A 71,263-nucleotide genomic window follows, 5' to 3' on the forward strand; every position below is an offset into this window, starting at 1 on the left:
GGTGCTACCGCGTGCAGAACATATGCATGGGACCAGCCATGCTGCAGCACCGTGGCTGGCACCCTGGTGCCACGTAACTACATGGTATTTAGCTTCTTCCCATGGATGGTTATCTCCATCCAGAATTTCACAGGATTTAGAAAAGGACTGAACATTTAAAGGCTAGCAGGGATTTCCAGAGCAAGGAAGAAAGGCAAGTACATGTGTCCTGTTAGACATGTCACCACATCACAGTTGTGTGATCCACAACTGGTTGCGAGCAAGTTGCATGATTTCACTTACAATCATTTGTAATACAGTAGTGTCTAAGCCAGCACCAGTCAATGAGAGGACTCTGGTCAGGGATCTCACTGAAAGCAAGTTTTGCCTGGCTTTGGTATGTGACTTCTCCTGCAGTCCTAGAGGGGATCTCAGGTTTCTTTGCAGTCTCACAGTCACTTCAATGTGCCCCTGTTGCTGGCAAACAGGCTGCTGAACCTTTCTTGGGGTTTTTTTTGCTTGGCTTTTTTTTTTTTTTTTTTTTTTTTTTATGTACCTAGCTAAAAAAACTAAGTTCAACAAGTTTGGTCTAAATGCACTGGCTGAGATCAGAGTCCTGTTTTATTAGCCTTCATATAAAGACAGGATTATACTCAGCCTGTCTCACAAAGTGCTCAAAGTGCTTGCAACTAGACAAACTGGAAGGGAAACAGCGATAATGAGAAAAGCCTTGCCAAAATTCATGCAACAGATCAAATGCTGAGCCAGAACGTTGGCCAGATATCCCATTTCCTGCTATCAATTGTTCAAGTAGAACTGCTTCAGACTGGGTAGCAGGTGGATCTATACATATATTCATACCAGTGGTTGCTGCCTCTTAACAAATATGCTCAAAACTTTACATTGCTAAATTAAATAAACCTTGCAGGAATTGCTGGCCCCTGGCTGAGCAGCACTTCAGCCAAGGAACAGCTCCAGCAGCAGCTGCTCGTGCTGGATGATTAACATCACCTTCCTTGAATTTTGCAAAGCTAACAGCATACAAGGACCTACTGAAGGGCCAGATGGCACCATTGACTTCTAGTCCACATTTGCCCTTGAATTCAATAAAGAATGCCACCTAAAAATTATCACTGTGACTTGGCCCTGGCTGTGGAGAATAAAGATGCATAGATTTTTCAAGCTGTAAGAGACAAATTCAGTATTCTAATCCTTCTTCCTGCATGAGAACAAATCACCAGATTTTACTTAGTCATTTCTACATCAAGGTTGTGAATTTTGGTTGAATGACAAGTTATACTGCTATAATACGCATGCTAGCTGAGCACCTCTCACGTCAGCTGGGATTAAACCATGGGAGTGGGAGTCCTCCTCCCCAGCCCTCTGCCCTTCTGAGTGAATATTGTTTGTCCTAAAGTATCACAAATTATTTTAGCTCCTTGCATATGTGGCAGATTCTAGCTGCTTTGCACATTCCACTTTATTAATCAAAAGCAGCTCCCTGTGAAGGAGGATTAGGGCTAGAAGTTGCTTTTGACTGTGTTGCCCATTAGGTCTGCCAGAAAAAAAAGTATTACTGTAACTCAAGAGCCATAACCCTGGAGACTGATACACTGGATCCCTGGGCATGCACTTAGAATTATGTACTTAAGAGTTCTGTTGTGGTTAACTCGCTGCATTTTTAATAAGGGAATTCAAAGTTCTTAATCTAGTCAATCTCTTTTAAGAGTATTTGCAGTGAGCTGATCCAAATTCTTTCACCTCAGCCTGAAGACTTTTTGGACAATACCAGGATGTAGTGCAATGTACTGGTGAGACAGAGAGAGGGACAAAGGTGAGGTCCTCAGAATCAAAAGGAGAGAAAAAAGGAATCAAACTGTGGAAGTTACATACGGTGATAAAACTGGACATCCAGCTGACAAAATCAGGGCTGATGCTGAATATGGTAGCTGAGCAGCCTGGCTGCAAAAACAAAGGAGAAAAATCAGAACTCAGGGGCTGCTTGTCCTGAGAAGGTGATTTTTTTTTCTGTGATGCATAGTAATAGGGATTGGGTTTGCTCAGCAAAGATTTAGCTGCCCTGTATGGCTAGCGCTGTATGGGTTGCTGGTTGCTGTACTCCCCAGGCTGCTTTGACAGAGCTTCCCCTGAGAAGACTGTTCTTGTGGCCATGACATGAACAGAAAAAGCTGTGTGCACCACCAAAATGATGTGTTTCTGTCTACTTTGTCAGCTCAGTTAAGGAGACATCATGTTTCTGAACCAGGCAGAGCTTGCAATGTCTGCCAGCAGCAGAGAGCAGGGCAGGCGAGCAGCCATGTGCAGGGGAGCCCTGCCATGCCATTTAATTGTCACGAGGCAGGCATTTGCTCATGGCTCAACATAGAACAAATAAATAAGGTTTCTATCAAGAAAGTGACTTGCTGCCAGGAGGGACAAGGAGCGCAGTTGTTGATACAGCAACAGAAAAGGACGTGTAGGAAATCTGAGGCAGCGCCCTGCTAAGTGGCAAGCGGCAATAATTTCTTCTTCTGCTGCCCTTCTTCCTAAGGTTAGTGGAAGGGACAGGTCTGGCTTCAGGGCCATTGCATCTTCTTGTGGTCAGACTGTTCTTTTTTCTTATTTGGGTGCCAACCATGGGAAATGAGTTGGATTCATTGCAACAACTTTTACCATTTTTTAATATTTTTTTGTTTGGTCTGTTACAAAATGCTGTATGGGAAGGCCATCAATAGGGCAAAAATTACACTTGCCAGAGGCAACAGCTGTTATACTTGTGCTTGAAGAGGAAGAAAGAAGATCTTTTTGTGATGACTGCCAAGAACTTCTTCATGCTTTTTAGATAAGAGTGAAACAACAGCTGGTACAGGCACATGTTCCTCTCCCTCCCCATCTTGCATTATTAGCAACTGTTAGTGCAAGTCAAAATAATAGTAATTTGCTGGTAATAAGTAATTTTATCTGAAAATAGTTAATTCCCTACATGTGTGAACACGTTCTCATATGGAAAGATACAAATTAGCCATGGTAATTTTACTGAAGTAAATGGGGTTTTAGGCTGTTTGGACTAAAACTTGTTCTGCATCTGATTTTATGGCTATGGCAATAAAACAATCATGGCATTTTCATCAAATCATTTGAATGAGAGGTCAGAAACTTGTAATGCTCTGTCTGAGAAGCTAGTAACATGACAACACTCTGCATTAAGCAATTGAGTGTTGCAGTTGGTAGGAAGTGAGACTGTCAACGTCTCTTCAGACTGAGGGACAAAAACATCACCAAAACAGAGTTTGTTGTGATTGAGAAATCCTTCTGGTGAAGAGAACTAAAAGACAATACCAAAGTGTTTCAAACCCAGCATCAAAAGCAGGTCACATGCGGTGCTTGGCCCCACTCTCGCAACAAGCTGAGTGATGATGAGCTGCTCCTCCAGCCACCTCCTCTTTTCACTTCTTGCTTGTCAGAGAGCAACAGGCCCAAAACACCTTTGCTTTCACCATTTCCACTCAGGATAATGCATCATTGCTTCTGTTACCTTCCTCAAATCAGGGAAGAGTGGGGGAAATAAGTCCGTGTCCTATCTTGGGTGCATTTTTTTTTTTTCCAGAGGGCAGCGTCTGCTTTACTCTTTGAGCTCTTCTGAATACGTTTCTTAGCTCTTCCTGCCATTTCCCATGATAGCAGCTGGGCAACATGTTTTTGTACAGAAGGACTCTCTCCAGCAGGATGGGGAGGGCATTGCATCCACCTCAGGAGAGTGACCATGCACCTGGCTCTCACAGCAGCTTCTCTATGACACCTCTGGCTGAAGGGTGGTATCAAGAGCTGCTTCTTGCAAGGATCAGCTGCTAAAGCTGAGCAGTTCTCAAGACTGGACAAAGACTCCACAGGAGGTCCTTCCAAGTCCCACAGAGTTTCCTTGAGCAGATGTCGTGGGTGGTGACAATGGTGCATTAATAAGCAACAGGACTATGATGAGTCCTCAGTGTGATACAGACATGAAACAAGGTAAATATAGTTGTCAGATGTGTCAGGCTAGGCGTTTGCAGTAAGCTTTGGTGCTATTGCGTAAAGGCAGAGGGTGAGCCCTCACCTGCGATCTTGTGACTAAGCCTGGTCACCCATGTTCAGGGAAGATTAAGTCAGATGGAAGCAGGTGAACATTTGGGACATTTTTTGGAAGAGAATGTGCCAAAAGGTGCCAAGAAGAAGTCACTGCATCCTTTGCTGGGGTTGCTAGTGAGGAAGGTGTGCTGGAAGCCTCTCCAGCCCCACCGCTGCCTGAGTCGACCACACCAGCCCTGTGATATAAGGCTGCAGCAGGCATGTGAGCCAGCTCCACCTCTGAGTCATCCATGCGGTCTCCAGTATGGCCATGAGTCATCCCTCCTTCGCTGTTTCTCCTCTCAGAGTTTCAGAATGGCAGAAAACTCCAAACAAAAGTGTGTTGGGTAGAGGAAGCATGGTGCTCTCGTCAGAAACTGTCACATGCTCGCTACCCTCCTGGGGGATGACCTGCTGCTGCAGTTGAGATGTTTCCCTCTGTAGTGCACGAATTGCCCAGGGCATCTGGCATAATCAAAACCATTCCTTTGATTTACTCAAATTCCAGTTTACCCAGTTCCCAGTCACTGATTTACCCAAGGGAACAGGGATGGCTGGGGCTGGTGAAGAACTTGTAATGTCCTCTGAGCAGCAGCAGTGACACAGTGTCAGTAGACCTCAGACAAGATGTGCTCACAGCTAGAAAAACTGAGGAAACTTGGTGCTATGGCACCAGCTGCCTTGTAAAGCCAGGGCTTGGCCAGAAGGTATTGATCAGTTGCAAGTTAACAATAATGATTAGTTCGATATAACCAAATGATGTCTGAATCACAAGAACAGAAGAAATTTAGACGAATGGGATAGTCTGGGGCAGCATCAGAACCCACCTTATCTTATAAACAAAGCCCAGTTAGTAAACTTTTTCTTGGTACACATTCTAGCCAGGAGTTATTGATCCAGTCTGGGGTAAGTCAGAGATAGACTGGGTCTAAACAGAGACTTGGCCAACAGAGAGTCCCAGGGGACTCATAAATCAGTGTCAACTGATAGCATCACCCCACTTCAGGGAACATAACACCATGCTCAGAGCAAGGATGACACCCTGAACATGCGGAGCTGTCCACTGCTACCCATCAGAGCCGATGTTAAAGGTGCTCCTTCATCCTTAGCCTGAAGAGCTAAGTCTGGGGGTGACTTCTCTGGGCAGGGAGCACTGGCCCTACCGTTGTTTTCATGCCATCCCGAACTCCCTCCTCAAAATCCGCAGTGACCTTCCCAGCCACACACATGTAGCTTTCCTGTTTCTTACTGTCATTGAACCTTATATGGAGCTCCTTGTCTGGCCTGAGCTGACCTCCCAAGCGAGCTGATCCTGCCACATTCCCCCTGTCCTAGGCCAGGAGCTGACCCTTTTGTCCCTTCCAGGGGGTACAAGGAAGTTGTCCCTGTGTTTGCCTCCTCCATGACCTGCTGAAGGGTGGAAATTCAGCTCTCTTCTGATCTTTTCCAACTTCACTTGCTTTTAGAGCAGGAAACTCTGTTAGTTTTCTTTCCTCCACTGGCTTATATTCGCCACCTGAGATTGCAGGCTGCACGCTGGGTAGGTGCATAACGGAACTATGCAGGGTACAGGCTTTCATCTGCCAGGGAGGCAAAATCCCAACTGCAGCATCCCAGAGAGCCTGCTGCTCAAATCCTCCAAATGGAGGGCAAATGCTGAGATCCATTGTAAAGGCAGCAGTGGAAAAGCCCAAGAGTGGTGGCAATATACGGCAGGGCATCAACCCCACAGTGCCAAGCCACAGCTCAGCAACCGCCAGCTGAGCTGGGGTATGAAGGGTGACAGGGGACTTCCTGACACAGACCCAAACAACACCCCATGCATTTCAGAAGACTTCAGAAACCCTGGAGGAGATTGAAGGAGTGGAAACTCTTCAAGGAGGTTTTTCTTGGCACTGGAACGAGAGAAAACTGATGCAAACCCTAAGTTAATCAAATGGGATCAAACAGTGCAAGGTTTTGCCATCACAGGATGCTAAGGGAGGAAGAGCTGTGTTGCTTGGCCTCCATCCTACCAGAAGGGCAGATACTCTCAGTAAGGCTGCAGGAGTGGCAGTCTCTGCTTGAGCTGGTGGCTAAACCAGACAGGAAAGCATTACTGTGATAACAAAAAGAAGGGAAAGGCATAGAGGTACAAACTAAATCTATTCTACTCCTCCCTGCAGGAAATGCTTTGAGTGCCCAAGACCTAGGCAGGGAAGAAATTCTGAAAATACCCGTGAAACAGCATCTCAGTCAGAAATGGGAAAACAGCAATATCGCTTTATAAAAAGAAGCTTGCCTTAGTTGCTATGGCTAACACATGGGTGGATGCTGGGTAGGAACAGTGCTGAAAATCACTGGCTACAGGCCACTAATGTATCTGAACAGAGGAAACTCGGGTGAAACCAGAGCCTTGCTGAAGTCAAGAATTTTGCCATTTGATGTACTGCGAAGCACTGGTTGCCAAGCCTGAGTTCAGCCCAATGGGATTAGCACAGCTCCAGGGCGTCCATCTCAGTTTTGGGACAGTCGCCATGTTTTGCTGTTTATGACTTTGTCTACAGATATGCTTAGTGACCACTTCGGCTTGGGCTCTAACTTGCAGGCTGTGAAGCTGAAGTTGTACCACATGTAAGAGGACTGCCTGATGTAGCTCAGTTAACACCCCCAGAAACATTTCTTGGTGTGCGAGGCTGCCAGGACATGCAAGGGCGTAAGGTTTCACCCCACCGCACAGAAAGCAGGATTAGTATGTTCAGTGCTAAAATACACATCTTCCAATTTACTACAAGAGTGCAAGTTCTAAATTTCCAGCAGAGCAAAAAGAGGTTATGGATCAGGTGGCTCCATTGATGCAAACTTATTTTAATTCCTCCAAACCAGTTTTTCATCCCAAGAGTGATGTTTGCTGGTATTTAAAAATTGCCTGTAGGCCAGCCGGAGCCAGCTTCCCACAGCTCTAGAAATCCACCATGACCAACATTTTCTTGGTTTCCTCTACTTGAATGCCTTCCAAATTTGTAATTGGTGAAAGGACAGGTTTTGTGTTCCTGCAGAGATCTGAAACACACATTTTCTGGTCAAATGGCAGAGATACTATTTTGGCAGAGACAGATTTCCAAATTATCTGCAAGCTTCTCTCTTGCCTGGGAGATGGGAGTCATTTCAGGAGTTTCTATCACAGAACAGATTCACTCAGGGCTGCATGCATGTACCTGGCCATGCTGATTGAGGAGAGCTTTGCTCTGATGTAACATCCCAAGCTGTGGCAGTCCCCTATTAGGGAGGATGAGGACACAGATGAGGATGAGGACACAGATGAGGAGGAGGACTCTCCTGGGGTTACCAGAGAGTTCCCAGTCACAGGTGTGATACCGAGTGCCCTGTGGGCAGGGGGAGCCTGTGGCCAACTCCCGAGGGCTGGTGGGCACAGTATAGGGCCACAGGGGGCTCATGTAGCTGCTCCCCCTCTCACCACTTGGCCAGGCAGGGGAAACTCACGCCACCCAGACTCAGTTCAGGCCCAAACAAGGCTGCTGTGAACCCATTAAAATGAACCTCTCAGCAGCCTCCTCATCTTTTACCACACAGCATGAAAATGTAACACAGCCCCATATAGTGAAGGGCCTTTCCTCATGGCAGCAGCACTGCAGGGTGAAAAAAATTCAGCCTGAACAAACATGAGTTCAGTATGGTAGGGAAGTGTGGCTGTGACGATATTATGTGTAATCTCACGTGGCAAACTTGGGAAAAGTAGGCAAGTAGATGGGGAAGCAACCTGCCAGGAGCTTGTTGCTCATGCTGGAGCTGATATGAGAAGCGTTCAAATCAGATAACTTAGGCTCTGGGAATGGCACTGCAGGTCAGAGTGCCCAAACACAACTGTCTCCCGCCTGGCCATAAGCAATGCATATGTCATTAATGGATGGACGCGAGCTCACTGGGGTGTACTTCTAGCATCCTTTTCTCCTATGTGGGACTGTAGGCTCCCAGCTTGGGTGTTGTGAATCACTGCCTGGAGCAGCTAATGTCTCCTGGAGGGGAGAGGCCTCGACACCTAGCTGAAAGGCATGGTGCTGGGATTATTCCAAACATTGCATCAGTTAAGCTCAGTCTGTTCTCTTCTGACTACGCAAAGGAACTAACTTAATGATCTTCTGAAAACTGCGTCTTTTTCGTTTACCTCGTAGACTTAGAGAGCTAAAGACAGGTTCATTGGAAAGGCAGTTGTAAGTTGTGGTAACATAAACCAGAACCAGACCTGAATGTCTTCCTCTACTTTTCCAGGTGTTACCATTAGGCACTTCTTGATGTCTGCTTGACTTTGCTCCCACAGAGATCAAACTTGCTACCTCTGTAGCGAAGAATGGCATATTCTTGAGCAGCTCAGTGGCTATCAATGACTTTACTCACAGACTATGGTACTACTTATGAGGAACCAGAAGGCCCTGGCCCTGAATTAGTATCAGATGTTTGTGTTTGCTACATCTTATTACTCATGCAGGGACAGCAGAGTTTGGGTTTGAGATATGTCTTTAGAAAAGCCTGCTCTGAGAAATTAGACCAGTTCAGGAGGATCCCAGAGGTGGCAGAAGAGATGATGTGAAGCTTCCAGGACTATGCTTGGATTTAAATGAGACCCTATTGTGATTTGCATTAAGAAAGGATTTTGTTAATTTGACAAGTGAATCAAATACAAGCAGACAATCCCTCTGCTGTCAGCAAATGATTCTAAGGTTCAACAGGTGACATGTATTAGCCTTTTTCCATGAAATATCACAGAAATACCTCCTTAAGATGCATTTCAGTGCATTTGGATATCTTACATGTCTTTAGAATATTTTGCAATATTATAACAACCATCTCCCAAGAATATGCAACAGGCTGTATCTTATTTGTGTTATATAGGTATCTACAGGCCTCGACTGAGTTTGTGACTGCTTTGCCAAGTACTATGAAAACAAATCCTGGCTTTCAAGACGATTTCCAGAGACAAGCAATAGAAAGGAAAACAACCCTGAAAGTGGTAATTTGCTAAAGTTCATCAGTCAATAAGTGACACCGTCAAGAGCACAAAACAGATATTCTTGAGCCCAAGCCATTAGAACACTTTACCTACCTAGGGAGAGTTCCTCGGTATTTGTGGTTCCAGCACACGCTGTGGATTGGTATTTCTGCTGAAACATTCAGAGCTTCTGGCCAAGTGTAAGAGGCTTCATGTTCCAGGAGAGTAATGGGAGCAGGAGTGCAGCTCCCAGATGAGTGCTTTTCCTAAAGACAGTCACTTAGGCCCAAAACTGGGGAGGCTTGCCTTTTGTGGAAATACATTATTTAAAATATGTACTTCAAAACAATAGCTACAAATGCCCTACATTTCCTGGAGCCAGTTTTCTATTGTCTTGAGTGACCTCTCATCTGAGCATGGACTAAAGCCAGGCAAAGACTGAAGTGTGTGTGGCACATAGAGATGGGAATGAGGGCTGGCAAGTGCCATTGTTCTCCTCTTTGCCTCCCAGTGAACAGCATTTAATTCTGTTTTCGGTTGTCAGAAGAGATTAGATATCTAAATTCTGATACCAACAAGTGGCCTGTCTGATCACTTAGGTGCAGAAAATGCATTTCACAGAAGAAACTGTCAGATGCATGATTAAGACGTTAGTGTATTACCACAGCAGTATAGCACATGTTTACAGAAAGTCAGCTTTTGAAAAAAGCACTCAAACAATACAAAAATAATTAAATTAACCAGAGTCCTGGGGATAAAGGATTAATTTTCCCAGCAGGTTGCCAGTGGGGATGAAGGCTGGGTTATCAGCTCCATGTAAGAGAGGTCTGTCTTTCTAGCAGAGCAGCAACACTCAGAGCTGCCCTGAGGAAGGCCCTCTCCAGGGGAACAGCACCCAGACATAAATGTTCCTCAAAGATAAATGAAAGCTAAACTGTGAGTGACCGGATGAAAGCAAACAGAAAAATAGTATTGCAAAAGGGGGAGAAGAGGAATGAGCTGTTATTTTAAATGATTACCAGTGGAGGATCCTTCTGTTAGCTTCTGGCAGAACAAAAGGACATTGCAAAGAAAGTCAGAAAAGTGCTGCTTTCCAAAACACTTTCCAGTCAACTCTGAACTCATATGTGTACCTATCCTCCAGAGGCTTGAGCAGAGGGATATAAAAATGGCTGCTGTGTTTTTTCTCCTAGAGACAAGGGGAATATTTTTTTCCTTATAAAAATAAGGGATGATGAAAGAAATTTCTCAGGAGCATAGTGGTCACAGGTGTGCTGCCCTGGGGCATTCGTGTGCATAAAGGGCCAGGCTGGTGTCCCTGCAGGAGGGGCAGCAGCCACCAGCCCCATGGGGGAACTTGACATGGCGAGAGCCTGTGTCTCCTCTCCATCACAATTAACTGCAGTCACTGCATGTAGGGGGTTTAAAGTGCACGTGTGTTGCTCCTGCTCTCTAGAAAAGCCACAGGAGGGGGCAGAAGGAAGATCTGCTCCTTTTCTGTTTGCAGCCCTTTTCCACACATGTCCAAGGCCCAGGACAGAGAATGGAGTTGCTCCTGCCAGGCAACCAGCACCCTGAGGCACCCTGTGCTCGGCCAGTGCAGGGGTGCCAGGCTGTGGGGCCTCCCAGCCTGCAGGCAGGCCATCTCCCACCTTGGGCCAGCGCCAGTTCTCCTACTCTTATCCCCCGTTCCTTGCAGTGGCAATAGCGGCCCATCTGGTGCAAATACTAAGCAAGACAAAATAAATGGAGGGAATAGTCCTGTTCCGACAGGAGGGGTAGGTAGGAGGGACACAGAAGTCTTCACAAGCCCTGTTCTGGTCCAAAGGGTGAGGCAGAGCTTGGTCCCTGCTCTCCCCCTCGCTAAGAAATAGATGGAGGAGGCAGCAGCTAGGAACATTGGCACCCATGGGCTATTTGCTCTCTCATCATTTGGAAGGCTTTGGGGGGAAAAAGCACAAGGAGGAACCGTCAAGGAGGGGCTGCTGTGGTGGGGAGCTCTGGGGAGTGCAGCTGCTGCTCACACTCAGCATCCGCTCCCTGGGGAAGAGGCCATTCCCTCCCACCCAGCACCTTCATCGCCTCCAGCCTTTCTGTCCCTGACTTCACACCCAGCGACCCCCTTCCCAGTGTGTTTCCGCACAGAGGATTTAAATAAGGAAGCAAAAGGAAAATACATTTGTGTTGCTGATTTGAAACTCACAGCCCATGCGACAACAATTTTGCCTGAGTCTTATTTCGTCCCTCCCTCACCTGCACATGGCAAAGGGTCCAGCTCTCCTGTGTGCTGTACAGGGACTAGTGCAATGGGACCCAGCCTCAGCTGGCTGCTCTGCTCTACAGTAATGAAGACAATTAATAATATGAGCAAAGAAGGGAGGGTTTGCCCAGAGGGAGGAAGCCAGCATGAGCAGGACTTGGTAAGCAAGATCAGAGAGACTTGTTTCTGCAAACAAAAAGTTGTAGGCTAGCACAGCTCTGTGTTTTACATAGATTTTATTGTGTTTTGGAGAAAATTGTGTACAATCAGGTTACTCCAGCAGCAGGTAGTATGTTCAGTGTGTGTGGTCCGGTCTTTTTCTTTCCAGCTACTCAGCATAATTCTTAGCAGGATTTTTACGCTCTAAAGAGTAACTAAAACTATCAGCATCCATGCGGCTGTCTCTTCTTATTGGGCTTAATGACATTTTTGGGAAAATTCCTAACACTAGTCTGAAATTAAAAAGAGACATCCTGTGTTTTTGTGAAAATTCGATAATATCTCTGTATCATTTCCTAATAGGAGTATCTGAAAATGTTCTCCGTACACAAAATGTACAGCCAGTGTTGGAGAACATTTTCTTCAACACAGAGCTTTTTATTTGTTGTAATTTTTGTCATATATCACCATCTCAAGTCTTTTTATGAATAACAATTGGGTTGTTTTGAGTGGACAAATTTTTATTTTGAAAAGAGGTCTGGATTTACAAGAGAAAAAAATTCTAATGGAGCTGCAATTGCTCTAACAAAGTACATTTAAAAAAAAACCCCTGATGGCTGAAGATTAATCATCTGACAGTGAGGAGAGTATTGCTTAAGGAAGGAACGCAGATGTTGTGCTTGTGAGTGCCAGCTTAAGACACTTCGATCTCCGTGTATTTAGCATTGCCTCAGTGCCATGGCACACAGCTCCCAGCCTTGTTCTGGCACAAGTATCCTCTTGTTGTGTTATGGTTCTGGGAGCTAAGCTGGCTTTTTATGAAAAATGATGGGCTGGGTTATTTTCCTAGCAAAGGAGACCCCTAATCCAGTTTAAAGTGTGGCAACACATAGGGCAGTGCCAGCAGAACGAGGGCACGCGTCCTACGGGATGGAGGCAGGAAAAAGCAGCTGCAGAAGTGCTATAAATTGGAGTGGCTGCTGAAGCCTTTCTCTGAAGTCATGGGATTACTTTCTACTTTTCTCCACCAATGCTTTCTCTCTGATGTCAGTGCAGTTATATATCCATTTTCCATAGGTAGAACTCCACTGACAAGGAAACATGTTGTTTGGGGAGTCCCTTTGCCCACAACTATTTGCAATTTTCCCTGTAAGTGAAAATAAGAACTTCAGTACCAAACAATCTTCTTGTCTGTTACAACCCCAGGTTATCATTTGTACGATTAATTATAGACAGAACTAACACTAAGACTAGGAATTGAAAAAAGCCCTATAAAAACAGAATACAGAGTCCATTTTCAGTCATTAAAAAACAAAAGGAATCAAGGCTTTCCTTGATTTTGGATAGTCCGTAAATGTCTTGAGATAGTACCTGAAAGAAAATAAGCAAGAGAGTGAACCTGCACACGTACAAGGAAACTGCAGAGTTTCAATACAGCTCAGCTGAGGAACCTTAAAACCCCCCCAAACCACCTTGCTTTGTAACCTCTGTGTGCTACTCTGCAAAAGAGCATTCCAAAGCTATTTACACCAGGTTATCTAATTAAGTGAAAACTGATAATACTGTTAAGGTTCTAATGGACCTGAAGGAATTCAGAGCAGAGGTTGCAAGGGAACCCTTAGGAAAGGTTCACATTTACAAGGCTCAGTAAAAAGAGGCTTTAACATGGTGGGAGCAGTGATGTAACTCATGTTGGATTAAATGACAGGCCTTCTTGATTTGCTTCTTGTACATAGTATTCAATTTCAATTTTATCTTGAATTCTGGCCCTGCTCCTCTGCCCCTCCCTCGCATTTTGCAAATTGCACTCCAAGAGCAAGCAGCAGCATATGGCAAGAAACTGTTTGATACCTGTGATGGTGATAAGCACGTGGCCCGATGCAGCAAAGAGTAAAAAAGGCAAAGGCAAAGGCTGGTAGGGACCAGGTTGCTATGGCAAAACCAAACCATTCCACAATTTCTCCAAAGTAGTTGGCTCCAGAAATGTAAGTGAACAGTCCCCCTGCATTGACAGACAAAATATGTAATTTTTATAGTCATCTCAAGCACATGGAAAGTTCTTTCCCATAAAGTCAGCAGCAGAATACACTACCTTTCTTATTCAGAGCCCATAACAGCAACCTAAACCCAGTGCCCTGAAGCCAGTGGGGCCATGCCAAAAGAGGATCTTGTACAAGACTCTTGGACAGTGTCATGGTTTTAGCTGGGGTAGAGTGAATTTTCTTCACTGTAGCTGGTGTAGTGCTGTGCTTTGGGCTTAGTATGAGAATAATATTGATAACACACTGATGTTTTAGTTGTTGCTGGGTAGTGCTTCTACTAGTCAAGGACTTTTCCAGCCTCCCACGCTCTGCCGGGTACACAAGAAGCTGGGAGGGGAGGGGGCACAGCCAAGACAGCTGATCCAAACTGGCCAAAGGGATATTCCATACCATATGACATCATGGCCAGTATATTAACTGGGGGCAGCTGGCCAGGGGAAGAAGCAATTGCAGGTCAGGGATCAGTGGCGTCAGTCAGTGGGTGGTGAGTGGTCACATCACTTGCTGTTTGGGTTTTTTCCCCTCTTCCTGAGGTTTCACCTCTTTCCCTCTTATTATTTTCCCTTTCATTATATTATTGTTGTTGTTGTTTTATTTTAATTATTAAACTCTTCTTAACCCATGAGTTTTCTTACTTTGGCCCTTCCAATTCTCTCCCCCGTCCCATATGGGTGGGGGGGAGTGAGCGAGGGGCTGGGTGGTGTTTATTTGCTGACTGGGACTAAACCATGACATAGAAGTACAAGAATCAAAGGTCATTCTAACCCAGAGGCTTCCAGCACTTTCACAATAATTTCTTGTCATTTGGAAAAGGACTTAAGAAAGCCCAATATTAGATTTAAATTAAAAATATTAATACTAGTCAAATCTCTTCAGGCCCTAAAAAATATTTTGCAACTCCTTTGGGGAGTACAAAATCTGGATCTCAGTTTTGTGTCTTAACTGACCACAACATCCTACAAGAGGCAGGTAAGTACTGGAGGTGAGAGATTTGTAACAGCAGAAGGAGTCATCACTGAAACCAGGAAACTGCTGGATCCCCATCCATATTGCTCTACAGACCTACACATTTCCTGGTTCACCTTGAAGGAGACAGAAAGGAAATTCTGCACCTTGCATCCTTGGTGTTATTTTTTCCCCTAAACTTTACACTTTGAATCTCCCTTTTGCAGTGTAAGAAGTGCACTACTTATTCTTCCTGGGCATGGAGAAGACAATTTCTTCCTTTGCAGCTGCCTTTTACAAGGCTAAATTCCTATTCCGAGGTCCCACTTCAATCTTCTCTCTTACCCAGCCCATTTCCTAAAACCTCTCCTCCCAGCTCATGTTTTACAAATACTGTTGTTGCTGCTCATGGACTGTCTGCAGCCAGCTCACACTAGTCCCTGAAGCTCAGAAAGGCATCTGAACTGAGTGCCTGTGTGATACTGGCATTGCTGCTATTATTGTCACTTTGCTGTAAATTCAGTTAGAAAACTTTATCTATCCTGCTGCCCTACTTTCTCCAAGGTGGTAGGGGATAGGGATATACCTTGAGGAATCTTGTAAGTGACCTCCCCGGGTTTCCTCAGCTGGCGCAACAGGAGATCACTGTGAATGTTGATTCCCATTCCCAGCAGAAATAAGAGGAGCCCTAAGAAAAAAAAAAAAAAAAAACACCAAACAAGAAATGGATTAGAAAGACAGGTCTATCTAGTTATCCCTACTCAAGTACATATGTGTTTTATCTTTGGAGCATGCATATAGGAGACCTAACATGAGGTGGGTGGATTCTTTTTCAAGTCAAAAGATGTACTGCTACTGAGAAGGCTACTGAACAGGAGAAGCATAGATGACTGGTGACAGCCCTCTGTTAATTGTGGGATCACAGTCCTCTGGGATAACCTGCATTGGGTAGCTTCAGTGTGGAGAGCAACTCTGGACAGAACAATTACCATCCCGAGCACACTATTTTGTTGGTGAGACCTGAGCACTCTCAGCTGGTGTGAGAAAAAGCTGAGCTTCCCAGCTGGCTATAGTCATCATTTACTGAACAAAGTACCCAACTGACACTGCTGGCTGATGGCAGCCAGCCACAGCTGTGGATGCTACTGCAGTAACCACTCAGCTGTAGGCAAGTACCATTACTCTCATTTTACAGCAGCAGAAAGAGGAGCACAGAAAACACAAACTTAGCCAGCACATCACTAGAGCCAGGAAGGGAACCTACAACTCAGCACAGCTCAGTGCACTGCCAGCGAGGCTGCTTGGACAGAGCTATGGGCATGCACATGGAGCGGTTACTCGCTGACAGCTTCTGGCCAGAATGATTCATTGACCATACTCCATTTAGCTGAAAAACTAGAGGCGTTTGATTGAGAAACTCTGCAGGTGACATGCCCTACGTTTCATGCTACATTACATGGAGAAAACCACTTCTGACAATGATTGGGAAGCAAGGAAAGAAATAGAGGTGGTGTGTGCTACATAGTATAGAAAGAAGACTAAGTGCTGATAAAACCTCAACACTTCCAATAGCAACAGATAGTTGGTAAGAGTCTGTAGAGCAAGAATATACTGTTTGTTTTTTATTTAGTATTTCAAGTACTGCTACTGTTTGTGGGGTTTTTTTTTTCATTAAATGTATACTTTATTTACCATGCAAATTTGGTGGTGTTTTCTTTGTTGGGTATGGGAGCTGTTACTAAACAACGTCCAAGATTTTTAATACGTGATGCTGTCTGAAAAGACTGAGCTTGCATCCACAGTCTGGAACAGTGTACAGAAAGTACCCTGGTTATTTTATACTGGTCATATCCAAAACATTTCCTCAGACTTCCATGTTAATCTTCATTTGTATGTCTGCATTTAAAAAACATCCTCTGTGCAGCACCAAATATGTAATGCCCCCTAGCTGCCCTTGCTTGGTTGTTCTTTCAAGGATTTTACAGGGTAAAATTCAGCTAGGCTATTAAATTACAGAATATAAAGGAATCATTTCAACATACAACCAGACTGTGCGTGATCTCTAATCTTCCTATGTGCCTTACATGAGAAAAAAGAGACCTTTGTCTCTAAAGCCTCATTTATGCTGGGGTTTTGCCATTCTTTTCTCTCTCAGGCAGAATAGCTGCATCAAGCGCAAAGCTCCCTGGCAGGGTAGAGAAAACCACAGTTTGTGTTTGCACAGGGCCGCTGCTGGGTGGACTTTTCTGTCTGAGCGAGGGCACATCCCTGTTCAGCTGAAGCCTGAGGTTGCATCTCCACAGCCCATAGCAGTGGGAGGCTCTGGAGTGGTGTCAGTAAAACACCACTGGTGAGGCTGGTGATTTGAGACTAGCACATAACATCGTATGCCTTCAAAGGCAGCTGCCTAGCAGGAATAAAAAGAAGTCACTGCATATTTATTTGTTTTATCTGGGCTAGCAGGCAGGTTTTATGCTGATTTCCATTACAGCTGATTTGACTCACATGTTCAGTGAAGGTTAGGACATAATTCAAAATGTTTACAAATTGCTTGGAGATCAGATCTTGGGAATCCTGCAGCTGTAATTACCTGATGTAAATCTGATGTCGGTACACCAATCATTTGGATATTCAGCGCAGTAAATCAGGTAGTACCCCTGGAGGAAGCCATTATAGATACAGAATAATGTGCCAAAGAAAAGCAATTGCAGTGGGAAAGGTCTGCCTCTAGTGAAGAAGGGGTAAATAAACGTCCTAAGGTAGATAAGAAAACAAAGTCAGCACGTTACTCATAATAACATTATATTTGCAATTTCTCTGCTGTATGAGAAAAAACTAACAAAACACAAAATAGAAAAGAGATCAATAAAGCTAAAAAAATGGGAAACAACTGCAACAAAATAAGATCAGCACCTAATGGGAACAAGAAATACTGCAGATAGATACCCACATTTTTCTGGTCCTTCAAGACTGCACACAAGGTGGGGAGCTAGAAATCTCATCCAGATTTACTGCCACCTTTGGAATGTCTCTCTGCTTTCCTTCTCCCTTGTTGCTAAAATGAGGAACTCATGCCCACAGACAGCACTTTCGTTTTAAGACCTTGCTATAATGCTGCAGAGGGCCAAGCAAAGGATGCTGTGGAGGCACACGGGCACACTGATGTTCAAACCAAAGTAGTGAGGGCTAGTACCAATTGCAATATCGATTCCCCAGCTGAGAGTTACTATGCCACAAGCACTATGGAGGAGCTTTATTATGGAGAATACATTCCTGATCCCACAACAAGAACGAATCCCTGAGGGCTTTAGCCCATGGTAGCAGGTGGAGTTGAAGGTAGTGTCGAACTCCTCTAGCTCTCTCATCCCGTACCTATGTAGCCTAAGCTGTAATCCCCTTTCCCAGCCTCTCCCACTGCACTCGGAGACCTTCGCCCATCTCCAACACACGGCAGCTCTGTCGTGCTCTGCTCAGACACGTCAACACAGAGGCAGAGCAATGTTATTGGCTGCTTGGGGCAGCTGCTTTGCCTCCAGTCCCTGCCTCCCCTCCATGCTTTCAAACTTTTCTTTAAAGGAAGAGCTAAAACCCTAAGTCTAATATGCTAAACACCAAGATTTTCATGCAGCTCCAGCACCTAGGACTTCTTTAGACAAAAGCTGTGCTAACACTAGCATTAACATGTGTAGGAGCAAATAATTTGTGCTCGTATAGTTTTAATTTTCATATGTTTGGTTCAGGTGGGCGTACCCCTCCTGACACTTTGGACAATCCATGTCATCTTTGGGAGACTGAAATGGAGAAGTTTTATTCATATTTATTAGGTATTTTCTTACCTGGCCAATTAAATTCTGTATGTGGTAAAATCTACACTCTTAATTTCTTTCTTTTGCCCTCTTGGGCTTTAAGTGGTGCTCATCATACCAGTATATAAGCATTGTAGATAAGTAATCCACATCCCGGGTTGCCAATATCAATTTAAGCAAGCTGAGGCATAAAATGTCATAACATTACAAATCTAGATTAAATCATACTGAGCATGTCTGAAAGTGAGTAAGCAGAATGCAAGCATCAACATGTTAATGTATTCACTGCTTGCCAAAGCAAGGTAAGACAGATTTCCAGCAAGTAAGACAACTGTGATGCAGAAGTGCTAAATATTTCTAAATATAGTGAAACCTAAGAGGTATGGAAAGTATTTTTCAGACAAAGGTATCACATTTGTCATATATATTGCAGTATGGAAAGGAACATTCTTTGGAGTAATGTTACCAATAATTATTGGGTTTGCCCTCTGGCAGTGGGATGCTGGAGATACAAGTAGGCGAGGCCAGCTTTAGTAATCCAACCTGCCTGTTGAAGTAATATTGACAAATTGGACCTCAACAGCTATGAGAAGAAGTGGGAAACTTGCAAATGGAAACTTGGAGAAAGCAACTTCTCCAAGGAAATCTCCTTGTGTCTGTAAACCCAGAGGCCATATTCAGTCCTCTGTATCTAAACAATGTGTAAGTCTTTGTTTTAATACAGCACTTGTTGGCCTGTACTACACAGCTACTTGAGGGTTCAGAAACTGTTCCTGGTGGGTATTGGAAAAGCAATAAAGTGGGGACACTTAATAGGTTTAAATATTCCATGGAAGAGTCTGAAGCTCTGCTGGAATTATTTTGCGGTATGAAAATCAAAGGGCACTGAAGGCCACCATTTTAGAATAACAGAACAAAAACTGGCCTTTTGGATTTGGACCAATGATAATTTTGACCTTTTTCTTTCAGTGCAGTATTGCTGACTAATTCTTATTATCTTTATTGGCCTAAGGCACTGCATCTGACTAAACCATTGCCAACAGCTTCTTTTTAAATGAGTGAATAGTAAATTATTCATGTTCTTCTCCATCATTTATTTTCCAGATGAACAGGTTTTGAAGAGAAAATCATCTGACACTGCAACAAATTTCATATTAAAGGTATTAGTCCAGCTCCTTGAAAGCTCCAGAGACCCTCACTCAAACGGGGAAAACTACAGGTTTGCTCTTTCCACAGAAGTTGGAAATCTTTTCACAAATGTTACCATAATCCACTAAGTGTGGGCTCTCAGTCCTCCTCCAACAGCTTATTTGGAGATGTTTATGCTGCTACTGTGTCTTCTCTCCAGGGCCCAGATGCAGTAGGTCAGACAGTAGCAGCTCACATTTTCCAGTCTGGAAACTTGAGGTGTTTCCAGTGCTCATGAGGTGTTTTACACCTGGGGCAACTGGGTCAAGGGCTCAGGGCTGGTGACTAAGAACGGGGGCACCTGGCTCCCTCCCACCCTGTGGGTCACCAGCCTCTGCTGTATCTGCCCATCTAGCCCTGTGTCACAAGGCCCTCTCCTGGGTCTAACTGGGATGAAACAGGGGCCAGGAATCAGAGATATTGCAAAAGCGGGCAGAGCTGATGTGGTGCCTTTCTCTTTGAAGGTGGGTGCTGGCCATAACCCAACTTGTCCTGCCCATGATGGGGCACTGTCTGAATGGACTGGCCCATCCCCTGTGACCCTGACCAGCCTCCAAAAGAGAGTTATGGACTTCTGACCAGGGCTGCTCTGGGACCCTACAGGGATTTTTCAGCTCCACTTGGGGGATGGGAAGCAGGGTGTGCCCTGCATCTCTGGGGAGTGTGAACCAACATGCTGAATGGTGCCTAAGAACCGTTTCCACACAGTCCAGGCTCCAGACACTACGGTTCCTCACTTGTCCCAAGCAAATGTACAGAAGGGCTGGTGGTCCAAGTGAGGCCAGGCCCCCGCAAGGCTGATGCCTTCAGGGCCCCCGCAGCTCTTGTGTACACTGAGCTGACTCCACAGCCGGCTGGGGCAGTGCACTGGGAAACACTCCACTGAGCAGTGGGTGGGGGCACAATCATTGCAGGGGTGATGCAGGTAGGTGAGCCATACACCTCCTGCAGGGCAGAGACACACTGCTACATCAAGAGCATGTGTTGCAGTCCCTTTTCTCACTCCCTGAAAACTCCTTGCTGAGGTGCTGTCTGCAGTTCTCACTGCTTTACTGGTGTCTTCGCAACCAAAGGCCTCTCTAAGTCAGAGGACACCTCTCTGGACACTTTGCTGCAGCTCCCGTCTTAGCAGGGTGCTTTCAGTTTTCTTAGTTTATACAAATAACTGTACCCTAGGTGATAAGCAAAACTATGTGATTTGTGTTACACTAAATATAGACTGGTCAAACCTGAAAGGACTTCCCTGCTGTGAAACAGTGGAGTTTCCTTCTATCTGTCTTGTGCACAGGTTGAAAAGATCGGTGTCCAAACCTGGGGGGATTACACTGACCTCAGACCAGTTTTATCTGCAGCAACAATTAACAGCACAGGAGTCTTTGCCATAGGTTGTCTCTGGAACCAAGTTGCTGGGGAGCTGCTGGCACCCTTGGCATACCTGACCACTTGAATGAAGGCTCAAGATGTTCACAAACATAATAGACTTCTACCTGGGTTATCTGTGATGTCCTGCACAAAGTCTCTAATTATTCTGGAGATTTATGGATATGAAATTATATGTCCCAAAGACATCTGCTGCTGAAGAGTCTGTGCTAAAATCTGCACATGCTTTCTCTTTTTGAGCCCAGCCCTGTAGGTTATTTGTGGATTGCACTCTGAGGTAATTTTTAACTTTTACTATTTTTGAGTTGTGTTACACTGATTCTCATTGAATACTTATAGGAGAAGACTGCCAAGTTTATTCTGCATGTATAGTCCAGGGCACAATCTGGCACCTAATGTTCCTGTGCCCGCTTCAAAATTTTTCATTTATTCCAGATTGGGTTTAAACAAATGTAATAGTTAAAATGTCAGTCCCAAGCAGCAGGCAATCTTGCTATCAGTTCAAAGGGGAAGTAAAACAAAATACCCCAAAATACTTTCAAAAGTGAAACAAAGCATTGTAACCCTCCCTCATCATGATATCAACAGATGCCCCAGCATCACAAACCAGGGTGGGACCTCCTCACCTCTCATATTCTTCTGTTCAACATCCTACACTGAGATGCTTTGCCCTTCCCCACTTACTCTTACACTGCAGTAGCCCAAAATGGTCAACAAGCCAGGAATATTTAAACAAGAGCAAGCAGGTTATTAGCGGCTACTTGTATTGTGCAGGGTGGACCGTGTCCCTTTTGCTAAGAAGGTGTGCATGGTAAGACATGCTCTGGCACAGCCTCAGGAACAAAATCAGTGCTACGACCCAGGTCACACACACACCAGCAACGGTGGCAGGCAGGAACGCTGGACTGGCCATTAAGCCTCTGACAATACCCCCTGCAGGTACAGGACAGACGGCAGATCTCTTGACTGGAGTATTGCAGTTGTATCTCGTCTCCTGATGCAAGGAAGACTGTAAGATCAGGAGCTGAACTTTTTTTTCTGGAGCTGATGTCTAGCTGCAGCTGCCTGCGGAGCTCACCGGTGCAGAGGGTGTGCAGTGGCTGTGCGTGCCACCGGGGGACTGCCAGCTGCAGGGCACTTCTTCCTCACCAGGGCAGGGGGCTGCTCCATGCCCGATTCCTGCATCACTGGGACTGTGTGAAACCATCAGATAACTGTAATTACTTGCTGGTCCACTGCCCAGTTTGTAAACTCATCTTAAAGCATTGTACAGTGACTGTGATGGGAGCAAGAGAACTCCCTTTTTATTTTAATCATGCAGATTTATAGATCTAGTTATGACTAACACAAAATTGGAATTAGCTCTTCTTTCCAAGCCATATACAAAACGTCCTACTTCCATGTTCCTCCAAAGATCTTTGGACAAACTTTTGATGTCTATAATTTAAGGAAAAAGAAAGATATACATATTACTGAAAAGCTTACAATTCAGCTATATAAAACAACAGTAAAGCTGTCATGTCAGGTTCATTTCTGAGTATTCTGTCTGAAAAAAATTTGCTCAAACTACAATCGTTGGGCTGTTTGTGGCCCACCTATGAAATTCATCCAACCTGAAGCCTGTTTGTAGGGACACTCTTTCTTTGTGGTGTCTTAGTGGCAGATTCAGGGTTGAACGACGATTTCTGGAAGGAGCAGACTCATTTTTCCAGGGCAAGAGACACAGGTACCCACCTGATCAAAGGATAGGAGAAGGACTGAGGAAACCCTGAGACAGGCAACACCTTGCTTGTGTTTGAGGAGTTCTTGGGAAGGGCAATGGATGGCAGAAAGTCTGAGCAGCACTGATTTAAGGCAAAGACAGAAGAAATGCAGAAGGATTCAGTGACAAAGTAAGAAGAGGCGTGGAAGTCTGCCATACCAAACCATTGCAGTTGCTGAATTTGGACTGGAGATTAATAAGAACAGAAATAAAAAGAGATAAAAAATAACATCCAATATTAGAAAATAATTTATTTGGGAGAGCTGAATAGCTGTGACCAAGAGTTTTTCATGATACTGAAAGGAAATAAGTTTGAATGCAATGAGAAGAAATGTCTATTAAATATAACATTGATACAACATTGAAGTAAAGAGCTCAGTAAGCCTGGGAGAAAAAGAGGGATAACCACAGGTTACAGACACAGGCAGGTCCTTTAATAAGGAGAAGAAAAGTCTAAAGGTTTGGAATGCATATTCGTTTTCATATTTCAGGGAATAAATCGTATTCCATTTAAGAGAGGCAGAAGGTAGCAGCTGCTCTGGGCAACTCACCATTTACTGCACTTTATTTTGAATGATCCAGTATTGGCTTCTGCCAACACAGAGTACTGACTGTGGAGGGCCTCTGCTCTAATCTAATATGACAACTTCAGGGTTTCATAATATCTCAGGACTCATCTAACAACATTACACACAAACTGAACAAGTTAAAAATGATGGGGTAAACTCCCTAGAATAGATAAGCAATTTTTTAACACTAGCATTTATGAGCAGAGCTCCAGAGTGATACTCACTATCCCAGGAAGGCTGACACCGTGGGTGGCAGCACTTGCAGAAGCCAACTCCATCTAAGACTGACAGTCAAAGGCATCAGCAACTGCACTTGACTTCTGGCCACACAGCTAAATACAGACTTCAAGTTGAATCCTTGGTGTTGAGTCAGAAAAGCTCAGTTGCTTACAACTGCATTTGAATAATGTGGGATTATAGGAAAAAAATATACAAATATTTGCAAAAGCATGTGTATCTGATGTGAATGGCTAAAAATAAAATGCTGCTTCTATATTACTGTCAATCATTGCTGAAAAAAGACATGATGCATTTGACCTCAGATAAATCTAAGGAATCTGAGCTATGTAACACTCAGTCCCAACACTATAAACACCTACTCAGTCATTCTGAGCATCTAGCACTAGTCAGTAGTGCCTCATTGATTGTTACAAATTTTAGGCGTGCTATACAGTTGGCAAAGTAAGAAGGACAAATACAGTTTAGGGATGAAACTGAGTCCTCTTCACATTGCATACAGGAATTACTTGATGTGCTATACTTAATAAAATACAAGGAGTTTAAAAAAGGAAGGAAAAGGAAAGGAACAGGACCTAAGAATGGTTATTTGGTTTTAATTAGTAAAGTGTGTAGGCTCAGCTCCAAGGCAAAAATTTTTGCTCTTCTAAATTCACTGCAACAGCAGGCAGATTTCAAAAGTGTTTTGCAAGTTTGTTTACAAATTACTTCCTTACTCCTCTTGTTCGTCTTCCATTATTTCTGAAGCTGTCACTGGAAAAATCTGGTGTCTCCCAGTGATTACCAGCATCCAGTTAGAACCAACAAAGGAGAATTCTTCCTTGTCACTGGTAAAAAAGGCATTGAATTGTGAAAAGCACTGATCTTTTCTACTGGCTTTATCAGGTATAGGAACAAAACCCTATACTTCAATCATTATGCATTTTCTAAAGGGAAATGAAGAACAGAAATGTTGGGTTTGGTGCATTAACAAGTCGCATCAGCAAATTACAATCCATCAGCAAATTACACTCAGTATATATTGGTATATTTGTTTCTCAAATGTTTCCATTTTGGTGTACAAACACCAAATATATTTTAAATACCCTTAATTACAAAATATTATTTTATTTATATTTGCTATTAGCTAACCACTTATTTCTTCCTTTTTGCTTGTAATGTGGAAAGGAGATCTGAATGAGAGCTGAAATAAACATTGGGAAAAATTGATTGAATGCCCATAACCAAAGGCAACTGAAGCAAGAGCCCAGAACCAGCTGTTAATATCTTTCTCACCATCACCTGCCAAACTGCAAATTCATTGGAAAGATGGGGATTTGTGTCAAAATATTTTGCTTCTTCATAGCCAAAGAAGGTAAAGTGAAGCTGATAGATCAAAGGAAATATGTCCTCTGTACAGATCCCTGTTGAAATCAGTACCATCCCATACAGACCCACAGTTTGTCCTCAGGCACTACACAGCCGGGATCCTTTGTCTAAACCTTTTGTCTAAAAAGCCAAACACTAATACTTGTAACAGCCTCCTTGACTGGGAGTGCTATGTATCTACAGCAGCAGGAGGCATGACTCATTTCTATATTTAATTTAGGTAAACCTATTTTCTTAAAATAGGTTTGTTGAGTAAAGGAATTGACATAAATTGGATATATTATAGGAGAGGGGGAGTAGCAGCAGAAAGTGTCCCATATCTTGACCTTAGTAAGACTTTTTACACTGTCTCACATGTCAATCTTATAAGTAACTTGGGGTTTCCTGGTTTAGAGGATGTTATTTTAAGTGGCTGCAAAATACATTGATAAATTATATCAAGGGATAGTTTAAAACTAGAACGATCTTTTGAGAGAGGTTCTGCAAAAGACTTTTCTGGTACTACTCCGGTTGGGTTTTTTTGTGAATTATATGCCTCTGGGGAAAAAAAATATTCCTAATGTTTGTGGCTGGCACAACTGTGGGGAGATGCTGAGCACACCAAGACTGAGGGCTAGAGTTTACAATAATCTTGAAATACCAGTTTCATAGGTTTAAAACAGTATATTTCATTCAATAAAGAAAATGGCAAAATACTACACTTGGGTAAGACTGACCAAAAGTAAAAGACAAGCTGGAGAACAGGCTGGATAGTAGAGGGAGTGCTGGTAGGTAGCAAACTGAGCTTGAGCTAATGATGTCAGGCTGTTGTGAAAAAGGGAAATGTTAAAATGTAGTGTTGGAATGGGAGTGCTGTTAGAGACACCTGAACTAATCTTTCCCCTTTGCATGGTTTTAACAGGAACTTAAATTATACTGTGTTAAGCTGAACTCTGCACTTGTATAAAAGACAAGGACAAAGCGGAAGCAGCCCAGAGAAAAACAACTGTGGTCTAGCAAATGTGACATGTAGAAAGACTGAAGGACTCAGGGTTGTTTAAGCTAACTAAGAGAAAACCAGTGGAAGACATTATAACAATGTACAACTGTATAAAAAGTTGCTGCAACAAAGAAAGGAGTAAAATATTCTCCTTGTCTACCAGGAACACAATAAGAAGTAACAGGCCAAAACAGCTGCCTAGAAAATGCAGCTTAGACATTAGGGAAGGACAGAGAAGCACTGGAACATACTAGCTGAAGGATTGGAGGAAAGGACAGGCCAGACAAACGTCCATCAGGAACGACAAACACAGTCCTTAGACTCATAATCTTTCTTTATGCTATGTGTTTTACCCAGCTTTTGGAATTCCAGGCTGTGGCAACCTTGGTCATTACAGAGCATGGGAGCTCATGGAGTGATCCCCTGTGCTAATTTCATCTGTACAGGCCAAAACACTGAGAAGAAAATTTGAGGACTATGTGTGGCCAGAAACTGTCTGGGAATGGGAACTTGGAGCTGTCTTGGTGAGAGAGAGGCTCTGACGAGAAGCCAGGGTACAGGGACAAGATCTGGAATTAGCTGAGAAAAAAAACTAGCACAAGCAAAACTTTTTTCTCAGGCTGCAGACTGAACTCAATGCCAGGCCAGATATCTCAGCTGAAACCCTAACTAAACTTGGTCCAGGTTTATACTTGTATGAGGATTAAAGGATGGGACAAGGGTCAACATAACTAGATGGACTGTGGTCACGACAAATGTGCAGATCTCATGGTGCTTCATTCTTACCTCTACTACTTGATAGTATCTAAAGGGCAGCAGTACTTAAAGATTATGAGAATGTTTGTTGTTTTATCTAAGCAATGGTGTGCCAAAGGCTTAGCCAGCCAAAGCATATATTTCAGCAAGGTATCTCACTCTCTTCTTCTCCAGAAATAACCACTTGATATTTATGAAGACAGATCACTTTGTTCCTGTTGCTAAACTGTGGGTGTCTGCCAAAAGCATAAAATGTGTGCCAGAGTAACTTAACCAGACATTATGCTATGCACTTCAAAAAGCTCACTGCTCCACTGGAGCAGAGGGTTCGAAGAGTTCACAGAGGCTGAGTGTGTGAGCAGAACAAAAGGATGCATCTACATTAAAAATGGTACAAAATCCAAGGATGCACAAATCTGTGCTCTTACAACTACACTTAGAGAAAGTGTAATTATTTTCCATAAGTGGTCCACATGGCGCTGAGAAATGACCAAAGTAAGCTATTCCTCTCCAAATCTAAATCCTGGTCAGACTGTATCCGACCAACGTATGCTAGACTCTAGAGTTGCAACTAGAGTTGCAAGACATGTTGCTAATAGTCCTTAAAATACTCTTTTCTGGCTTTCTGCTGTCTAGTATTTCCTTCTTTTCCTCTTATATGCCTAAACTTCTGCTCTGTCCCCATTTTGCTCTTCCAGCCTTCCTGACTTTGTCCTTTCTTTGTCCTTCCTTCTTCAGATTCTCACCTCCTTTGTGGCTCTTCATGTGCTTTTTTCTCAGTTAGGAGTTGTCCCTCTCGCTGCCCTACCACTGCACTCTGCCTCTCTTTCATTGTAATTCTCTCACCTTTGTCCCTCTCCCTTTGCAGTTATGGCTGTGTATCTTTAGCAACAAGATTGCTTCTCCTGGGCTTCCTAACAGGTCTTTGTTCCCTTGGCAGCAGCTTTTCTGGATCCTGTAGCTGGAAAGGACTCAGCAATGGCACAGGATTAGCATAGTTTATATTGACCTGTACATGAAAACACATCACACTTCCTATACTATTTAATTCCACATTCCGTTGGCTTTGCACTGTCTCCATAGTGACACTTTTCAATAAACTACAAACTCTTTGCATAATTGAGACATATAACAGCATTGATCTATATACTTGCTGCGATAGAAGCTATCTGTTCCAGAGTAATGTTGGGTCCCTGTGGACATGAGGGGAGGTGCAGATCTCCTGGGTTTCCTCTCTCCCAAGTGCCCATGAAATTGGTTTGTGTGAAGGAGGAACAGGCCAGGTACCTGGTGGTGGAGGGTTTCTGGTGCCAGTCTCTAGCTGGGGAGCATGTCCACCCTCAGGGACCTGTGAACATGTGTTCAGAGTCAGAGGCAGCATGCTCACTGCTCCCACGCACAGTGAAGAGGCTCCCGGCTGCTTCACTGGTCAGCCCAAGCATCCATGTTTGGCAGAGGGGGTCACAGAGCAAGAGAGATGCTTTGGAGCTATGGGAGACCAAGATACAGACCTAAGGACACAGGTGCATGAGGTGACAGCCAGCTGCAGGAGTCTCACACTCAGCACAAGACTTGACACATCTGGGTTGATTATTCTACTACACAAAGTAGTTTGAGATTGTAAGCTATGTGTTGCTGTAATAAAAAAAAAAATCTGTGAGAAAACTGAGGTTGTAAAATAAACCAGTTTCTCTCTAGCTCTGGTTTATAGATGCTCCCGTCAAAGTCTTGCCTCTGCTGAGAGTGCTTCTCTCGCCATGCAGCAGGGTAATGGTAGAAGGATTTTTGACCATATCACCACAGTCCACAGAGTCCAGAAGCGCAGCACTGGGTCATCATCTTCCTTATTTGTTACTATGCAAAGAAATGCTCTAAGAAAATGAAAGATCCAGCAATAAACCTCTGCAGCAGTTTAGAGCTGTTGTGTGTTGAGAAAGTCTTCTTCATAACTGAAATGGCCAGAAATGCTGCATATATTTTTTTCCAAAGTAGTAAAAATTGTTAAAGCTGAAAATTATAATTGCTAAATCCTTCGGCTCACATTTTGAAGAACATTGGTTGAAGTGTCTTACATTTGGAAAGGTAGTAATCCAAATTTCTTCTGAACCTGTATGACCTCATGGCATCTGTGGCAATACATACACACAGAGAGGAACAGAATTTGAAACAGCCAGGTCAGGTCCTGAGTTTGTGCTCACATTAAAATTATCAGAGGACTTAATATCTTCTCTTTTTTTTTTTCCTAAGGAAAACTGTGACCATGGGCTGACTCTGAGTCACAGTCATCTTTGCTCCCTCCCAAAATGTGTTAAAAGATTTCCTAACACTGAAAGTTGCTAAGTGGAACACTCCACACGCAGAAAGAGCCAGTATTAAAGTATCACTTGATCCTTGGATTTACCCTGATACTGCCCTCTCACATAATCTCCTTTTCCCTTCCATTTCTTCCTACTTCTGCCCCACCTTCTGCCATAGCTGTTTTTAACAATTCTACTTGTGCTACCTGACCCTTTCATCTTTTTCCACCTTCCAGCCCTGACTGTAAGCCTCGCAGTGTTGTTTATTTCTCTGCATTCAAGACAGCTTGTATTTTCCTAATCCACACTGCCAGGACTCCTGCTCTGCCCCTACAGTGCTGTCTGGGCAATGCATGGCTGGGTTGCAGGCTTACACACTTCAGTCCTGCTTATAGCCTTAGATGAACCAGAGGAACTGCTCTGCGTGGACAGACTCTAAAGATGTTAGCTGACAAACTTTATGTTTGAACAGATAAATGCATTTCTCAGAAACAACTCTGCCAAGTTTAAATTGCTTTTCCTGGGAACAGCCAGAGACATATCTCTACGCTATAGTAACCTTAGCCCAGGCCAAATTTGAAAACATGAACCTTTTTTTAAAAAAAAGCTTCTAAACAGAACCAAACAAACACAAGAACTCAATAGCATAATGTAAATACAATGGCTTTTTTACCCTCTCCTTCATTGTTCACAGGAGCATCAAAAGTTTTATGGACACACATGCATTGTCCTGCCCCAGGTGTGTGACAGGAGTCACTGAAAGGCTTGCTTAAGGCAACAGTGTTCAGAGGTTTTTTGATGTGCATCTCTAGCAGGAGACCACGCTAATGTGACTAGACTGTTTTGAGTAGCCAGGTTAGCTTATTCAGAGCTCTCTTTAGCCTTCCAGACATCAAGGGGATTTGGCTTTCTAGGAAAGCTGCCCAGCCCATCTACCAGTATGTCAAAGTGCTGCAGGTTGTCACTCTGCTCCAGGATCTGCTCCAGCATGGTCCTGCTTCAAAATTGATCTGCTCCTTACCATCCCTCACAGGTAAACCCTCTTTCTCTAAGAGACAACACATCTCTTTGTGGACAATCTTGATACAGTGACATTTTCCAAAGACATATCTGGGAGGCAGTCTCCCAGCATGGAAAGTGTTGGGTGAAGTTGGTGAACTCTAGCACAGTTATAAGCAAAACATTATCTTACATATGGCAAAAGTTGACTGTGGGTGTTGCTGCTCTATTACATGTTTATAAAGAGCAATTAGGAAGGAGGAGGTCAAAACCAACTGCCTTCAAATGTGACCTTTTTTCATTGTTATTGCAGGTCATATTTTGATGCGCCTTTCTAGGAACGGTGAAACTTTCTCCCCATCCTTAGGTATTAATAGAGTAGCAATTGATGTTTCCAAAGTTCACAGCTAGATAGAATTCAGCTGGGTCTTAAAAAGAATTTGTATCTTTGAAAAAAAAATATACATTTTCCTTGTTATCAATTGACTTTTCCCATCTTCCTGCACTGAACATTTTAACCCAGTTTTAGTATTAAGTATTTTTATGAAATAATTTCATTGCTATTATTGTACCTATGAGAAGTTCCAAAAACAATTACAATGTCAGCTGAGTGGTCAGCAAATAGTAACACAGCTCTTATGTTCAAATGGTGTAGATGTTCGTGAATTTAATTATTTAACCAAATTCAGTAAGGATCACCCTACTGATCAATTCACCTGCCACATTTAAATCAACATCTAGAGGGAGGGACAGACACAGAGGGTGTGTAACTTAAGAATAGTCTCTTGATTTGTAATTTGTAAATATTTCTTTATCATAATTCTTCTTGACCAGAATTACTTTAATTTTGAAGGTTTGATTATATTCACTATTAGCATGGAGAGTACCACTTTGAAATATATAGATATACTTCAGACTTAATCTAATCTCTCTGTTTATCCACTTCGTCTTTCAAAAAACATAACTAAAACTCCTTATGAACCAATACAAAATACCTCTAAAAATTATGAGCAAATCAATTTATAAATGACTTACTCTCTTGGGGCCTGAGCTGCTTTTCTTACTTATATCCATAGGTGTGCAAGTAGGCACACCACGAAAAAATGACCAGCTTGTCCAGGTAAATGCTGATTAACCAGGCAGTGCAGGTGGGCTTAAAAAGGGACTACCTGAGCCACATTCTGCAGAGCCTGGGAAGACAGTCTTTTTCCTCTCCCCCCAACTTAGTTTAGGAGAGAGAGGAACTGGCCAAAAGAAGTGTAAAAAACTTATGCAAGGATGTTGTTTTCAAATGCTTGTGGTTTCCCATTCTTTTGCCATGAAAGCATGCTTTCCCTGACCTTTTTAGAAAGATGTCAGTTTGTAGAAACATGGGTCACCTGCTACCAAAGGCGTTTGGGGAACCAGCTGTGTCTGAAAAAGCAGCCTACATAATGTCTGTCAGATTCACCTGAGTGCACTTCAGAAATTAAACCAACTTTTTTATATATATATATATACTAACAGAGCAAAATATTATGGTTTTGAATGGAAACAATGTTGCAAGAGAAGAAAAGAAATAACTAAATGTAACTCGAGGTGGTACCTGAAACTGAAGTGCCTCTTTAAATTGCTGGTGTCTCAGCTACTATGGGCAGCAGAGTAGGGGGCAAATGCAGCACCCTGTATTTTACACCAGTATCTCGAGGATTAGCTGTGTAGGTCAGTGAGACAAGGCCTTCCCCCCCGCTACTGTGCATGGTGGCATCTAATCTGCTCCCTTGCCACTCTGTCTTTCTCACTTCTAAGAGAAATGCAGCATTAGGGTTTATATGGAATATGATTGTGATTTGATTATATTTTGTTTCCCACCTTTGGTTTTTGCAAAATGGAAATGGAGCAAACTCTTTCATGTGGGCACAAATGACACTGCAAGCTGGTACCTGGGTAGAATCAAGGAAGACTACGAAGTCCTGGGGGTGCAAGCAAAAAGTATTGGTGCCCAAGTTATCTTTTCTTCCATTTTACCAGTTAGAGGAAAGAGGGCATCCAGAAACAGACCTATAATGCAAATCAACTTCTGGCTTCATGGCTGGAGTTTTGGCTTCTGTGACAATAGGACATTCTCTGATTACTATAGCCAGTTAGGGAGGGATGGGATCCACCTATCTAGAAGAGGCAAGGTAACCTTTGGCCACAGGTTGGCCAACTTGGTGAGGTGCGCTTTAAACTGAAGGACTTGGGGGGTGAGGTCCAAAGTGGCAATGCTTTTGCTATTGCAGCCAACTGGGGAATAAGCCAGGCCAACCGGAGCAGCAACAAATATTCCCTAGCTGCCTCCCAAGATGAGAGCCAGAAGACCAACCACCTAAGTGTATGCATACCAATGCACACAGCCTGGGGAACAAACAGGAAGAACTGGAATGCCACGTCCAGTCAGAAGGTTGTGATATCATAGGAATAACTGAAACATCATGGGACAGCTCACATGCCTGGAGGATTGCAATGGATGGCTATAGGCTGTTTCACAAAGACAGGCAGGGAAGAAGAGGAGGCGGAGCTGCACTCTGTGTTAAGGAGAACCTTGAATGTACAGTAGTCAGCTATGGCAATTGTGGAAGCCCTATGGAATGCCTCTTGGTCAAGACCAAAGGGGTGATCTCCAAGGGGGATCTTACAGTATCCATCTGCTGCTGACCTCCAAACCAAGACAATGAGGCCAACAAATAAATATTTGGGTCACTTAAGCAAGCTTTGGGTCAACAGGACCTGGTTTTTATGGGTGACTTCAACTACCCAGACATTTGTTGGAAGAACAATACCGCAGCTCACACATCACCTGTCAAGTTCCTGGAATGTGTGGAGGACTGCTTCCTCATACAACTGTTAGATGTGCCAACCAGGAATGAGGCACTGCTGGACTTGCTACTCACAAGCCAAGAAAACCTGCTTTGTAATATCTCAGTTAATGATAGCTTTGGCTGCAGCGATCCCAATATTGTGGAGTTTGGGATCCTGCTGAGCATGCTGAAGGTTAGTACTAAGACAGAGGTTTTAGATTTTAGAAGACCAAACTTCAGCTTGCACAGAGCTCAGTTGGGAGCGATTCTGTGGGAAGCTTCCATGGAGGATAAAGGAGCTAGCAAGTCCTGGGAGTTTTTCAAGAATGCTCTTCTGGAAGCAGAAAAACAGTTTGTCCCCTTTAAAGGCGAGGGAAGCACGTGGAGCAAGAGACCCCCTTGGCTTAACTGCAAGCTTCTGAGTCTGCTCAAAACCAAAAGACAGTGTACCAGAGATGGAAACGTGGATGAATATCCATTGAGAACTACAAGGGCATTGACAGGGTGTGCAGAGATGCAGTTAGAAAAGCAAAAGCTCATCTTGAATTGAAGTTGGTGAGAGATGTCAAAAACCACTAGAAAGGGTTCTTTAGGTACATAAACGACAAGCAGAAACAGAGGAAAATATTGGCCCGCTGTTAAACAGGAGAGGTGGATTAGTGACCAACAATGCTGAAAAGGCAGAGGTTCTCAACACTTCCTTCACTTCTGTCTTTACCAGCACCGTTGGGCCCCAGGCCTTGGGAACAAAAATTCAGGTTGATGCAAACACAGACCCACCGTCAGTGAAGGAAGAGTTGGTATGTGAACTATTACAGGAGCTTGACCCCTACAAATCAGTGGGCCCTGACAATATCCACCCAAGGGTGTAAGAGAGCTGGCCGACATTGTTGTGAGGCTGCTCTCCATAATCTTTGAGATGGTGTGGAGATTGAGGGGCATCCCAGAAAACTGGAAGAAGGCTACTGTCACCCCCATCTACAAGAAAGGCTTAAAGGAGGGTCCAGGAAATTACAGGCCCAACCGTCTTACTTCAGTCCCTGGGAAAGTTGTGGAATGAATCCTCCTGGGGGCTACCACAAGTCAAATGAAGCATGTGGCTGGGAAAAGCCAGCACGGATTCACCAAGGGCAAATCGTGTTTGACAAACCTGATTGCCTTCTATGACAAAGTGACCTACTCAGCTGATGTGGGGTGAGTGGTGGACATTGTCTACCTGGATCTAAGGCTTTCGCTATGGTTTCTCACAGCCTCCTCCCAGAGAAACTGATGCGTTACAGTCTAGGCAAGTGGTCCGTGTGGTGGGTGGGGAACTGGCTGACAGGCCGCACGCAGAGAGTGGTGGTAAATAGCTCCTTTTCAAACTGGCATCCTGTCACAAGTAGGGGTCCCCCAGGGATTGATACTGGGCCCAATGCCTTTAATATCTTCATAAGTGATCTGGATGATGGGATCTAGTGTACCCTGATGAAGTTTGCCGATGGTACCAAACTGAGTGGGGAAGTGGTCACTCCAGAAGGGAGGGCCAGCCTGCGGGAAGACCTGGGTAGGCTGGAAGAGTGGGGTAACAAGAACCTTATGAAGTTCAACAAGGACAAGTATAAGGTCCTGCGAAAACATAATCCAGCACAGGCTGGGACCTACCCTGCTGGGGAGTGCCTCTGGGGAAAGGGTCCTGGGGTTCCTCATGAACAACAAGCTCAATATGAGCGAACAGTGTGCTGCTGCTGCAGCAAAGAAAGCCAACAGGATGCTGGGTTGCATCAGCAAGGGCATCACCAGCAAAGATAAAGGAGTCATTATCCAACTCTACCTAGCACTTGTCAGGCCACACCTGAATACTGTATTCAGTTTTGGTCCCTGCTATGCAAAAAAGACATGGACAGGCTGGAGAGGGTCCAGAGAAGGGCTACAAAGATAAAAGGACTGGGAAGCCTGCCACATGACGAAAGGCTGAGAGAACTGGATTTGTTCAGCCTTGGGAAAAGAAGGCTTAGGGGAGCCGTTGTCACCATGTTCCAGTGTGTAAATGGTGGCTACAAAGAAGATGGAGACTCCCTTTTTACAAGGAGTCACATGGAAAAGATGACGGGTAATGGGTACAAGTTACTCCTCGGGAGATTCCGATTGGATACACAAGAAAAATTTTTCACAGTGAGAATGATCAGCCTTTGGAATAATCTCTCCAGGGAAGTGGTGGATTCCCCAACATTGGACACTTCTAAGATTCAGCTGGACAGGGTGCTGGGCCATCCTGTCTAGAGTGTGCTTTTGCCAAGGAAGGTTGGACCAGATGATTCTTGAGGTCACTTCTAACCTGGTATTCTATGATTCAAACACGCTTCTCCTCACCACCTGAGGTCCTCACCTGGCATTCTCACTGCATTCCTTAACCAGCAGAGCCCCTCTAGCAGGAAAGGCTTTCGTACGAACTACATTTTGAAGCAAAATACTTTTTAAGTAATTTATCTTCAGAAGTATTCCTGTACATACATCTTATGCCACTCCATTTTCAGCTCATGGCCAGCTTTTAACAGAGACTGCATATACAGATGGCAGACTTGGCATTCAATGGTTTTCTCACTTTCTTCCTCCTTTTCTCTGCCTTCCCACCCCATCAGTTTTGGAGGCCCTACCATCACAGGCCCTGCCATATGGAAGTAAAGAAGCTATAAGCTTACCTAAAACAAACGTGGTAAATTCAGATTTTTATAGGATGCTTGTCTTAGCACCATAGAGCGTTTGGATTTGATTAAATTCACACCGTGCTGAGGTAATAAAGTGCACACTGAGAGTTGAAGAGCTGGCTAACTAAGGATAGCAAAGAGGCAGGGAGTGCGACCGGGGATTTCTCCCTTCCCTTTCCACCCCGAAGCAGCAGCAGCAGCCGCCTGCAGTTAGCCCTTCATGAAAGCCTCAGGGAATGCACCATCTTGTGCTTGCCACAAAGAGGGAGGCTGCTGCCTGGTGGTGGCAGAGAGGGAGAGCGCACTGCTGTCACGGTTCCCCGCAGGCAGCTGACTGCTGCTCCGGGGCCGAGGCAGGAAGCGGGGAAGGTCTCCTGGCTCCATCCACCTCCCTCTTGCATGCATCCTCTCAGGCAGCAAATCTTTGTATTAGGCTGCGCTAGGGGAGGGTTGGCTCTTTGGCCAGCAGTTGGTACTCAGACGATCAACTCCCTTCCCTTTCAGCAGTGGGCTAGCTGGGAGCACACCACCTGCCAGACCTGGCTCCTGGGGCTCCAGAGTCCTACAAAGAAAGTCCTGTCAGTGAGGAGCCATCAGCATTAGCCCAGGGGGTCTCCAGAAGAGGATTAGAGTGGTCCTTATAACACTCTAGCATATTCCTCAATTACCTGACAATAAACACAAAATCACCACTGAAAGCTGGCACATGGCACAAATTCTAGGCAAGTGGTGAACATCAATGCGGGTATAACAGCATTACTGAGCATTAAGCACATACAGAAAAGTGACTTTAAAATCAAATAAATGCAGCCATACAAACACAAACCATTCCTAAGGAGTGGGAGACTGTAATCTTGGTTACGATCGTGGTTACACCAGCTCCAGGGTGCTCAAAGTAGCCTGGAAACACAGGGCTTCCTAGTGTGGCTCCAAAACAAAAAGCACTCTTCGGATCTATAAGCGCAGGAGTAGCATATGGGAAAAGGAAGATGATGTTGTCTCTAGATATGATACTACGACTCTGGTATTGTATTCTACATCCACCACTGATGTTTTCATTTTAAAGTGGATGTAGGAAAAGAGAGGAAAATGCCACAGAAATTATCCGAGAGCTGACAGGGAAAAAACACCTTGCATTGAGGGCCTTCAGCTGTGGTTCAGCAACGTGATAAATCTGGCTTAGGATACCTCAGATAGAATTAAAAAATGTTGCAGCTACTTGACACCATGTGCAAAAGCAGGACAAATTAATTTTGCTGTTTTAAACCTGTTCCTAAATTTATGAAAAGGTAATTTTATCCTGACCACTTCATGCTGGATGAAGTACCATGTGTCTACACCATTCTAACTCTGTGTCAGATCAGGTAATGTCTGTTCCCCCGTACCTGGCATAAATCCACCATAAAAACATAAATCCAGCATAAACACCATATCATGTGCAGTAGCTAATTAATCAGAAATATGATCATGTGCTCCTGTATTATCTGGATCACACTGGTGCAGAAGGAGGACATCACAGGTCTGTACAAGAAAATTGAAAGATTATCTGATTACTGTAGAAGTGATATCATGGTAAGAAAATACTACAGGATACTAAGGAGTACTTTAAAATAGCACAGACTGAGAAATAGCAAGCACCACTGGAAGAAATCAAGGCTAGTCAAATTCAGGCAAGACATTTTAAACACATTGTTTAAGTGATAGTGAGAGTTTAGAAGACTACACCACCAAAGAAAACAGTGGGTTCTCCATAGAAAATGATGGATCCTCCATCTTTTGGGGTCTTCAGGTCAAGACTTGAAGTTACTCCGAAATGCATACTTCAGTCGAATACAAGCTACTGGGGCAGCACAGCTGATCATAAGACATAGAAAGACAGAACAGCTAGCATAGCGGTCCTCTAAAAATATCTGTTTCTCCATTATGGACTGTATTGTCCTTCTGCGCATACCTCTAATCAAAACTTCCCTTCCGCATGCATGTTTGGTGTAATAGATGAGACAAAATTAGGAATGATAAAACCTTCCCTGTGGAGAGAAAGAAGTCACTAAATTATGCAACAATATATGAAGAAACTTTTCTGTGTTTCATACAAACATAAAGGAATGCTTAAATACAGATGTCAGGCGATCAGTAGTAAAAGTAAGAGTAGATTAACAAAATATTTCTATAATTAAAAGTGGAACAGCTTTATTCACTTCAAAATTTTAAATTCTGAAAAACTGCAGTAGGCTACATCCATTAAGTAAATGTAATTTTATTAGTGATCAATTGTATATTTTACTCTTTATACTTGCAGTCAAGTTTAATCACGGAAGTATTTAAAACTGTTGTTACATTATTTCTAGTAAAGATGATAAACTGAAAAAAATGTCAAGATAAAGTTATGTCAAAGTACTGAACCTCTTTTCAAATACTATATGCCAGTGAAATGCCCTAATCCACTGTGACCAGTACCCCCTGCTCCTCACCCCTCGTAACACGGTTAGCATACCCAATGCCATTTTCTAACGCAAACAGCCATAATACGTAAGCGTGCTGATCATGCATCACACACACCCCCTGCTTTCTCCCCCTTTTTCAACTTTGTGATAAGGCAGTTTGCCCACCAGCTTTGCTGCCAGGATGTGGTGGCACCCATTATGGAACAGGGCCGCGTAACAGCACATGAGATACTGCCTATAAAATCCAGCAGCTGCAAGTGGGCTTAGACGGGAACTGCTGCTGATCCCCCGGTGGTCAGGGGTGCCTCCACTGTCATCATCTTCTGCCTCCGAGGGCTGAGTGAGTAACTCATGTTCTTTTCATTCTGAGTCTAGATTACAATTATTGTATCACGTGCTGACCATTAAGAGTTTGACCCGATCTGCAAAGGGTCCAAGTGACTAAAAAGTCTAGGTAAAGAGAAATTCTAGATAAGAAACCTCTGCAAATTAGTAGAAATTCAGTCTCTCGTCTAACTGCAAGCTATGCTAATTGCTAAAAATTCTCTGTAACAATGAGCTATGCTAACTGCTAGAAATTGTAAATAACAATAAGCTATGCTGATTGTTAAAGTTTTTATGTAATAATGAGGCTCTAATTATAACCACAACCCTGTTACCATTGATCATTCTACCAAGGGTCCCTCAGAGAAACTGCCTGTTCCCATAGCATCAGGTGACACCCAGAAAAATTCCTAATCTGCGAATATCTTTTTTTTTTTTCTCTTTTACATAACAAAAAAGCACTAATATTTAATACGGCATTTCAGGTATTAATTGATTCAGTAGAATCTCAGAATGGCTTGCACGAGAAGAAGCTGCACACTAGAAGAATAATACTGGAGTAACAGGCAGTATTAGAAACAAAATTGTTTGTTGCGCAGACTTGGTTAAAATGAGGGCTTTTATTTTTACAAGAGAAAAAGTATACTCCAGCCACAGATGAGAAGACCTCCAAATCATTTGTGAAAGAAAATGTGTGAAAACATAGTGCTTCTGCCTAAGCCTAGCAGTAATGTTGAAAAAGAAGCCACTGACTCCAAAAGATGTATGCATACTGGTACAGTAATATTTCTTTCAGTTGTCTAGTGGTGCTTGTTGATTTCTGTGTTCCTGAAATGATCAGAAATTCTTGAGAATAGCAGAACGCATTAAATTAAATTTAGTATAATTATATATAACTAATACATCTAGCTTTCTGGGAGCCAAATATATTACAGGTAGTGCCCTCCAGCTGACTTAGTGCAGCAAAGACAATGTTAGTGATAATTAATATACCTCTAACATAGTGTTTTAGCACTTTAAACCATTCTCTGTTTTAAATTTATCTACAACAGCCTAGAGTTTCGATCCCTAAACTGTCTGTAGAGATCCTGCAGCTGGATTTTCAACATACTGATTTTGGCTCAGTTGCAAATAATAATTTCTGATCAATTATTACATGAAAGTTTCTTATTTCTGGGAGGCAAAAGAAAAAATAGAAATAGGAATTGGGGTTAAAAATGCCAAACAAGGTCAGAAGAGTTTGCCTCACCAGCTGCGTAGCTCTTCACTGTGTAATGTGCTGCTGTCACATGCACTTGCCATTTGTGAAAAGTCAGTTTTTTCCATGAAGAGAGACCAAAAGTCAAATTCCTCATGAAAGAACTCCATAGAAAATGGAAGTGGAGGTGAAGATAAAACACACTCAGCTCAATCTTTCAGAAGGTACATTCTGGTGGTATACTCCAGCATCAAGTCCCACTGCCTGCACAACCAGGTGACAACTGTAGAGCTATGTCACGTCAAAGACTTCACGAACAGTGGGTCAAACCTCTACTTTTTCTTTGAGGTCCTGATCAGAAAATACAGAATTAATCAGAGTTACCGCATTCATTGACATCTGACATGACAAAGTTTCTAGAAAGGAAAAAAAAAAATTTAAAGGATAAATCGGTTCTTTGGTAGTGAAGTGGGAATGACGAATTGAGCATAAAGAACCAACTTTTCTGTTGTGGCACAGAAAGCCTGCAGTGACTTTGCTTTTCCCTGTGCTAACCGCACAGCAGCGCGGCGCAGTCGGTCCTTGCTCTCCCACGGCCGCGGCGGGTTCGCACTCGGGCCATCCTCACGCGTGTTCCCACGGCTTGCTTTGGCGGCCGGCGCTGCTCCCGGCGCTGCAAGTGCTGCGCTTCTCCTGCCCGCCATAAGCACTTCGCACGCTCCTTTGCATAATATTTGGATTAGTTTCATCCAAAACTTTGCTTCTTTTTTGTTTTTTGTTTTTTGTTTTTTTTTGTTAAAGCTAAAAATGCAAAGCATACATCCTCTCCTCTGCTTCAAGCACCCGAGTACCACCTGCTCCTTCCACCGGCGGCCAGGACGGGGGAAGAGACGCCGACCCGACCGGCCCTACCTCTCCCGCAAAGCCCGGGGGCGCGGGTTAGCTGCTCCCGCGCCCTCCCATCATTAGAAGGACGGGCCGGCATCAGCAGGCAGGACGGCGTCTCCCGCGGAACGGAGGGAACGATGCTGCGACCGAGACCTGCCCCAGCCCCACGGCCCGCCCCGCCCCGCCGCGCCCGCTCCCGCACCTTCCCTCGGGGGACCGTTTCCTCCGTGTCCCGCCGGGGGGGCCGCAGCGGGCGGCAGCCGCCGCTCGCCCCCCGGGGAGCGCCGGGGGCGGGGGGGGCTCCGGGGCAGGCGGCGGGGGGCGCGGCGGGGCCGGAGCCCAGCCCGGCGGCGGTACCTGTAGAAGTAGTGCCAGCCGAAGAGGCAGCAGAGGAGGCGGCAGCCGAGCGGCTCGAGGCGGGGCGGGCTGCGCAGCGCCAGCAGCAGCGCAGGCACCAGGAAGGAGGGCAGCTCCTGCAGGAACCAGGCGCAGCGCGCCGGCAGCCGGCCCCGCGGCCGGCACAGCCGCTCCTCGTGCTTCCCGTAGCGGGACGGCACCCGGAGGTACAGCGAGAGCTGCAGCAGCGCCAGGGCGCCCAGCAGCGAGCTGAGGGCCAGCACCAGGCTGGGGAAGCACTGCATGCTCGGGGGCGGGCGGGGGGGATACCCAGGCAAGCGGCCCTCGGCCAGCGCCAGCCCCGGCCTTATTAGAGCGGCGGCCGTCACCCCGCCCCGCCGCGCTGCCTCCCATCGCCCGGGCTCGTCAGAGGGCGCAGCCCCTCTTGCCGGCGCGGGCGAGGCGCCCCAGCCCGCCCCGAGGGGAGCTGCCCCCCGCGGGGCCGCGCCGCCCCCCTCCCTCGGCCGGCCCGGTCGGGCCCCGCGGCCCGGGGGCGGCCCGGGGGTGCGGGGGTGCCGTTCCCTGCAGGAGGCAATCGCTGCCGGTAAGATGGGAGCAGCGGCGTTCCCTTTCCTCCCGCGCCCCGGGGGGGTGTTGCGGGGCCCGGCTCATCACGGCCTGGCAGTGCCACCTGGCAGTGCCAGAGGGGGGGGGGTCCCACCGGCAGTCCCAGCCTGGCAGTGCCCCCAGCAATCCCACCCTGGGTCTCTGCGTGGCTTCAGGGTCACCAGGCACGAGGCTGTTTGCAGGCTGTGAAACGATAACCCAGCCTGTGGTGCTTCCGACACCGCAAATGCCGCGCCGTGGGTCACCTGGAGATCTTTGATGCACTGGCTGAGCAGCCTTGCGGTAGAAGGGAGCGTCGCTCCGTTTGCAGGCAGGCAGAGAGTAAAGGCAGAGAAGTGGTAAAGGCCAGATGAAAATAGACAAATGTAGATGCCCATGGCAGGACTAGGAAAACCCAGTCCAAAACCTACGAGTCTGACAACTCCAACTCATATTTGACATAACCAGAGCATGCTTAAACTTTTTAAGTGCCCCAAGTTTTAGTAAAGGTAGTCCTAATGTAAGTCCTAGCTTTGCGGTATGGCTCAGAAGCCCTTCGGTATCACCCACATGAAGCAGTTTTGACAACAGTTTGCCTAAAACTACAGTCCAGGAATTAGGTTTTTCTTTGCCTGTTTCCTCAGGGATCTTCATTTGGTGAGGATTGTCAGCGGGTTGAGTTACTGCAAGAGGGCTAACAGAACGTTAAACCCTGTATTGTTTCTGGCCATTACAGCACATCACCTCAAGACCATGAATCATGGTTGCATCCGTGTCATTTTGCAGCTTCGCTGAGAAAGCAGTTGGATTCAGCTCTGCAAAGGATTGGACGCCACGCAAAACGCTCCTGTGGAGCAGAGGTGGTAATTGCTTTTTATTCAAGGTCTGGGTGGTGAGTGCACTAATCTAGGATGTGGGACACTTGGGTTCAATTGCCTCCTCTGTTTAAGGGGATTCTCTTTCTGCAGAAGCTGACCAAACCACCAGGCTACAGACTACCCTGTAGTCCAGGAGGCACTTGTTCTGTTATGTTGGCTTTTCTGTGGGGTGTTATTTAAAACGGAGGGGTGGGGCTCTTTCAGCCATGGACAATTTCTCCCTTATCCTTGTAGAGTGTTGTAGTCGCTAGGGTCATGTTCGTCACAGTCAGTGAAACAAGTCAAGGCTTTTCTGGCCTTGGAGATGTGTGGCGTATTATGGCTGTCAGCCGCATGCCAGAGCCCTCTTCCCCCACAGAAGATGCCTCCCAGCCGCCTGCTGGAGACAGCCTCTGGCACACGCCATCTCCGAGCTATGTGTATAAGAGGGCTAGCTGGTCTGGACCAGAACTGTGCCAGGTATGCTAGCCATAAAACAGCATAGATGATGGGAGGCTAGTGGCATAGGCATCTGTGAGAAACGGTTCCTGGCTGTGAACCATCAGTGGAGGACAGTGTCTGTTTCATGAAGCAAATCAAAGCTCAGTGATTAGTTGGGGATGAGTGTGGGAATCACTTCAAAAGCGTACTTTGGATTAAAACGAAAACTATAAAGGAGGCACAGCATAAGAACTAGAGGGGGCTGTGATCTCAAACACAGCAAAGGTAGCTTCAGGTAGTCCCCTGCTCATCATTCTGGTTGGTTAGATTCAAGATGAAGGGGCCTAGTTCTACCTATTTACAGGGGAAGACAACCAGGGTGGGAATTCTTCTAATGTTTAAAAAGTGAGCTCACCACATAGAAACCATTTCCAGTCCATGGAGAGAAGGAGGCACTTCTAAGGTGAGATTCAACTCACCCAAAGAGTTAATAAAAAAGATAAATGAATCATAACATAGAAAAGCTTGTTTCTCACTGTTGGCTCTAAAAGATGTCTAGACAAATGTGTCAGGAGGACTAAATCCCAGTCTTGCTCTATAATTTACAGCTCTGAAGTAATTTCTGTGGACAGACACTCCTCTAAGTTAAGTACCGTGGTGTTTATGTTCATTGCTGGAAGCAAAGGCTACATGATTATTCATCACATTCAACTGCTGGACAAATCTTCCTCTGAGAATTCCTTCTTCTTGCCGAAGTACCACTTCAGGGATTGTGATGAGAAAGGTAAAAGCAGTGCTGCAGAAGCATTCTTTGTATACATCAGTGGGTTTTGAGAAGGCAGCAAGGTGCAGTGCTGAAAGTGTGTATAGGGTCACCAAAACTTTACTTTAAACCAAACTTTATTTTTCCCACAGGTGCATATGTGGATATTCGTTTCACAAGCCCAAAGGAGCACCAGGCAGTAATGAATCTAGCCCTAACGTTATCTCAAGCCAGCATGATCAAGCTACAAAACACAGACCATTTAATTCAGACTTTTTCTCCTCCCAGAAAATTACAGATATTCTGAATGTTTTTTTATGTCTCAATAGTAAATAATTCAGTGGGAATATTTGTCAGAAAAAAAGTACTTCAACAGTAAAGTGTTTGCAGGCTTGCTGAATTTGAAGGGAAACTGGAAAGAAGTACAGTCTAAGCCCTGTTTGCGTATCTGATAAAACTTCAGAACTCTTGGCTTATTTTATCTTTGAAGAGAAAAATCCAGCTCTTCTGAAGAACTGAATTGTACAAAATGTACAGGAGGTACAAAATGAGGTAGGTCTGAGGTATGAATTTATAAATAAGAATCATCTGGAGAAAAACCATGGGTCGTTTATAAATCTAGAGGTGTGTGGATTTAAGAGGCTTTTCTCAAGAAAATTACAGATGGAAATCAAGGTAGTTTTGTACTACTGCAGGTCTCTTCCCTGAGTTCAGGAGGTAGCCAGGAATCGGGATGGCCCAGTGCAGAATCCCAGAATGGCTGGAGTGTTGTGTCCCAAAAGCACAGCCTGCTTTCTTCTGATACACCTGTGCCCCCTCTGATCCCATGGTATGCGTCCCTGCTCTGGTAGCTCTGGGCGAGAACAGAATGGTTCTGTTTGATTGCCTTTCTGCACTCCAGAGACGTTTCTTACCTGAGAGAGCTCCTATAAACCAGAATCAGAGCACAGTGAAAATAAGAAGTGGTCTGTCACTTTTACCAAAAGGACCTAGAGCTTTGGTCTAGAGAGTACCATTAGGTATGCAGTCCTTGCAGTTGCTCATGTATAATCTTTAGGAAGGGCTACAGGATTAAGTTCTGAATGAGAACACTCAGTAAGATGAACGGTTGCGTAAGGTAGTTCTTTACATCTCCCAGAAGTTATATGTGCACTGGTGCAATTTTGAACAAGTATCTTTCCAGTGCTGACATGAATGTAGCTAGGCTGCAGTTAAGAAATATTGGGAGCCACCAGCTGCTGTTGACAAGTTGTTTTACATCATATGTATCCTGTGCTGGATAAGAAACTGTTCATTTCTCCATGGTTCTTTCCCTGTTGTGATACGCTCATATAATTTTTCATGCTGCAAGAGCACAGGGTTAGTAATTCAATATGGACATTTCCCTCTCAGTCACAAGTAGTCTTTTCCTGCTTAGCAGGAATTGTCATCTACTGACATAAGAAGCTGCATGACTGTCACCTTGCATCACACGTTAGATAAAGCAGGTACAATTTAAAACATTTTTTAAAAAGATAAAATTCTTGTCATTTTCCTTCAAAGATGTTGGTGCATAGAAAGAGTAGGAACCAAACAACATGTGGCTAGTAAAAGTACATTTGTAAAGGCCTCTTCTGTGGCTTGTGCAAGCAACTGTATAAAAGGAATTAGGACTGCAGAAGCGTGCATTAACTTGGCTTGTGAAATTTAATAAATAAGCTACTGCTGTTGTTTGTACCCCTAACACTGATGGATGTGTGAGAATAGGTTTTGAGGAAGACAGGGCAGATTACTCCAGCGTGTATGAAGAAGGAGGAGTAAATCTCTTGCAGGAAAAACTTTAACCTAGTGCACACAGGGGTTTGCAGCAAGTTATTTTTAACAGTACGTTCGCATCATTACTGAGATGAATATAAGCACTATGACAAACAAAAGCCAACAAAAAATAGGGAGAGGCTTAATATTTTAAGGCTAGCTTTCTTTTTACTTCAGATTTTTTTGAACAGCATCTATATAAATCAGCCACGAGATCAGAATCTGAACCCCGGTTCTCTCCTTTAATTCATCCTCTTTTATCTAGTGACATTCTGGCTGTGTTGTCTGGTTTTCATATTCTGATCCCTGAGAACGCAGTTCTTTCAACAGAGAAGGAAGATACCTTTACACCCACGCTGCCCCACCTATTCCAGTTTGTTAGCACTAAAACATCCTAGCCACTGAATGTTACAAGAAGATGAGGAAACAGACTCAAGTTGTGTGGCTCATTGAAGCCAAGCCAGAGAATCACAGAATGAAAAGCAGGGGGAGCTTGAGGAGCACAAGAGAATCTTCCTCATCTGGTGTCTGGTGTACAGCACTGAGTCCCCACAGCACAGAACTCCAGTTTCTTTGCTCACCAGAAGCTGGGACATTGTCGCTGCAGGCAGTTTCTCCTGGGAAATTAGCTATAAACTCTAACATGTTTCTCCTGATCATTGTAAACCACGTATTTTCAAAGACCTCTTGCTTGGCATGTCCCAGGTGGGAAGGCCACCTCCTGAAAAATTTCATGTGAATGCTCCAAAGCTTTGGGGTGCTAGGGCAGCTCAAGGAAAATGTCACTATTTTTTTAACGTGGCTAGTGACTTTCTTTTCAGAAACAGTTGAATTGTGGCTGACCTTTTCCAAAATCTTTGAGCAGGCACAGAACTTGGAAGACTACAGACTCTATTTAGTATTGTAATAATGCAATATTAAGATTGCAATTTTTGACCTGGCAAAATTACAAACGACGTAAGATGGGGCCTAGCAATAGGAAATGCCAGGCATCACTGATGATTTTTGGTATTTTTTCCCCACTATCTGCTGTGTATGGAAGTAACAAATGGGGTAGAGCAGCCCCTATGCTGCAGTGTTTCCCTGCCTGAATCCCAGCAGCAGGGGTTGCCACTGTACCACTGTTGTTGCCTGCCCAGCCTATGACTCAGTGGTGTGGGTGGTCTGAGCCAGCAGTGCATGCACCCTGCGGAAACTCCGGCTATGCTGGATTGCAGGGCAGATGCCTTCCCTGGAGGACCTAGGCCCTCCCCTGTGAAAATCAGGGACCTGCCTGGAGTGTGCCCCAGCTTCCAGCTGATGCAACTGGGTTTCTCCTCCATGGAAATGGTGAGTCCAGGAAGGGGACAGGACCTGGACACAATAGGGCTGGCATCCATATACAGAGTGGGCTGGGCAGTAAATTCTGAGTACCCAGGTCCTGCAGATACATATTTACCTGTGTAGGGTCTGTTTCCAACCATGTAAATTAGTGAGGTCTTGGGTTCTGAGTTCTTATGATGGTTAGCAAGTTCAGAAACAGGAAATTTTATTAACACTTTAGGTCTGTACCTTGCTAGACAGCTAGAAATTGTATTATGTGACTGGGAGGCATGGGGAGTTTTCTCACCAACAAGCACCCGCCTTTCTAGCTGGCTGTGCTGTTTCATTCTGCCTGTTTGCTCTGCACTGAGGCAGCAGTCCCACTTTGGCTTCTCTGAGCCCCTCCAGTATCCAAATTACCTCCTGAAGGCTCTCCATATCTAAGGAGACTCCAGAGGTGGAGCAATCCTTAGATGCTAGAAAACCATAGGTAGTCTGTGACAAACCAGGATAGCCCAAGCCTTTACTCACAGAAAGATGGAATGAGCTGCTTGAGGTAATTCAGTGTGATGCACAAGACCATTGTCATTAATATCTCTATATGATCATCTGTTTGTATTATATAGTACCTTGAACCCTCAGAACTGTGATAGCACAGCAGTATTAACGTTCTGCCTGTCAGTACTTTACGGCAAGTCAGCTCTAAATTGGTCTTTTGCAGCAAGAAGGCTGATGTTACTCTGGGCTGCATTAGGGGGACTGTTGCCAGCAGGTGGAAGGAGGTGCTCCTTCCCCTCTACTCAGCACTGGTGAGGCCACATCTGGAGTGCTGTGGCCAGGTCTGGGCTCCCCAGTGTCACAGAGAGATGGGGTTACTGGAGAGAGTCCAGCAAAGGGTCACAAAGATGATTAAGGGACCGGAACACCTGTTCTATGAGGAAAGGTTGAGAGAGCTGGGACTGTTCAGCCTGGAGAAGAGAAGGCTCAGGGCAGATCTCATCAATGCATATAATATCTGAAGGATATTATAGTAGCTTATTAGAAGTAAAAGAGATGGAGCCAGGTACTTTTCAGTTGTGCCCAGTGACAGGAGTGGAGGCAATGGGCAAAAACTGAAACATGGGAGGCTCCATCTGAACATCAGGAAACACTTTTTCGTTGTGAGGGTGACCAAGCACTGGCACAGCTTACCCAGAAAGGTTGTGGAGATATCTGTCCTTGGAGATATTCAAAAGCTATCTGGACATGGTCCTGGGCAGCCTGCTCTAGGTGATCCTGCCTGAGCAAGGCAGTTGGATCAGACGACCTCCACAGGTCCCTTCCAACCTCAGCCATTCTGTGATTCTGTTAAATTCTGTGGCAATTTATTTTAAACTGAGGTAAGAAAGTTACTACGTGGACCATTTACTGTTTAAATGTTGCTAACACGTTTATTTCAGTGGATGGATTCTCTGCCAGAATTACAAAACTTGAATGAAGCTAACGTCTACATGTAATCTTTTGATCCTAATATTTAGGGCATTATGACAAGCCTCAATTAAAGTAAAAGTTGCAGTGAAATTAAGATAATGCTGTATCACTAAGTTGTTCAATTTGGGTGAGTGTGTAGGCCTCATCTAAATCAGGACTGAAACAGCCATTAGTGAAGCAGCTGAGAATAGTGGCATGTGAATTGCAATCTCAAAGTATAGCTGAGCATGACCTGTCCTATTGAGAGGAATGGAACAGGTCATATCTTTCAGTTATGATACCCCAGGGAGTCTGCAGGCTCCTGAACCTATTTTGCATGCAAGCTGTCTACAGGGAACAGACCCATGCCAACACTAACTGCCAAAGGGTGCATTATAATCCCATCTAAGGGTTATTTGGTTTAGGCCAAAACTGTGCCAAGGATCATTCTAGCAATCAATCAGTTGCCCTCTAGTGCCATTCGTGGCATTGTCCAATTCAGCACAATAGATGCAGCCAAAGGTTGCCAGAATGTATTTATTTTTAATGAAAGACTACATGCCTCTACACCAGTCGGAAGCCATTAGCAGTTTCTAAAACAAATTTGATAGTCACAAAATCAACATGTTGTTGTTTGTTACGTTTTTAAAGAGGTGGGACAATTGGCCGCTTAGTAAGTCAAATCAGCAGAGTGCAAATAGTGAAAGAGAAATTTCTCCTTGAACCATGTATCTGAGTGAGAAGAGTAATTATGGGTGTCTGTCATTCCAGCCTCCACTTCTGCAGAGCCCCCGAGGCCCCGTCTGTTAAGGTGACTCGGGGAACCTGGATAGCCTCCCTTCTGCCTGGCAGGATAGCTCCTTGCTGATTTTTGGCTAATCACCTTTTGCAAGTTTGTTTTTCACAAGTTATGTAAGATCAGCACCGTGCTTATTTCTCTAAAGCAAATGTAAACAACCATTTCAAATAAATTTGCTTTCTCTTGGTGAGACCTAATGGAATGCCGTGTAAGACGAGGACCTTTGTTTACTGACTTTGCATTAAACAGAGCAGAGTTCTGCTTTCACCTTCTCAACTCTTTCCACCCTCCTGAGTTACTTTGGGTACTTTTAAATCCATATGGTATTTACAAGTGATGGTGCCAGTTAGAAGGGGAATTCTGTTTCCAAACCTGCCATTGATGTTATTATAAAGAAAGTTTCCAAAAGTGCTGAAATGAGCAATAAAATGACTCTAGGACTGAAAAAAATCATACAGCAATATTTTAAAATTACTTGTTCTTTAAGATTGAGAGGTGACTTTGCGCATGTGAAAGTACCTTCATAGAGGGAAAATACTTGGTGCTGAATGACTCTTAGCTTATCAGAAAAATGTGTAACAGAACCCAGTATCTGGAATTTTAAAAAAGCCAACTTCAATTTAAAAAAATCATATATTGAAAGGCTGGAGGTGACTATCATAGAATAAACTCCCAAAGAGAGGCAGTTGATTCTCCATGGCTTAATGCTTTCCAAGTAAGGCTGGCTGCATTTCTGGAAGGTATGCTTCCAGGGAATATAATTACTGAGGTCAGTACATGAGTACTTGGATAAAATGAAGTGGCCTCTGTTAGGTACTCAGGTAAGGTGGATTAAGTTCCTTCTGGCCTTAAAATGAGTGAGTCTATGAGAAGCAAGAAGAAGCCGTTGCTGGATCTATGAAATTCACTTCTGTTCTGATTGTAAGCATGAGCTTATGAAGATTTACTGCCCATTCCAGAAACATTGTTTACTTCTTTGGCTATTCAAGGTCATGATACAGCCTCGAAATAAAGTGTTCTCCAGAACAGTATGACATGCTAACAATACCCAGCCACCTCCACCTGTCGTATGGACCATGGATGAGTTTCTCCAGCAGAAGCCAGGGAAAGTAAATAGAGGCACAAAGCCACCAAATCAACTACCAAAACATACACTTACCAGCCCAGCCTCTAGAGTTCAGCTTTTCACATCCTGCATTGAACAGTTCAACTAGACTTGCAGCAACAGTAAAGATCATATAATACTAGATTATCTAAGAAATTTTATGTGATCAAATAATCAGGTGGATTGTTGCGTGCTTATGGCTATATATCTACTTGTAAATAACTGATTTCATTTGAATAGGGCAGTGGTGACAGTAAAGATTGCACAACGTAGAGGCTGGAAAAACAGTCTCCTTTGACTTGGTCTGCTAGAAGCTGATATTCTTGATTATACCTCTTAAATGTTTCTTGGTGTATTTTGTTACCCTCACAGTTTGTTTTAATTTTGGCTCATTTGCTATTTGGCACTGATCTAGTAACAGGACACCCCATGTTGCTGTGCTTTGACTTCTAAAAGCCTAGCTGGAGAATCAATGTTTGCCAATTTCTACTAACTTTCACTTCTTCCAATATAATAAGCAGTGGATAGACAAGTATCATGCAGAATGAGAATCGGTTGTGTCTGGCAGTCACACCAAGTATCTGGGTAACACTCCATCTGGATAATAAAAGGCACCCAGATTCTTGTGTTACCTTTATATAACATCTGCAAAAAGCAGTTAGATTTCTGTCATTACAGCTAAAGATTTACAGTCCAGCATCTGAAGTGCCAGCAAGAACTGGAGGGGAGACACAAGGAAGGTTGGTCATGGATTGAGCAGAAAGTAGTGGCTGCTAGATCTGCAAGGGGTAAATGTGAGGAAAGAAAGGTGTGTGACATGGGGGCAAAGCATCTGAACTGAACATATATTAAATGTACTGAACATATGATTAAATATGTTTGTGGATTCAAGTAGAACATTTGAAGTACCTGGTATGAAGTACTCGGTATAGCATTACCAGGTGATGTGGTGTAGCCGAAAGGACCATTTTCTGACCTGTAAGCTAACACCAAACACTATCGCTCTTTTTTACATTCATGTGTGTGATTTTCATATTTTAATCAGCATAGCATCTTTTTAAACATGCATTTAATCTGTTTGCTATGTGCCTCCTCCCCACCCCTGTAAATTCACTGTAAATTCATTAAGATTACTTGGAAAGACTCCTCTTGACTTCAGAAGGTTAGATATGGCCTTTTCTTAGATTTCAAGGGAATATTATACTAGTAATTTTTTACCATTTTGTGTTAATCAGTACCATTCGAGAGGAGACCCTGGGGACATGTATTTTCTCACATTGTTTCTTCAGACTTTGCTGTTGTCCTAAGTATATGCTTGAGCAGACAATAGAAGTTTAGCAAGAGAAAAAATGGTTCAATATTTTACCCAGCCCTTGGAAGATCTACATTCCCTTCTCAGATCTGCCAGAATCTCCCCAGGTAGTTTTGAGCAAGTTATTAAATCGCTTTTTCCCTCAGTCCCTGGTTTGTGAAACAGCAGTTATAGCACTCTATTTGTAAGAAGGCTGGTGTGTTCAGGACTGTGAGTTTCTTGAACACTACAATACTATGAGCTACTTGCTTAAAATAGACCACAGGGAACCCAAACGAAGGAAGGGTGCATCACCAAACCTGCAGGACCTTGTCGTTAGCAGCAGTGCTTCATGGCACAGCCTGTACGTGTGCCTTGGTGCACAAAGCAAGCTGTACCGGTGATGAAGCATTTCTGACTTCACAGTCTGTGGGGCTGACATATTCCTGGCACAACCTTAAGCGACATGGGCCACAATGATTTTATGACTCTGCTATTGAAACGTAATCCTTTTATTTTACCCCTGGCAGTATTCTTTTAGGAATAGTTTGTCATTGTTCTTACTTATGTTGTAAGCCGCTTTGGTTGTTCTTCTATTTCAGCATTTGCCTTTCGTGTGCTTGCAAGCCTGGTACATGAGTAGTGGTAATGGAGGGGCCATAATATGGTTTACCTCTGTTTTGGCAGGTTGCGCTGACTGTCATACAGGAAGTAGAAATCTCTACATTCAGTACTTCAAGCGTGTGATTGCTTTCTGGTTGCTCACTTTCCGGAGCTGCTGATCATGCCTGTCTAAAGGATTGGCTGTAGCTAAGGGGTGTGTCAAGCTTACACTGACTGTATAGATTGTTGTTTTGTTTGATGTGCTTCTGGTGTGTCTCGTGAGAGTGGCCAGAGACACCATCCATCCTGGTGTACATTTGGGAACCACAAACTGCTCCAGCTCTTGCAGGAGCACTTTTACCCCACAGTGATATCCTATATTCCCTGCAACCATGCTGCAGAGCCCTGGGTAAGGTTCGCTGCCCGATTCCTTCCACTAACTCCCAAAGACTTGCAGCAAAAGTGGGATAAGTGGAAACGAACAGCAGGGATCCTGGCGTAGTGGCTTTGAAGTCACATTTCCCCCTGTAAGAAGATTTCCTCCCATGTGAAAAGGGGTTGCCAACAGCCATCCCCAGAGGCTTGTTTTAGCTTGAACGCCTGAGCACAGCAGGGAGGCCCTTCCTCCCCAGCCTCCTCTTGGGTCACAGTGGCGAGATCTGTGGCTTTCCTCCATCATCTCCCTATCAGCTGCACTCTCCCTCACAGTGAGCTTACAAGCCTGGTCCAAAACCAACACAACTCAACAGCACACTGAGACTTGGCATGGGCTGGGGGAAAAGAAGGGCACATGACCTCTTCCTGGGGGTATTCTGGCAACGTTTTCTTTAAGTTGTATCTCCTCCATGGTTGGAGACAGGGACTTGCTGTTTGGGAGTACTTGAACCTAGGCTCTGTTTCAGAAATGTGGCCTTTGCCATTTACTTGAAGATCCACATACGTTTGTTCAAGTTAGAATTATTATCAACTAGAGCTAACGTAAAAATTTATGACTTTTATTAAGAAAATTAGAATAAGATCAACATGATTCTGGCAGAATTAGAGGACAACTAGAGCTGAAATACTGACCTACATAAAGGAAAAGAACAAACTGAGAACATGTTCTCTTGGTGTCAGTGAGAGGAGAGATGCAAACTTAGAAGTTCTGTATACTGGCAAGCATACAGAACTCATACACTCTTAAAGCTTAGCAAATGTCTACTTACAGCTTTATAGCAACTCTAAAAATATCTAATTGTAATAACAAGTGGAATATGAATTCAAGTGGACTAAAATTAAATTTCTAAAACTAGAAAGAGCATTTAAACTAGTGCATACCCAGGAACAATTTGGGGCAAATTTTAATTTGTCGTAGGAAAACATTCTGAGTTCCTGTATTATATATATTGAAATAGTATGTATTTTTACAAATATGCAGGCAATTCAACATATATGAAATCGTAAATAGATGTTTCTACATTATGCTTTTAATATAAATCTCATCAGTCCCATTGAACTTATCTAACTGTTTACTGTTATCAGGTGAGTGGCTGGCTGGCCTGTGGACTTGGTGTATTGACTCGGTATGAACCCACGCCTTCTCCTTGCTGTAAGACGGAACTAGATACAAAAAGGTCCACTTTTCTTGGACAAGCACAGACTGGAGGTTCAGTCACCAGCCAACCGTCTGACTACATATGTCAGCTGTAGTGTAGTTAATGCACATGGCTAATAGATAACTTCTGGTCGCATTAAGAACTGAATGAGGACTGATCTGCATGCAGGATTGAATATGAACTGGAACCAGTTCCTTACTCTCGAATTAGAAGTCTGTGATTGGAAGCCTTTGGGAAGAAAATCTGATTTAAACATCACAGTCTAACTTGAACTCAGAAAAAGACAAATGTTTTCATGTGGAACTAACAGAACTGCTGCAAAGGCAACCGGCACAATTAGGATCTGCGGAGCCGCAGTACCTGAACATGCCATTGTTGCCTGGGTGGATGGAACCAGTGTTACAAGTGGCAAGTTGCTTTCGGTGTGGGGGATGGAGGCACCCACGCTGCTGTCACGCACTGTAGGAGTTTGGGAAACCCCATGAGAAGGGTGAGAAAGATCCTACTTAATCGTCAGGCATGGGATGGAGGCTGTTCGGCCATTTGGTAGACATCAAGTATATTCAGCCTGCTGGGAGGGACTAGGCCACTCTCATTACAGACAGGTGTTTGGAGAATTAGCTGGCAAATTTTAAAAAGTTTATAAAGAGCATACAAGTCATCTAAAGTGTGAAACTGGGACACATTTCATGATATTTCAGTGGGGATTGGCACCAGGATAAAACGCTGCCAAGTGAAAACATGGAGGTTTTTTCTCTGTTTAACAAACTACTTTTAAGAATTTTCTATGAGGGAAAAGACATTCGTTTTCCCTTCACCTCATCATCAGAAAGGCTGGTATCTTCTCAGAATTTAGTTTTGCATAATTTTACTTTAAATTACCATATATTAACTGAAATATTTTGGTTTTCCTAAAACTGGAGGGTGATGTATTATTTTTCCCATATGAGTGATGTCCCCAGAAATGCTGAACATTTCACCTATTCTTTTAATCAGTCTTTGCTGAATACTAAGCAGGGAAAACATAGAAAGGAAGAAAATAGGGAAGTGTCAGCAATATTAAGCAGAGGCATTATTATTGGCACTGCTTATAATGGCTTCTGCAAAAGTGGAAACAAGCTGGGTCTATCTATCCCTTTTTCCACTCTGCGTATTTAATTTTTTTATTTTATCTTATTTTATTTTGGCAAATTAGTTTTCTTCATCTATGCTATATTATGAACATTTGAGTGGAGAAGAGAGACTGCTGAAACATTATAGGCAACTAAAAAGGAACAGAGTAATAACTGTAGATTGTTTTTTCCTGTAGGAAAAAACCCTTTCTCCTGATGTTGTCCCTTTTTTTCCAAATTAACCCATCTTTCTTCTCAAAATAATTGGAAATAACTTTGCTACTTTGTTAGGAGTAGAAAGCAAAATATCTAAAAACGTCATGCTGATGTATATCCAAGCTTGAGCAACTGCTGCTGCAATTATTCCTGCTTCTGCCATCCCACAAGGCCTTAGCTCGTACTAGGCTTGGCCTGCCTAATCACATTGTTCTGGCACAGCCTGGGCTGAACGTCCCACTTTTCTCTGAACGTTGTTGGCATATGCCAGAGAGCTCATGGAGGAACTTATGGTAGATCAGACTCTATCATAACAACTTGTTGAGGGGCCTTTCCATGGAGATATGCCTCCCCATTTGGCTTCTTCCCAGCAATCACAGAATGCTAAAATATATCAAGAGCAGTAAGCCATATGTGGGGAAAAAACCACTCCTGAAATGCACCAGGTGTTACGATAAAACCAGTGAATTACATTAGATCTGTACAAAAAAATAAGGATAATGTAATCTAATCTAATCATCATCATCAGAACATCTTCAGTAGGACTCATCTGACAAAAGAGTGTTAAATTAGGGCACATAACAATGGTACAAGAAGTTTGCCAGGAGGTTTAACTGGAAAAATGCCTTTCCATTTTCAGGCACTCTCCACAAAGGCAAGAGCAAAAAGAAATTACATTCCAAAACTGAAAAAAAATTAAGGGAAAATAGCATTTTATCTATGCTGGCAGTTGGCTAACATTATTATGCCATGTAGCTATGTGGCTTCTCTGTTCTGGTAACCCCTGCCTGGGCATGGCCCATGTAGAAATGCTTGTTGATCTCATGAATCATTCCCAGGAGATGGCAAACATGACTAAAAGACTGGAAGGCAAGACGCACACTACAGGATGAGAACCAAAAGAACTGGACGATGATTGAAAAGCTGTCAAGAGAATATCTATGCAGTGACTATGCAAGGAAAAGGACATGAAGGAAATATGCAGAACATGATCACAGCACCCTTTTGCCTCTGTTCCTCTCCCCATAGCTGCTGCTTCTGTGCAGGCAATCCCTTGCAGTCCTGCGCAGGGCTGTGGGGGGAGACCGTTGTCTCTCTGGTCCCAGCACCAAGACAAGGAGACCAGTATGGTCCCACCTGGCGTATACCTTCCATTCTCCATTACACACGTACCATGGCACTTTAATAAGCTATGCAATGGTTTGCTTGGCTCAGGGTTGACATTGTCTTGCTATTTATGAAATCAATAAAAGCTTTTTGTTTATTGAGCATATGTTGTTGGTTAAAAGGTTTATTGAAGCACACTCGTCCTTCATAAAACATGTGGATGTCTTTTGGGATGGACAGTCAAATTTTGAATGTCACAAGAGGTCATATTGAATTACAAATACCATAGCATATTAACAACACATGTACAGCAGCTTCAAAATTGATAATGTGCCATAACAATCTATTAAAGTTCATAAAAAGGGTTGGAGGCTTTTTGTGAATTGATGCATGGAGAAGTAGCGGGGCACATCTAATAACCCTGCGCCCTGCTTTTGAAGATAAAAGTGTTTCCACACACTTGCCCAACTGAGGCACTGAGCAGTCACCTCTCCTTCTCTAGTCTGCTAGGAAGAGCTTTCTGCTATTCTGCCACCCACTGAGTAGGCATTTGCCTTTAGAAACTTCTGAAACACAATATGCGTTGGTAACACAAGGCAGAAATTTCTCAAAGGCTTCAAGCCATGTCCTGACATTTTTCCAGTTTTCTTTCCCTCTTCCAGAATTCATGGTCATTCTTCAGACATCGGTACTGTAGCTCAGAAGATATTTTTCTCAGATTTCCACTTACTGAAAAACCTATCACCCTGAGAGCAGATAAAATCGGATTTCTCAAAATAACAGTACTATTAACATCCATTTAATGAGGCTGTGGAAAGTGAGGGATGCAATATTTATGCAACCAAACTAGTGTTTTGAAACATCTTGGCATCAGAGACTATTCCAGTACTTTGTAGACCATGTAGCTTAAAGCAAATCAGGGAGAGAAATATGCAAACATGTTTTCAGGTTCAGTTCAGCATTTCGACAAAAGAGAAGCAAATGAAGAGAAAAAATTAGTTATCATAAGTCAATTATACATTTCAAAACATTTTCATTTAAAGCATGAAAAAATAGTATCAATACTACAGATGCTTAAATCTACAAAGCATAAGCTAATATATCATTCAAATTTTATTAAAAACCTATTTTGCCTAGTTTTTGTTTTGTTTTGTTGAAAAAGAAAACACACTAATCAATTGTTTGTATAGCTCTATTTGAGGCTGGCTGCCGCATGACATTTGCTGTTCTGTTTGTTTCCATTTTAACGTCTCTTTCATACTTTTGTACACTCCATCTTACTAGCTCCATCTCATTCTGCACCTTTCCTTTTAGATAAAAAAATTGCATTTTTTTACTTACTTTGAATCTAGCAGTGAAAGATGATAAGAAGAAGATATTTTATACAGATATGTGTGTGTGTTTGCTTGGACAGCAGAGATAACATTCTCAGCTATGTTCTTTAACAACACTTTTTGGCTCAGAATTCTGTGTTAAAAAGCAGCATAAAAGTTGGCATTTAATATTAATTCTACATTACCAGAAGCAAGTTTAAAAACACAGAAGCCTATTCTATAATACATTACTGTATCGAATAACTTCAGCCAATGTGGGTTAGTGATTTTATGTTATAAGCTTTTGACATGTCAAAAAGTACACTAGGCATATTAGAGATAAATATATTGCCATTGATTTATTAATTTTAAAATGTGGATCTGTTGGCAAATGATCATTTTCTCTTTCTTGGTGCAAAACTTAATAAGAATAAATTGTAGTAGATCTAAGCACCTTCTGTGTTTTGTTTGTTAGCACAATTACATTCAAAGCTTTGTCTTAATTTCCTAAAGACCAAGTTATACATATCTTCAGCCATGGCGTCACTGAATTTCCATTTCTGTCAGTAGCACAATCAGTTGAAACATCACCACATTCTTGCATTCTTCTTTGTGGAAGAAAGACAAGCAGGTTTAGCAGTAAAGCAGCAGAAAGTGTCACAAGATAATAAGAGGTGGCTGAAAACCAGGACTGACATTGTGCCAAAAAAGTAATCTAAATTGTTTTTATTTCAAATTTCAAATGTGTTTTAAATTTAATTGCAATCTCAGGGCAGAATTTCTTTGCTTTATGTAACAGTGGCTAGTAACAGTGAGTTTTAGTTTGGAAAAGTAAACCTGAGTTTACCTTGGGTACTGTCAGTATGGACTGAATAGGGTTTTCTTTTGTATTTTTCCACGCTCTTTGCTCATTTGAAATGTGTCGAAGAACTTGCCATTTCTTGAGAGACTGGCATCTAATGGCCACTGTTACAAGTCAAATGTTAAAGAAACTCCTCCTCCACATAGAAGTTTAATTTTTCTAATTGCAGTAATTTCCGTGATGTGTATGGTAGGATGCTCAAGTAAGGTTTGGAAAGACTTCCTAGCTCTAGCAGATGTTAAACATAGGGAGACTTTACATCTTTTGTTTGTTTCTGAAATTACAGTGCTTTAAAAATTATTTTCTTCTGGATTCTTAGAAAACTCTGAGAAAGTCTGACCTGAGTCCAGCAGGGATACCTGTGTGGGAGGAGGCATTGGTGTACACGGGCTTTGTATTCCTGTTGCCTGGAGCAGTGACTCACAAAATACAGGTACAACATGCATCTCCTGTGGAAACCCTGCTGACTCCCTCCCTGCAAGCCCCTGTGTGGGTGGCCTTGCCAGTGGGCTCCAGGGCTGCCCAGGGCTGAGGTGCGGGGACAGGCATGGGATAAAGGTGTGACCACAGCCCTCCCTGCTGACTGGAGGCCCTTGGATTGAGGGCACCCTGGCAGCCAAGCTGACGTAGGTCCACATGGCTTTATCTCCCTTCAATGAGAATATTTTAAAGTAGATATTCCTTCCCATGTCAGAAGGAAACAGGCTCCCCCCCAAAAGAAAATTAATTGCCTGTTTCTGGTCATTACTATTAAAGATGTTGAAAGTTGTGCAGGAAGGCAACATGCCATAGTCCCACCGAATGCCAGTGAGAAGTGGGTACCTAACCATTCGAGGTGCTTTGGAAAATCCCAGACAATTATGAAATCAAGTGACACTCAACTGTCATCACACATTCCAGTGAAGGCTGTGTGTCTCTCATTTGCAGGCTCCAGACTGTCTTTAACAATTTGTGTCTCTCTTTTTATCATGGGAACAGTGCTGCTTCAAGGATCACAACATGTTCCTGGTGCATTACAAAGTAAACCCCTTGCTGCTCTGAAAACGCCTGTGGCCTGCAATGTAGGGCCAACAGATCCCACTGAAGATAGGTTCATACGCAGCTCAGGGTGTCAAAATGGTTCTCAAGGACTGGGTTTCCTGTCCAAGCTTTTGCTATATTCCCTGGTTTGCATTTTGCCACTCATTTTTTCCATTCTTCTGCTGCTAGCTATTTTTCATGAATATCTGGTCAGCAGGAACCTACCCTGCTTCAACTTTACAAGAATTTTGACAATTGAAATTCACCCCATCATGTGTTTCAAAGCAAATCTCAACAATTCTTCATCTATTCCTAGCTGTGAATTGCCCAGACATCTGAACCAAATTATGGCTTCAGCTGGCAAGAACAGGAATTTGCGCTTCCAAAGAGTTTGTTTCATCCACGCAATATTTTTAAATGCAAGTTTGAAGACCAGATTGGTAAGAGCTCTTTGTTATCACTTATTGATGACAAAAGACTGTGATTTCATCCACTATTTTCAAAACAGATGGAAAATTAATTTCCCTGAAATTTCTTTTTTTTAACAGGAATGTATCAATTCTGATGCAAAATTTCAAAAGAATAATAGTGGAATGACTTAAAATGAAAAAAGGACTTTGCAGCCCAACTCTCTCGATTTATTTTCAGCCTTCTCATTTCCATTTCATTGTTACATTTCAATTTTTTTAACATCAGAAATGCTGTTATAAGGTGGTTTCTATGTCTTTGGATACGTTTTTCTCTTTCTTTCCAAATTTTTATTCTAGATTTTGTTTATTCGTTTAAATTTTGACTTTTCATCCTGAATTAGAATGAAAACAAGATTCAAAATGCAAGAATTTGCCTTGGGATTGAATTACTTTCTTTCACCAGCTCAGAATTTGATCACAGCTGAATCATCCTGGTAACAGGCCTTGTATCACACATCAGATTCCAAAGAACTGACTGCAGTTCATCTCCGTCTCCAGACAGATGCACTATCTTCATCTCATGCTGTCTGAACCGGGGTTGGTACCCATCTGCCACAGTGAGGAACTTGTAGTGAGGGCCTGCATGCCTCTAGGCAGAAGGAGTGCAGTTATAGCTCATCACCAATTTCAGCTCTAGGGCATCTTCTGCCAGCCTTTCCTTAGGATGTGAAACCCCATATTCAAGCTCTCCCAAGTACTGAAAGTAGTGGCACATGTCACGCAGTGCCTTTCTTGCCTAGTCTCATTTCTTGGAGATCCACCTATGCATGAGAACTCACATCTCATCCCTTATTTCCTCCAGGATAACAGAGTGAAAAAGGATGCAAGGCAGGTGCAAGCCACTTTACTATCCCAGGAAATTATACACAAAAGTATCCTGAGCTGTGATGTCCCCGCAGCAGGTCTCACCCTTGCCTGTAAGTCTGAGACAGCAGACACAGCAAGAGCTGTGATGGAGACCTCGCTGTACTGTAAAGCCCCACTTCCATGCCCTGTGGATACACGCAAGCTCACTGAAAAGTAAACACAGTTCTGCAATGACTATTCAGACCCTCAGAGTCTGTGTCCTACATCTCTTTTTTATTGGCATCTCAGTGTCTCAGTAGTTTGTCCTGGGTTCCCACAGAAGAGTTCATGTCTTGCTCAAATGCCGTGCTTTGTGACAGCAAACAACTCTTAACAACACCTTGTAAAGTCTTTGGAAGCAGTACTGTCTGATACACCTCATTAGCTGTCCTGACAGCTGCAGCCTCAGGAAGGCACTTGATCCAGCTGCCACAATGTAAACAGAGCAGGGGCTGCCACAGTGTGCAGCCAAAGTGAGATGGCTTTGCTGGGAGGGCCACCCATGCCCAGAGGCGGAGTAACATGAGCATCAGCATTTCTTAGCTCTTTGCCCTCTCCAAGTCAGGACATCATTTACGGTTAGAGGAAACCAGGAAGTACAGGAAGGTTGGGATGCAGGTCCCTAAACATAGGTGTCTACTGCCATTTTAAGACCTACTTGGGCTTGTGCACGGCAAAGAGACATAGGGTTTTATATTTACCTCTCCCTCTCTAGTGTGCCTGTCCCATTTTACTTTAATCCATCTGCACCAAACTCTAGCCATATGCCACCTCTTGCGCTTTCACAGCATGAGTTGTTCACCAGTGATAATGGCCTCCTGGTGCCAGACGAGGTACTCATCAATACTCTCCCTGCCTGTACAGGATCAAACCTTTCCACGACACATCTTATCTGCCAAGGATCATCATCCAAAATGAAACAGAGGTCATGTCTGGCACAAGGAATGGTGACACCACTTGCATTTCTCTCTTTCCAACCTAACTCAGAGTTTCTGAGTGCCTACCTTGAAGCATGTGGTTAGTCTCAAACCTATTTCAGAAAAACAGTTACACTAAGCTTGGATTTAAGAGCTATTAATTTACTTGTTGCTGCAGGTATAAGGTTTAAAATTAATTTGCTCAAGCAAATCCTTGTACCAACACATCAACATCATGTTTTAACCAACAATTGGTGCTATGTCTTACCTAGATCTCCAAGGCAATTTTCCAGCATGTTATTTAGGAGTGAAGGAATTGCCACATGGAAGAAGGTCCAGAGTCCCTTGGCCTCCAGCAGCAGCTGGTGCTGGATAAATCAGAGAAACCCTTCAACTGGCACTCCACCCAATCACCCAGGACTTCTCTTGACACGTGAGATGCGAGAGGTCTGATTTTAATGACAAGGCTCAAGGATGCTGCTTTAGAAACTTCTTTTGTGATTAATGTTAATGAAAGAATTCTCCACGTGTGTCCACTCATTGGTAATTTCTCTATGAGTTGTGAGTTGTTGGTCTGAGCAACAACTGTCTCGGCAGAGGGTAACAACTCCGAGCCTGGGAGCAGGGAATCAGGTGCCACTGTGATGTCATGACCATGGTGTCACCATGCCCTGAGGAGAATATGCTCAGTTGTTTTTTTGTATGGATTTGAAAATGGGTTAAGGATGATAGAGATCATAAGAATGATCTCTGTACCTCACGCCTGGCAACTGGAAATGGTACAGGCTAAAGAGAGTGATAGCCACTGTGTGTGTTGAGCCAATGATGATGCTGGGGATTAGTAAGCATCAACCATTTTAGTTTCAGCAGTTTGTGTGAGGCTTGGCAGTTGGTTCCTTTTTAGTCTCTGTAAAAAGTGTCTTGTGAACAATTCAAAGTGTGGGTCTCTGCAGATATGTCTCTTTAAAGAGACTTTTCATAGTGCATGTTCCAAGAGACAATAGATTTGGTTTGTGCCAGAGGTAGACTCAGGTAAAGACAATTGAACTGACTGGTTTACTGAGTGGGAAAGGGAAGTTTTTCTAAGTTGCGGTGTAGAGCTTGCAGCTCTGATTTGATTTGATTTCTGTTCAGGAAGTTATTCCAGTTTGTTTATTGGTGTTTTGAGTTCCTCTTTTGATCAACATAATCTTTTTAAATTAATGTTTATGTTCTTCCATAGGGATAATTTGTTCTTTTGGCAAATTTTTCAGTGACTGACCTTTTATTCTGGGGGAGTGATCTGAAACAATCTTAACTAGATGTTACACAGGAAACATTTGGAACTGCCTCCTCTTTGCTCAGTGATTTAGTCTTGGCTGATGTTTGGTGACATTTCCACCCTGAGGAAAGACAGTATAACTCACAGCATTTGTTCTGTGATCAAGTGTGATCACACCACATCAACATCAAAATGTGAGCATTGTGTTCAAAAATGTGTAGACATGGCACTTTGGGGCATGATTTAGGAGGCACGGTGGTGTTGGGTTGAAGGTTGGACTTGATGATCTTAGAGGTCTTTTCCAACCTTAATGATTCTATGATTCTATTATTTTAGTGCCACAGTCTTTATGGCTCATTGGACAGGTTTTAATGCAATGGTAGACAATTTATTTTCCATCTGTATTATCTCTAACAAAGCTGTAAATAAGAGTTTGAACTGGTACGTCATAGCTCATATTTTCTTTCAAACCTTTTCCTCCCATGACTTTCTAAGACTCACCTTAAATAAAACATGTAATTGTGGTACTGTTGGGGTTTCACATAAAGAGATGGGTTTGCTTTGAGGGATGGCTTTTCATCCATTTAAGCAGTTCTGGGAAGTAGGAATGTGAATATTAATTTTCTGTAAGAAACGCATGGACTAGACAGCCCTGGGTCTTTGCCACTGTGTGGAGAAGTTCTGGGATCCACAGAGCTAACAAAGCCCCCTTTTGATGTAACCTTAAGCACTACCAAGAATACAAAATAGCAAAAACCAATCTTACAGGAGGTGTGGGATGACAAAGTTGGGGGTAAGTGCTCTGGGCGTGGCTCCTGAGCCCCCCAGATTTCTGCACTAGCTCCCTTCTGCCTTGTTCTGGGCTAACGCATGGGACACAGAAGGCAAAAGCCAGTATCAAGGGCCTTGGGGGATCAGCTCTTCTTGGGCCTACATTTTGCAGAACATATGTCCCCTGGCGACCCATGAGATCTCATCAAGATCCTTACAGTATCTCAGCTTTGGACCTGTAAGGATTGGACAGGAGTTGCTTCTCTCTGCATTGACTCTTGACTCAAGCAGCTCTGTTCCCGGGATGGCACCCAGCACTAGTGGTTTGCCACTTGAGTTTCGCAAGATCTGTTAAGTCTTTTTTTCAGGCCATATGAAAGTGACTTGGAGAAAAGTTTTGCCACTTAGTTATCACCAAGCCTTTATCCTGAGGCTTAGGGAGAGATAGAGGGACCTCTGCGGGATGAAGTAGTGAAGGGTTTTGTCCCTTCTCTGGCTGTCATCTTTAGGCAAAGAATTTGGCAAATAGACTGCAAACTGTGTGTGGTTTGGCTATGAACCCTCATCATTCCTCCTTTGTTCTTAGTTGGGTTTTCTCTCTGGAGCATGCAACTTTTGCCTAAAACACATGTGGTTCTTCCATCAGCTTGATTTCTGTTGACGGTGGATGTGTTTCAGTGATGGGGACTGAGGGTTCTCTGTCAGTATTCCAGGTGCTTTTCGAGTAAAGGCTGCATTTGTCTCCTGTGTTCAGTTATTGTATAATGCCCAGGAAATGAGACAGGGCTTGGCACTCACTGAGTTATTACAGTCTCTTTTTAACTGAGTCTTGGTTAGGAATATTGTGAAATTGCCTTTCTGGCCTTTTCATTTTGCTTGTTTTAGGCTGCATCTAAGTGAGCAAAAGTATCTGAAGCAGGTATCTGAAAAAAACAGTATCAGCTGTGAAGGAGAAAGTTTTCACTCTAAAATAGGCAAAGAATGAGGTAGAAATTATTCAGTTAGTTTAGAAGTTTTCAACTGGACTAAAACTGATAAACTTCAGCTTGAGATCCTGAAGAGCTAGTGGGAGTAACCTCAGAATGATGCAACCTCTGCAAACCCACAGAGGGCAAACAAGGTGGCCTGAAGATGAGAAAGTGGAAAACATAGTGGATAACTTTAAAAAGTGCAGAAGGGAGATGGGAAACTGACAAAAGGAAATTTTCACTGAAAAAATCTTGATGGAAAAAATTGAACAAACTGTATCCAGAAGAGAAAGAAGGTGAATATTGGCCAAGATAGGTTTGTCAAGTATAAATAATGTTAACCAGTTTGCTTTCCTTCTGCAATAGGGATAACGGATCTTGGGGAAAGGCCAAAAGCAAGAGTTTCCACATTCCATGGTTCTAGCCAGGCCTTGCTTAACTCTGTTTCATTTGATATTCTCATTATCATTTATGGAAGCATGGCTTAGACGAGTGGTTTTCAGTCTTTTCTAATGTAGATCCATAAGGAAGTTCACAGTCCTCCACAATAAATTTTAATTACTGAAAATACACCTACTTCTCTTTGTTATGTTCCAGAAACCCCTTAAAGGTAACCCATATCAAAGCCTAAGGACAATAATTTCAAAATCACTGGTTTACACAAAACTATTATAGGGCCAGTACAAAACTGGTTGCACACGTGACTACAAAGTAGCCACGGACGGTCAACTATTAAAATGTAGAACATATGGAGGTGGTTTCTTTGGAATATCTTCTAGGTTTGCTCTGTCACTAGGTAATGAACCAAAAGTACATAGGTCTCTAGAGTCACAAATCATAGCTGGGAATGCTATGAAGCATACTCCAGAAAATTATCTGAGAGGATTAATAAGCTAACTGAAGCAGCTGAACTTGTATCAGCAGTGTTGTTCTGGTAGCAACAAAACAAATACTGTTCTTGTGACAGCAAGACTGTAGACTGCAAGACATAAGAAATTACCGTTCTGCTCTACTCAGTGCTTGGTATCAACTCAGCCAGAATATTACCTGTGCTGGTCTCAATACGTCCCTGCAGATGGAGAAAATCAAGAGAAAAGCAGCACAAATGACTACTGATCTAGAAAATAAGACTTAAGAAAGATTGTATGAACTGGGTTCTCAGGCCAAAGAAAAAGAATGAGGAAGTCATGAAGATCTTTTATGTCCTTAAATACATATAATGTTGCTGTATAAAGGAAGGAAATAATTTGTTTCCCATCTTCACAATGAAAAATAATAGGCTTAATGCAACGATAATTCAAGATAAACATTAAGAAAAATATTACCATATTAAGGGTTACAAAGAGGAGCCTGTGGGTTCCCCAGAGCTGCAGGTCTTTGAAGCACAAGTCTGTCAGGAAAAGCGCAAGTACACATGATGGGCAATGGACTAACTGGTCTCAGAATTCCCTTTATAGCCTTTATTTCTAGAAGCCTGTGAAATTGTCCAAATTAAGCTAAGATATCATCTGATAGTGGATTTCAGCCAGCCCATGTGGCCAACTGTCTCCAGTTTAAAAAGACGAGAATTTACAATACGCTGTTCTTTATAATACTTATTTATAGTACTACAAACAGGTTTATATATGATTTTACTTGAAAATTACGTAGATGAGACTATTTATAAATCCAGATTGTAGCTGCTCTTTGTTTTGCACCTGGGCTATATTTCAGTTGTCTTGAACTTCTTATTACTTTGTGCATTTTCACTGTTAAGGATCTGCTTGTAAATCATTATGTGCCTTGAAAACCTTGACTGAACCCATATGGGCATAGTCCATCTGAATAGCGTTTAGAATCAACAAACTTTGTTGCTTCACTGTTCACACACTTATGATTGCTTATGTATACGCTGAAGAGCACAGGCCCCACCACTGATTCCTGAGGGATTCCACTGATGTCTGTTCTCCATTGAGAAAACTTTGTTTTCTGTTATTCAACCAGTTATTAATACATAAAATTATCTTCCTTCTAACTCCCTGGCAATTTAATTATTTCTGAAAAGCTTCAAAGGAATCTGAAACTCTTCATGATTTTTCTCAACACAGTGTGGGACCTTTCCCGACATACCACATTTATCTGTGTGAATACTTCTAGTCTTATCCTCTTCCACCATGTCCCTGAGTGGAAGGTGGGATTGCTGCTCTGTTTTCTGGATTAAAAAGTAGTGTCACAACTGTCATCTTGCACTCCTGTGGCACCACTACTGAGGTGGTATGTCTGGTTGGATTATATATCCAAGTAGTAGTTTCAAGACTTTATAGCTGAGTTCTAGCTATATTCAGAACTCTAGGGTGAATACGTTCTGGCCCTGCCAACCGCCATTATCCATATTATCATCTCTGAAGTTTAATTTATTAATTCTTTACTCTTCGGAAGTTTCTTTGCCATAAAGGAAGGCTAAAACCCAACACAGTGGACACCAAAGCTTCTCTGCTGACCTTATTCCCATGGCATGTTACCTGTCTTACTCCTTTTACTCTTCAATATCGTATCAGTCCCACAGACTTTTGAGTGGTTTCTGGTAGAAAAAATTTATCATGCTGGATCGGACAGCTCAAGAGGAGGGAGGCTGCTGCAGCTCCATGCCCGAGGTCAAACTAGTAGTAAGGCTGAAAATGTATTCCCAGCAGGTACACACACACAAAGCACCCTAAGTCACCTAAATCCCTGCCTTTTCCCACCTTTGGTTCCTCCCCTAAACATCTTGTAATAAGTCATATGCAATTCCAAACTGCTCTTCCCCAGCATCCCAAAGGTATCCTATAGCCCCAGGCAGTGATCCCCACAGTCCAAAAGGAGATCCCGAGAGCTGCTCCTGATGACACCTTGTGATGGGTTTCAAGCCTTGACACTGGGGCTGAGGGCCTCCTGGGACAGCCCTGGCAGGGGCCCAGAGAAGTTCCTCCCTCATTCCTTGGGGATCCTTGATTTGGGTTCTGGCCTACAGTTGTGTCTCTGTGCTCCTCTGGCATGTGGAAATGGGCATTTAGTGGGTGACACATTTAACCTGATAGACATCATGCTGTATTCCTTGCTTTAAATAACTTACCTCTATTTTTTCTTTTTCTTTTTTTTTTTTTTTTTAAACTTTTGTTAGCTTCTGCTTTTTACCCACACTGACTTCTTTGGTTTCTCAAGGGTCTTTCAGAGCTTTTATTCATTAGAGAGACACATTTATTCTCAGCTTATAAAATGGCATCCTTAAGCAATCTCTGTGATGCCCTGTGCCTGGGAGGATCATGGAAAAGATCCTTCTAGAAGCTATGCTTAGGCATGTGGAGGACTGGGAGGTGACCCAAGACAGCCAGCATGGCTTCACCAAGGACAAGTCCTGCCTGACCAACCTAGTGGCCTTCTATGATGGAGTGACTATCTCAGCAGACAAGGGAAGAGCTATGGATGTCATCTATCTAGACTTCTGTAAGGCCTTTGACATGGTCTCCCACAACATCCTTCTCTCTAAATTGGAGAGATAAGGATTTGATAGGTGGAGTGTTGGGTGAATAAGGAATTGGTTGGATGGTTGCATCCAGAGGGTAGTGGTCAATGGCTAAATGTCCAGATGGAAATTGGTGACAAGTCATGACCCAGAGGAATCTATATTGGGACCAGTTCTATTTCATACTCTTCATCAATGACATAGACAGTGGGATCAAGTGCACCCTCAGCAAGTTTGCAGACAACACCAAGCTGAGTGGTCTGGCTGACATGCCTGAGGGCTGGGATGCCATCCAGAGGGACCCGGACAAGCTCAAGAAGTGGGCCCATGGGAACCTCATGAGGTCCAACAAGGCCAAATGCAAGGCCCTGCACATGGGTCAGGGCAATCCCCAGTATCAATGTGGGCTGAGGGATGAAGGGATTGAGAGCAGCCCTGCAGAGAAGGACTTGGAGGTACTGATGGATGAAAAGCTGGACATGAGCCAACAATGTGCGCTTGCAGCCCAGAAGGCCAACGATGTCCTGGGCTGCATCAAAAGCAGTGTGGCCAGCAGGTCGGGGGAGGTGATTCTGCTCCTCTGCTCTGCTCTGGTGAGACACCACCAGAGGGGTACTGCATCCAGCTCCGGAGCCCTCAACACAGGAAGGGCATGTGGGTCCAGAGGAAGGCCAAAAAAATTATCAGAGTGATGGAGCCCCTCTCCTGTGAAGAAAGGCTGAGAGAGTTGGGGTTATTCAGCCTGGAGATGAGAAGACTCCCGGGAAACCTTATTGTAGGCTTTCAGTACTTAACAGGGGCTTATAAGAAAGATGGGGACAAACTTTTTAGCAGGGCCTGTTGCAATAGGACAAGGGGTAATGGTTTTAAACTAAAAGAAGGTAGATTTAGACTAGATATAAGCATGAAATTTTTTACAATGAGGGTGGTGAAACACTGGCACAGGTCGCCCAGAGAGGTGGTAGATGCCCCATCCCTGGAAACGTTCAAGGTCTGGTTGGACAGGGCTCTGAGAAACTTGATCTAGTTGAAGATGTCCCTGCTCACTGCAGGGGGGTTGGGCTAGATGACCTCTAAAGGTCCCCTCCAACCTAAACTATTCTATGATTCTCTGCCTATAAGCGTATTTTCCTCAGTTTCCTTTTAATTTCTTGTCAAACAGCTTCCTCATTTTTACATTAATCTCTTTTTTTAAAAAAGTTTTAAGTCATTATTGTGGGGTTTGTGTGTGTGTGTCTTTTTTATTCCTGCCAGAAGGCTGGATTTACTATATTATGATCCCATGTATGGTGTTCTACTTAAATAGTTACCTACTGAACCACCTGCACTGCTCAGGGCTGAATTAAGAGCTGTGTCTTTGCTGCAGGTCCTCTAAGGTCATGGCTACAACATGACTTTAATCACTTTAATTAGTTTGTGCCACCACTGAAGAGGGTGGTCTTGCCTTTCCTCCCTGCTGCTGTGCCTTCCCTCTGGATCAGGAAACAGAGAACTAACTCAGTAAAACTATGTGACACTTAACAGTGCCATTTAAAACCTGCTGTCTTTCACTTTGGGAACAGTGTGTTAAGCAGGAATTTGAGCCACCAAAAGCTCCAGCTCAGCTCCCTTTCAGGCTTGACTGGGGCTGAAAGTGCTTCCAAGAGCAAAACTTTAAAAATATGGCTTAGGCTTAGCTTTGGCTCAGGTTCCTGGTCCCAGCTTACTGCAAACCCATTGGGCAACATGTCCTTTATCTGTCACTTGCCATGCTTGAGCAAGAGTGCCTATAACTGGCTTCTAACAAAGCTAGTATAAAAGTAGAGCAGGTTTATCTGGAAGAGGTTCAGCACCTGTGGGAGGAGCAGCCTTTTGCACTCTTCTGGAGTTCTTGGGGAAAGGCTTTGGCCTCTGCAGCTGGTCATTTTATTGCAACGAGAAGGAGATAGGAAACATCACACTTCTTACCAGCTTTGCCAAAAACATTTGAAAACAACTTCAAAGAAGGACACCCCACTCCATGCTCAGAGCGCAAAACATCCCTTTGTAGGGAGTTAAACCAGACCAATGAAATGGGGGAGAAACACCCTCTTTGATCATTTATTGCTCAGACAAACTGACAAACTCCTCAGAAACAGCTTCTAGGTTAATTGTTACTTTGTACTGAGAACAGCTGAGCTTGTGTTCAACTTGTTTCTGTGGCTGAAAGCTTGCGCTCCCTCATACTCACTGTATAAGACACAAACCTTCCAATTAAGTAACACACAAACATAACAGCAAACAGCAAGGTATGAGACCTGCCTTCCTGGCTTAAGTATTAGTAACGGAGAAATGAGCTTCCCATGTCAGAGAATTGATTATTTTCTCAAATTTAGAACCATGAATGCATAACTCTCAAAATCCATTTTTTTTCCTTCAAGGAAAAGAAGCGTGCATTCAGCTTTTATAAACTTTCCCCTTTTTCAACTGGTCCTTGATCAGATTGGCTCAGTCTACTCACTTTCTCTACACAAAGGAAGAAATGGGAAGGGAAGAGAAAACAAATCTTGCCTGCTCCTTTTAACATTAAGAATAAGACGAACGAGTGGATTATGTATGGAGGGCTCTGGTGGCTCTGTTACTTTCCTGTTGCTTTCCCATGTCTGTATGCCAAGTCTTGCAAAGCTTAATGATAGTACAAAAATCCTGCTGTTATGGGAAAACCATTATTTCTATGAAGTGCTACTTCTAGTCTGTCTGAAATAGTTCTTTTCATAAGGGAATACTAGACACAGAAGGGTGGCTTTACTTGGGCAGCCTCTCCTGTACCTGTACTTTGTTCTGGGCAGTTGTTCCAAGGATTCCAAAAGGCTTCAACTACAGGAATGAACCAAGGTTAAAAATACTCAGTAGTGCTCTGAATGTCAAGCCCCTGTATTGCCAAGCCTGACTGTGATTGCTACCCCTGGAAAAGTGTTCCTTTCTATAGCTAGAGATACCACGCATACTATCAGATCCTGCAATGCAAATACTAGCTAATGCCAGGCAGCATCTCCAGAACAGATCCAATGCAGCCAGATCCGGGGAGGCTTAACTGACAAATGGAAATGGACATCACAGTCCAGATTTATAAAATGTGCCTATGGTAAAGCACACATTAACTGGGCTAGCATATGCAGGGTGGTCCTATTCACAGAACTGCCAGCTACACATGTCCAAAAATCATGAATCAGGCTCTGTCTTTATATAAAGGGGCTAGTTTTAAAATAATGACATTAAAAAAAGAAAATAACGGTGACCTTTTACTTGTTTGAACCCTTTCATCAAAACCAAGTAACAGTTTCCAGCTTCTCTCTAGCTCATGACAGCTAGAAACTGAATTATTACTTTTAATCAATTCTAGGGTTGTCCTGTGTTCCCTGGACTGTAGGATTCAGGGCTCTGCAAGACCCCTGGTAGCATGATAAATGCAATAAAATGCCTCGGTTCCACAGAACGCACCCTTGGCAGCAGAAGGGATGATCGGCTTATGAATTTAATTCTAAATAGCCGTTGGATGAAATTCTCTTCTCTTTCAGTTACTTAGGTTTAGGAAACTGTGTGCATCTCCAGGGATCGGCTCAGGCCTCTCACACCAGCAAATACAGTCCAGATTTTGGCCTGACCAGCGAGAGTTTGTCCCCCCTACACAACACAAGATTTCTGCTGTCTTTGTGCTTGGGAAGACACAAACAGCTGACAGTGTGGCTTTCACGCAGACCTTTTCCACTGGGGCACTCTTTTAAAGTATCTGAGTGCTCTGCAACCCTTTTGAGCTGGTATTTCTGGAGAGAAGAACTGCAA

At 43.5% G+C, this 71,263-nt stretch overlaps 1 protein-coding gene across 1 annotated transcript; it reads right to left on the reverse strand.

Annotated features, from left to right (window-relative positions):
* Positions 1 to 11,558: 11,558 nt before the first annotated feature.
* SRD5A2 (steroid 5 alpha-reductase 2) lies at positions 11,559 to 40,843 on the reverse strand. The gene is made up of 5 exons (XM_064445832.1): positions 40,535 to 40,843; positions 17,067 to 17,230; positions 15,063 to 15,164; positions 13,341 to 13,491; positions 11,559 to 12,860 (listed from the first exon to the last, which is right to left on the reverse strand). Exons 1-5 carry the CDS (start codon positions 40,816 to 40,818, stop codon positions 12,794 to 12,796), a joined length of 768 nt encoding a protein of 255 aa, XP_064301902.1. The 5' UTR covers positions 40,819 to 40,843; the 3' UTR covers positions 11,559 to 12,793.
* Positions 40,844 to 71,263: the final 30,420 nt, after the last annotated feature.

The sequence above is a fragment of the Phalacrocorax carbo genome, chromosome 3 (genome assembly GCF_963921805.1).
Source record: "Phalacrocorax carbo chromosome 3, bPhaCar2.1, whole genome shotgun sequence".
Taxonomy (NCBI): domain Eukaryota; kingdom Metazoa; phylum Chordata; class Aves; order Suliformes; family Phalacrocoracidae; genus Phalacrocorax; species Phalacrocorax carbo.

What these genes read in the sequence shown, in the direction of transcription:
- SRD5A2 (XM_064445832.1), bottom strand. Translation starts at nt 40,818, where the DNA reads ATGCAGTGCTTCCCCAGCCTGGTGCTGGCCCTCAGCTCGCTGCTGGGC. An exon ending in GGCTGGCACTACTTCTACAG is followed by an intron (nt 17,231 to 40,534) that starts GTACCGCCGCCG and finishes TATCTACCTTAG; the next exon opens with GACGTTTATTTACCCCTTCT. An exon ending in CGACATCAGATTTACATCAG is followed by an intron (nt 15,165 to 17,066) that starts GTAATTACAGCT and finishes TTTTTTTCTTAG; the next exon opens with GGCTCCTCTTATTTCTGCTG.